General features: G+C 38.5%; 6 protein-coding genes across 11 annotated transcripts; all 6 read left to right on the top strand.

The window, feature by feature from the left end:
- Positions 1–6,903: 6,903 nt before the first annotated feature.
- Positions 6,904–15,892, top strand: LOC103448474 (1,4-alpha-glucan-branching enzyme 3, chloroplastic/amyloplastic). 2 transcript variants are annotated; one of them, XM_029088893.2, is made up of 21 exons: positions 6,904–7,281; positions 7,462–7,533; positions 7,862–7,926; positions 8,092–8,769; positions 9,233–9,405; positions 9,499–9,588; positions 9,781–9,856; positions 10,626–10,733; positions 11,321–11,411; positions 11,609–11,710; positions 12,187–12,289; positions 12,603–12,740; positions 12,866–12,937; positions 13,060–13,164; positions 13,438–13,515; positions 13,593–13,703; positions 14,002–14,082; positions 14,167–14,271; positions 14,558–14,643; positions 14,787–14,841; positions 15,037–15,892. In XM_029088893.2, exons 1-21 carry the CDS (start codon positions 7,016–7,018, stop codon positions 15,067–15,069), a joined length of 2,688 nt encoding a protein of 895 aa, XP_028944726.2. In that variant the 5' UTR covers positions 6,904–7,015; the 3' UTR covers positions 15,070–15,892. The 2 variants fall into 2 exon arrangements, with proteins under 2 accessions (XP_028944726.2, XP_070664081.1); XM_070807980.1 differs by lacking the exon at positions 7,862–7,926 and having other exon boundaries at positions 6,930–7,281.
- Positions 15,893–17,985: 2,093 nt separating this feature from the next.
- LOC103448382 (uncharacterized) lies at positions 17,986–22,537 on the top strand. The gene is made up of 9 exons (XM_029088892.2): positions 17,986–18,402; positions 19,786–19,857; positions 20,132–20,221; positions 20,383–20,425; positions 20,579–20,685; positions 21,285–21,380; positions 21,524–21,714; positions 21,814–21,883; positions 22,135–22,537. Exons 1-9 carry the CDS (start codon positions 18,250–18,252, stop codon positions 22,243–22,245), a joined length of 933 nt encoding a protein of 310 aa, XP_028944725.1. The 5' UTR covers positions 17,986–18,249; the 3' UTR covers positions 22,246–22,537.
- An 8,412-nt stretch (positions 22,538–30,949) lies between these two features.
- Positions 30,950–33,178, top strand: LOC103448380 (ribonuclease 3-like protein 2). Of its 2 annotated transcripts, none has more exons than XM_008387633.4 (4): positions 30,950–31,456; positions 31,910–32,065; positions 32,161–32,537; positions 32,661–33,178. In XM_008387633.4, exons 1-4 carry the CDS (start codon positions 31,103–31,105, stop codon positions 32,833–32,835), a joined length of 1,062 nt encoding a protein of 353 aa, XP_008385855.2. In that variant the 5' UTR covers positions 30,950–31,102; the 3' UTR covers positions 32,836–33,178. The 2 variants fall into 2 exon arrangements, with proteins under 2 accessions (XP_008385855.2, XP_008385856.2); XM_008387634.4 differs by having other exon boundaries at positions 30,983–31,456; positions 32,161–32,458.
- A 2,297-nt stretch (positions 33,179–35,475) lies between these two features.
- LOC103448381 (ribonuclease 3-like protein 2) lies at positions 35,476–43,620 on the top strand. Of its 4 annotated transcripts, none has more exons than XM_008387635.4 (4): positions 35,476–35,968; positions 36,817–36,981; positions 42,688–43,043; positions 43,141–43,620. In XM_008387635.4, the coding sequence occupies exons 1-4, from the start codon at positions 35,600–35,602 to the stop codon at positions 43,469–43,471; spliced, it is 1,221 nt and encodes a 406-aa protein (XP_008385857.2). In that variant the 5' UTR covers positions 35,476–35,599; the 3' UTR covers positions 43,472–43,620. The 4 variants fall into 4 exon arrangements, with proteins under 4 accessions (XP_008385857.2, XP_070664303.1, XP_070664304.1 ...); XM_070808202.1 differs by having other exon boundaries at positions 35,516–35,881; XM_070808203.1 differs by having other exon boundaries at positions 35,519–35,968; positions 43,146–43,620.
- A 2,853-nt stretch (positions 43,621–46,473) lies between these two features.
- Positions 46,474–60,929, top strand: LOC139189516 (ribonuclease 3-like protein 2). Its single transcript, XM_070808480.1, has 3 exons — positions 46,474–46,841; positions 48,150–48,213; positions 60,687–60,929. Exons 1-3 carry the CDS (start codon positions 46,474–46,476, stop codon positions 60,927–60,929), a joined length of 675 nt encoding a protein of 224 aa, XP_070664581.1.
- Positions 60,930–66,997: 6,068 nt separating this feature from the next.
- LOC114819613 (uncharacterized) lies at positions 66,998–69,623 on the top strand. The gene is made up of 3 exons (XM_029088889.2): positions 66,998–68,855; positions 68,959–69,030; positions 69,145–69,623. Exons 1-3 carry the CDS (start codon positions 67,122–67,124, stop codon positions 69,244–69,246), a joined length of 1,908 nt encoding a protein of 635 aa, XP_028944722.2. The 5' UTR covers positions 66,998–67,121; the 3' UTR covers positions 69,247–69,623.
- Positions 69,624–69,899: the final 276 nt, after the last annotated feature.

Here is a 69,899-nt window from a genome sequence, read left to right as displayed (position 1 = left end):
TATTTAAGAAAACTCCTAAGAGAAACAAAAATTTGGAAGCATTTATTAATGTTATGGTTCGAATCTCGCTGCCGATAATACCTCCTAGTAGGCGATCTGTAAAAACCAAAAATGGGGTAAGAGCCCTTCTATAAGTCCTCAAAGGGCCTTGTTCTATGTCCGGCCCCACATACGGATAATCTCCCCTCTCCATGAACGTTTTTAGTCAAAAGGAAATTTCAAAAACCCCGAAAAAAGAATTATTAGAAGAAAATAAATTATGATTTTTAATTATATTTTCTTTGAGTGATGATGGGTGCAAATAGAAAACATAACTAGAATTACTTACATGAAACGAGGTGGTGCCTTTTACATAATGATACATTGACATATGCAAATTTTTTTAACATGACAATATACTTTTAGACCGAAACACCAAATGATGGTGAAACCATTTCATTAAGAAGAAATGACGGAGCCACCTTAGGCTCAGATGGGGCGAATGCACCTATTCAGCGTTTTGGGTATACAAAAAATGTACATGTTTGTGACATTAGCAAGGTGTATAATTAGTTTACTTACTCGTGACATTAACATTATCTCTTCCAGTAGCAACTGCCAACTTTAAGCATTTTCGGTCATGAAATTTCTGAAAAATCTATTGAGAAATCGAATGAGAGATCAATGGATGAATGATAACATGATTATTTTTATATAGAGAAAAACTTAATAGTATTGGTAATGAAGTCGTTATGTAACACTTTTGAAATATGAAAACACGTCGAGAGATATTGTAATATGTTGTATAAAAAATCTAATGGGTTAGTATATAAGTATTTTGTTTAGTAAATTTTTTAGCTTTTTGTCAACATGCCCCCATCAATTTTGATCGGAAATCACCGCCGCCAGCAATGTCGTGCATTGATGACAACATACCCAACAATGCTAGGGTATCCTTAACCCGACTTGTGGCCTTTTCAGCCTTGCACCTAGCCCACTATCGCTAGGGCTTGAGACCTTTTTCCAGTTTAGGCCCTTTTGCTTTATGGGCCAGGTCTGATAGAGAAAAAACAAAAACAAAACAAGAAGCCCAGTTTTGGCTTCCTATCACGTTTTGGGCTTTTCCAGCCTATTTGTTTTCTCTCAATGCACCTACAGTCCAACCCATGTGTGTGAATGTTACGTCCCGGACCTAGAGTTTGTGGAAAATCCCGAATCCAAAACGGAGCTAAAATTTTATAAATAAATAAAACCTAAAATGGATAAATATAAAATTCCAAAACTGGGCTTCTTTTTTTTACCTCAATCCGCCTAACCTTTTCGATTGACTAGTTCATATACTTGCAAAATTCAATTAGGGGTAAGCTTATAAAGCTCAGTAGGGACATATACCTTAATATACATAAAATTGACAAAATTCAAATATCAAAGAAGTAATTAAATACACATATGAAATGATATATGTGAATGCAATGCAAAACACCTTCTATATTCATGTTAATTCGTATCATTAAACAACTAGACCTACATGTCCCATACCATACATTTTACCACTACGTAGTGATATGGAAGCTCAATTATGCGAACTAACCCTCTTCCCAAAACCCCTCTTTTGTTAGTTGTTTTGTCTAACTCTTTGTCGCCAGTCCTGAGTAACCCAATAAATATCATGTGCACTTTAGGCTGAACTGAGACCTAATATCTACCAAAAGTAGAGCTCAACTACACAAAAGATTCTAACCACTTCTATAATCTCCATACTTCTTAATAATCCAACCATTTCCAACACGTGAGTAATTCACATGAATTTCCATTCCATTCCTTACATAACAAGCATAATCAATTAATCATTCAGAAAACAACATTAAGATCTAGCTAGTTCGCATTCAAAACCAACATTCATATCCCAATAATATATCAAACAATATGCAAATGCAGTATTGATACTGATAATAAGATGAAGGTTTCCCAAAACCCTATACCGTAATTCCAAAGCATAGCTCCATGCGACACAGTAATCAAACTGCCAATTCAGCTTGTAAAATCCCATTTACAAATAAACTCACACTTATTTTCTTAAGCTAAGAATAAAATTAATGTAAGGAATAACAAAGCTTTTAACTCGAAAACCTTTTGTTTAGGCCACCTCTAACCGAAGGGTCTAGAGGGCCAGAGGGCCGAAAATAACTTGAAAACCATCTTCAATCAAGAGCCAAGCCAAAGGGGTCGTGGGCTCCACTGGACAAAAAGGACCAAAGGGCCAACTGGCTGGCCCAAAGGAACCAGCCAGCCAGCCCGGGTCGGGCCACAAAGTTTAAACACAAGGGCTAGTTGACGTCAGCTAGCAACGGCTAGCTGACGTCAGTTATCGTTGGATTTGATTTTTTTTTTTTTTTTTGTGCCAAAATTTTAAAAAATTCTCATTTTTTCCTATAAATACCTAAGTCATTCTTACACCATTTGTCACATAATTTTCACCATTCCTACACCATTTCAATTCTCATATTTTCTTACCTCTTCTAATAATCTTTCCTTCAATTTTTTCAATAATTTTTAAATGGCCTCATCTGCAATGAAAGGTAGGGCTTGGACTCGAAAAGAAGATGAAACTCTTTGCAGGGCTTATAGATGGGTCTCGAAAGATAGTGTGAGAGGGAGTTTTCAAACAAGTGAAGGTGTTTGGAGTCGCGTGTCCAAAAAATACTATGAGTTCTACGAAGGTACCACTCCGCCGATACCTGAAACCACTTGAGTAGTTCTTCAAGATGGAAGAAACATCTTCATCCAGTTTGAATAAATGGTATCAAGCACTGTTAGCAACCGCAAGTAGACATAAAAGCGGCGTCAATTACTAGGATGAAGTAAGTGTTTTCACAATTTATTTTAAATATTTAATTATATTACATTTAATTTCCTTTAATTTTTGTAATTATATTTAATTATATTACATTTAATTTCATAAATTAATTTCCTTTAAAGAAACAAGGGTAAAAAATCCGTCTTCGAGTGAATGTTCCATACCTAGGGCTATGGGACGAAACAAGGCCTGAAGGTTGAAGGAAAAGGGCAAGGCAAAGGATGATTGTGTTGCTCAACAGGAAGTGGTGGCCTCATTGCGATTAATGGCGGGGCAAAATGCCTTTGCCGCAAAAGAAAAGAACCGTAGGCATGAAGAACGGGCCAAACAAATACAAGAAGAGATGGATGATAGGAATATGCAAAGGAACACTTCAGATTACAGTCCAATGAGTAAGGCTTATTTTGATAAAAATAAAAAATAAAAAAAAAGAGGGAAATTATGGCACGGCGACAGTTGTTTACCTCCGACTATACTCCTATAATGGAGGATGATGAAGATGATGTTGATTATGGACTTTAAATTTAAGTTGTTTTTTTTTGAAAAAAAAATTAGTTGTAGTTTTTAAATTTAAATAATAAATTATGTTTGGCCATATAGCATTTTGGCCCTCAGTTGGAGATGGTTTTTTGTGATAGGGCTATGTTTGGCCTTATGGCCCTATGGCCCTTTGGTCCTCAGTTGGAGATGGTAAGAAATATGACCCTGTATTGTTCATTAAAATATTAATTTTTTGGAGGGCCAGATGGCTAAAACGAGCCATCTGGCCCTCCTTCAGTTGGAGATAACTTTATTATACAACGTAGAGTGAAAAGGGACCAGACTATGAGTGCACCATGTGTGTCTGTGTGTGTATAATATAATTTTAAGATAAAACAATCTTGGTACTTATACATAGTAAACACAAATACAAATTCTGACATGTCAATTAGTAGGTATATACACTAACTTACATAAAAGAACCAGAGACTATAGGCATATATATGAGTTTACTCATAAGCTTGTCCGACTAGCTTAAGTAAGGGAAAATAGTTAAAAAGATATCAGACTTAATCAATAAATTTGGAAATCTGTAGATGCAGGTATACAGAATACATAATTATATTCATTTCAAAGAAAAACATAATCGATTCTCTTATCAGGCCAAACAAGACAGCAAACATGGAGCTGAGAGTTTAAACTCACATATAAGAACACAAATTTAGAAATCATGGTGAAAGATTAAAACTCATACATATAAAGATATGGGAAAACTGATTCTTACGGAGATTTGTGCTCAGCCTAAAGGTCCAAAAGCCAAAATATTATCTGATTTGTCCAAAAACTCATCTCTAACTGATGGCGAGGCTATATTCTATAAAGCCCACCAGACCATTATTTGGCCAAAAGGGCATTAGGTTGGCCAAATGTAGCCCCCTCTTAGGCCATCTCTAATCGGGCCGACCAAAAGGCCATAAGCCAAATGATAGCCCTTTTTAACATAAAACTCATCTCCAATAGAGGTTTGGGCCAAAAAACCTGGGGACCTAACGGGCCAAAATTCAGCCATATGGCCAGCGGGTTAGGCAAGCATAACCAGTCAGCCAGCACGTTCAGTTGGGCCCAACTATGTTGCCAGCTGACGTCATGTAACCTTTTTTTTCATAAGACAAAATTTAAAATAAATAAATAAAAATTCTAATTTTTCCCTCTAAATACCTAAGCCATTTTACACCATTTCTCACATCCTATATACCTATCTGAAAAATTATTGAGATTATATCAAAATAAGAAATCAGAAACCTTATTCATTTAACGACAAGTGGCACTCGAAATATGTCCAAAAACCTTATTTTAATATGACAGTTTAATTCAATTAACTAATAAAATTAAAGAACAAACTTAAAATAATTACTTATTGAGGGGGCTAAAAAATAGCCCCATTTGATGGAAGATGGTCTTAGCCCTTTTTTTGGAGCCCAGCTCCTCAATTGCAATGGTTGATTCAAATTCTACGATTAGATTTGAAAACATCTATAGGTAGTTTAGTTAATTAACCAATAAATTTAAAATATAAACTTAAAACTAATAAATTATTGAGGGGCTATGTTTAGCTCCTTCGGTTAGAGATGGAATATGAGTATGGTTTGACACTGTTCATTTAAAATAAATCTTTTGCAGAGCTATAATTTTGGACGGAGCTATATTTAGTCATTTCGGTTGGAAATGGCCTAAGAATATGGAGATTGAATCTTCTTTCCTCCAGGTTCTCTCCCTCTCCCTCTCGAGTTTCGTCTCAATCTTGATCGAGCTCTTTCTTTCCATTTTCTTTTATTACTTGTTGGAAGTTTCCTAACACGCATCACTCATGTTGAGAACTAAAGTTCTCCATGATTAATCCGTTTAAAGCAAACCATGTCTTCGAAATTGAATGTTCTAACTTTATATGAGTCTCCTACACCACCAACCACAATCTTGGTCCTTGCTTATAAGTCTCCTATAGCACCAATCACAATCTTGCTCCCTCCATTTGTGAATTGTCAAACTGTAACAAGTTTGGTTTCACTGAGTTTCAAACAAAAACTACTTTATATGAGTACAAGTTGTAAAGCTCCACTTGACTACAAAAAGCTGTGAAACCATTGAAGCCACTAAGAGCAAGTCCACCCCTAAGGACTTTGCGCCAGCACCCAGCGCATTTATCCACTCAAGTGAACAATAATAGACTGGAGTGAACAGTAATAGGCCAAGGCATCTCCATCCCTAAAAAAATGCGCTGGCACCCAGCGCATTTATTTGGTGTTTTTTTTTTTAAGTTTATTTTGGATAAGATTTTTAACCAATTTCGGATAAAATTTCATATAAACTTAAAAAAAATACACACTAAAATAAAATTACATACTCATCAAATAAACTTAAAAAAAACACACTAAAAATAAAATTACATAAACTCATCAAATAAATTAAGGATGAGCTTTTTGGTATTTTTTTTTCACACAAAAAGTATATGAAAGCTTTGGTAGAAGGTGTAGAAAATATTGAAATGTGGTGTAAGGTGGAAGATGAGGGTTAGGTATTTATAGAAAAAAATAATAACTTTTTTAAAATTTTACCGTATTTTTTTTAAAAAAAAAATCTGTATTTTTTTATATTTTTAATTAATTTTAATGTAGTTAATTAATCTGGACCGTTGGATTTGAAAAATATTCAAATCCAAGAGCCCAGGATCGGCCACGTGGCCAACGCCAGCAAATGGCCCAGCTTCTTGGTCAGCCTGTTTTGTGCTAGCCCAGAGACCAGCTTGGGCTGGGTGCCAGGCTGTTTTGTAGGCTGGAGTGAATGGACAGGGTCCCAACCTATTTTTTGTGCTGGGTGCTGGCCTAATCCACCACCGGTGGACTTGGTCTAATAGTAAGGATAGAGCTAAATAAACCTCCACCATGATCTTTATTCAAAGGCTTATGCCTAAAACATTAAGAATGGAAGTACTTCTCTATGAGGATTCTATGACTTTTTTATTCGCTCCTACGAACCGTTGCAATCATGAAAAGATGATCTCTCGTGTTGAAGTAAGACATGATTCAAACTTTCACATCCATGAATAGATACAATTTTGTAGTTTAAAGAATCTAATCATTTTTTTTCTCATCCTTCTACGCCTCTAACTTGCTCTTGAAATAATTGTGCAAAAAGCTAAAACTTATTAAATTCTCGAATCTGATTACTACTACAACTATGAGAGAAACATTCCACTCGAGCTCTACCCATAGATATCTCTTGCTCGCAAGCATTGTCCGGAAATATGCACAATTATTTTATAGAGGCCGACTCATATAAATTATTGGAGATGGTTTCACTGTGGAGAGATTTTTCAATATGACAGGAAAACATGGTGGTATATTATGTGTTATTATACAAATAGTAATATATGGGTATTAAAAAATTAATAACTTAAAAAATAAAATTTTCCATCATTTATATAAAAATATCACTCTTATTCCGATCATAATGAAAAATTCCTCTGTAAAAAATGATTGTTTATGAGCCGGCCCATCTAGCCCGGCCATGAACTCAAAATTTTCAAATACTTCCTCGAGTTCTTTCTTCGTAGCACTCCTCTGTCCTCCCCCACGACAAAACTCACAGTACCTCCTTATCCCAAAACCTGTCTCCCTCCGTGCAGCAGCAGCACTCCTCTCCATGACTTCCCTATTGCTTTCAACCAAGTTTTCTCTCTACCCAAACGGCACATTTCTCCATTTTATGTTCCCAAACAGACCTCAAAGAATCACCTTCCCCAGGAAAACACCGATAGCGTGCTCAGCCACAGAGCAGCCGAAGCGACGACAAAAACCGCCGAAGAAGAAGAAAAGCGTCGCTGACGGTGAGAAAGGGGTCGACCCAGTTGGCTTCCTTACCAAACATGGCATTTCCCATAAGCAATTTGCTCAGTTCCTCCGTGAAAGGTATGTTCATATCAGTTGATTGGCCAAAACAATGGGGAAAGTTTTGAAGTGTAGAGATGTTAACTTGTTAATAATCTGTGCTTGGTTTAACTTTGGAAGAACTGCAGTAAGCTAAAATTAGAATTTTTAATTCCATTGGGTTTTTAAATAATTACTTGTAATTTTGGTTTGAATTTGCAGACACAAATCCGTGAAGGACCTCACTGATGAAATTTTCAATCGTCACGCCAATCTCCGGGATTTGGCTTCTGGGTTTGTTCCAAACTTAACTTCCATTCACTTCAGTTCAATTCTACTTGTTTTTCAATGCCTGCATTGATTAAGTTAAACTTCATCCTCTTAATTTAGCGGTCTGATTTTTTTAATGGAAACCTCATTCTTTTAACTAAAGAGGATTTGCATTCAAATGCGATTAGATGGTTAATTCAAGTATGTTCGAGTTTTACAGTTGAGGATACTATAACTTATAACTTCATTTTATCATGTATGGAATTTGAAACCAAAAAAGAGATTCATTTGGTTGACCCTTTGGTGGTTGAGGTTTATGGTTCAGGGTGTAATTGCCATTTTCTTCCTCTAGGTTTGAGATATTGGGTATGCATCGACACCCGGAACACAGAGAGGACTATATGGAGTGGGCTCCAGGTTCAATAAAAGCCTAAACACTCTTTCTTTTGTAAATTATAATTGATGGCTAGTCACCAATTGTTCGGGACCACGATAAAAACTTGCTTCTGTGGCCTGAACTATAATGTTGTCTGGACTTTCCATCTGCCAGATGATATGTGTATGATAAGCTTGCAAATACAGGTGCTCGCTACTGTGCACTGGTTGGTGATTTCAACGGGTGGTCCCCTACTGAGAACTGTGCAAGAGAGGGTCATTTTGGCCACGATGACTATGGATACTGGTTCATCATTCTTGAAGATAAGTTGAGAGATGGAGAAAAACCAGATGAGCTCTATTTTCAACAGTATAACTACATCGATGACTATGATAAAGGTGACAGTGGTGTTACCATTGAGGAACTCTTTAAGAAAGCAAATGATGAGTATTGGGAACCTGGAGAAGACAGGTTTATAAAGAACCGTTTTGAAATGCCAGCAAAGTTGTATGAGCAGATTTTTGGGCCTAATGGTCCTCAAACATTGGAGGAGCTTGAAGAAATACCAGATGCAGAAACTAGATATAAATCTTGGAAAGAACAGCATAAAGATGACATACCTAGTAACGCACCTTGTTATGATGTGATTGACAATGGAAAAGAGTACGACATTTTCAATGTCGTGCTTGATCCTGTGTCGCAAGAAAAATTTCGAGGAAAGAAGCCTCCCTTGGCATATTGGTTTGAGACACGCAAAGGAAGGAAGGCATGGTTGAAAAAGTACAGTCCATGCATTCCTCATGGGAGCAAGTACAGGGTCTATTTTAACACTCCTAGTGGGCCATTGGAACGAGTACCTGCTTGGGCTACTTATGTGCAACCAGGTAAATTTTCTTTTCTTTTGCTAAGCATAATTTGTTCATCCAACACTAGGCTTTTGTTGAAGATCCTTATGTAGAATTAGTGGCTATTTTACTTTCACAAGAGGTTTGATTTCAGATTAGAATTGGCATCAGGTTAATAGATTTTCCACTTACCGCCATGTTTTGCGCAATCGGGGCTTATGTAGATTATTCTTCCTCCTTGTAACTGGACAAATTTCATGTGTGTGTCTGTCTCTCATTGTCTACCTCTCTAGCATCCTCTTGGTTTCCTTAGGAGTTTCTTATAAGCAATGACAGGTTATTATATTTTTGGTGATATCTTATAAACCTTTTTATATTATCTGCATTGTTTCGTAATTTGTACAGGCATATTATTTATTTATTTATTTTAAGAGATATAGGAATGTTATGTTTCCTGTACTTTATTGATTTCTTATCAAAGCACTCTTTTGATTACCTTCAGAGGCAGAAGGAGAGCAAGCTTTTGCAATACACTGGGAGCCACCGCCAGAGTATGCATTCAAATGGAAAAATTCACGCCCAAAAGTGCCAAAGTCTTTGCGCATTTATGAATGCCATGTTGGCATAAGTGGATCAGAGCCAAAAATGACTTCTTTCAATGATTTCACAGAGAAGGTAACTCCTGCAATTTTCATTTTTAATTTGAATCTGCTATATCTTTTGTGGGCAATCAGATTCCTCAATTTTCACTCGTTATGTTTATTGCAGGTCCTTCCTCATGTAAAGGAGGCCGGGTATAATACGATCCAACTGATGGGAGTTATTGAGCACAAAGATTATTTTACTGTTGGCTATAGAGTGAGTCAGCCATCCTTTCTCATTATGTTCTCGGATTAGACATTGATTACTTCTGACTTTTAATGGGTTGGTTACATCCATATCATTATGATGTCAACCAAACGAGGCATTTGTTCAAAAAATTCCTTTGATCTTGATCCTTGATTTACATGGCTGTTCAACAAACTGGTCAAACACTTTTATGGATTTCAGGTCACGAATTTATATGCTGTTAGCAGCCGATATGGAACTCCTGATGATTTCAAGCGGTTGGTTGATGAAGCACATGGTTATCACTATCATTCATTTAATTCCATTCATTTCATTAACCTGTAACCTTCAAGATTTATGTATGCTTTACTAGTTGTCATTCCTGCTTGGCTTGTTCAGCGTATGCAAAAGCTATTTTAATTGCTTGAACGTTACTATTATTATTATTATTATTATTATTATTTTGTTATTATGTGACATATTGAGCTTGGCTTCTAAAATTTTGGATTACAAAATGTAAAGGTAACAGCGTAGGTTTGTATGGTGATTGCATCTTGTTTGTAAATTCCAAAGGATTTATATCAATGACATGTGTAGCATAGAGTTGTCTATCAGCGCTTTTATTGTTGAACTTTTTAGGAAAAGAAAATCATTGGTAGAACAAAATGACACCATAGGCTGTCAATGGCATTAGCCTCTGTAGATAACAAGTATTTTCATTGCATGCTTCTTACTGATAATGTTCATGAAAAGGAATTCTATTTCTTGACTATTTTGGTGTCAATAACATGTTTTTCCACCATATTTTTTATTTAACAATTAAAGCTTACAAACTGTAACCTACCTTCTTTATTTACAGGACTAGGACTGCTGGTTTTTTTAGACAGAGTAGGAATAGATAACAAGTATTTTCATTGCATGCTTCTTACTGATAATGTTCATGAAAAGGAATGCTATTTCTTAACTATTTTGGCATCAATAACATGTTTCTTCAACATGTTTTTCCACCATATTTTTTATTTAACAATTAACGCTTACAAACTGTAACCTACCTTCTTTATTTACAGGACTAGGACTGCTGGTTTTTTTAGACATAGTACATTCCTACTCAGCTGCAGATGAGATGGTTGGATTGTCACTATTTGACGGAACTAATGACTGCTACTTCCACGCAGGTATGTGTTTGTTTATACTACTTGTGCTTGTAATTGACAGTATGATAGGTCTCACTAGGAGTAAGCGTGTCAAATCCAGTGCCCAATTTACATTGAACCAGAGATATATTATGATTACTAACCGGGACTACTTGCCAATCCAACACAATATTGATTGGGTTGGTTTTGACTGTTATGGGAGAAGAGAACCTAAATGCTTGAAGGGCCAATGGACATTTGTCTTGAGACCATACCTGAGATGTGGGATGGATTCATACATTTTTTTAAAGTAATAAATTATGGAGCTAGTTGTCAAACCTAAAAGACTGATTGGCCAAGAAGTGTTAGAATAGGCAGATAACCCTCCCGCTTTGATTATGAGGCCGAAAAAAAAACCTTGAATGAAGCGGGTTCCAAATGCTCTAACAGCCAATAGAGGTTAGATTTGCGGTGATATATGAGGTATGGAGAGAAACCAGCCAAAACCGGGCTATGTAATTGTTTAAGTACTAAAGAATATCCCACCCAAAAGCTTATTCTCTTTGACAGCATTGGCCTTTGTTCTCATTTCATGTATCTTGTTCCATGATACACTATTTTCTTTACAGGTAAACGGGGACAACACAAGTACTGGGGTACCAGAATGTTTAAATATGGTGATCTGGATGTCCTGCATTTTCTTCTCTCAAATTTGAACTGGTAAATGTGAAGCTTATAGAATGGTTCAAAGTTTTAAAACATTAGTAGAGTTGCTTCTTTGGACCAATCATCATTTTACCACCTAGTTCCGTGTTCTAATACCACATTATCCTCTATTCTTTTTGTTTTGGGAAGTTTTTTTTTCTGTTTTTCTTTGGGTTTGAGCATAGTATCTCAATAATTGCAATTTTCTACAGGTGGGCCACAGAGTACCAAATTGATGGTTTTAATTTCCATTCACTCTCATCAATGATGTACACACACAATGGTTTTGCTTCTTTTACCGGTGACTTGGAGGAGTAAGGCATTTATTGAACCATCTACAATTTCGTAATGTGTTATTATTTACACTGACATAAGAACTGTCAAATTTTCTGGGCCTTAAACAAAGGCATCTTAACTTTCCAAGATATGGCTTATATCCTTATGCTGTTGCTAGTGAATTTCAACAATATTTACATGACTAACCTATAACAAGCTGGATTTGGCGTGCAGTATTGTATTATCATAATTGTATATATATGTGTACGTACGTGTGTGTGTGTGCGCGCGCTTTATGGTTTATATAAGAAGAGATTTCAACTGCTTCTGTTAATAAATGGGTGGTTGAATTACATTCACTAAGCAGAATAAATGAAGTTTTACAAAACATAACTAGTAAATATAAATTCTTGTGTTATGTGAGCATAATACGCTATTTCATACTCAACCTCCTACTATTCTTATGATTGAATGCTAGCTATGAACTTGAAACTCAATCTTCATACTTTGGCAGGTACTGTAATCAATATGTAGACAAGGACGCATTGCTATACCTCATTTTGGCAAATGAGATACTTCATGTTCTCCATCCGAATATAATAACAATTGCTGAAGATGTAAGAAATTGATATTGAAATCGTTGTTTACACTTTACAGTATGAGAACTCCTTGAAGAGAAACTCACATAACATTTTTCTCATAGAACGCTCTTGAAAATTAGCATATAGTTGCTGCTAGTGGGCTCAAGAGTTCAGATCATATTGGGTTGTTAGCTCCACTGATTCTATTCTAACTTTGTATTCGAGTAGATCAGATTTATTAACATCGTTGAAAATGGTAGCAAAAAACATAATATTCTCATTGAATTTATTCAGTGATATGCACTGTATTTTGTGGCTTCTAAAGAGTGATATTTTAATTATTTTCCAGGCAACCTTCTATCCTGGGCTATGTGAACCCATCTCTCAAGGCGGGTTGGGATTTGATTATTGTGTCAATCTTTCTGTATCAGAGACGTGGTCAAATTTCCTTGAGAATGTTCCGGACCATGATTGGAGCATGAGTAAGGTTGAACCATTTAATTGTGACACATTGTCTTAGAATCGAGTGGGATCGTGCTGTTTCTTGTTAATTCACTGATTGTTTTTCCATCCCACAAAGTGAAAACTAAATGACGTTAACCCACACTGTAGATTGTCGGCACATTAATGGGCAACAGAAACTATGCTGATAAAATGCTTGTGTATGCTGAAAATCACAACCAGGTATTAATCTCTTGCTCGTCAAAAACTCTATTGACATACCTTACTCATAAATTCTGTATCTTGTTCTAATTTATTTGTGTTTGATTTTTGCTAAATCATATTATAACAATCTTGCATATCAGTCAATATCTGGAGGGCAGTCATTTGCGGAGATATTGTTTGGTGAAATCAAGGATGGTTCTCAAGACATGGATAAATTACTGCTCAGAGGTTGTTCCTTGCACAAGGTATGCTACGTACCAGCTAGTGTAAATACATCTTTGTCATAATCAAAGTCTAAGTACAGAGTTTTATGTACTGCTTTATATACATACATGATCTCACACATGCATTGCTTCTGATATATGCATAATGTGTATCTGCATGTAATTGCAGTTGCAGTTTAGTGAAACACTTGCAATGACTGCAACATGTAATGTGTTGCTTCTGTAAGCTGTTATTTTCATTTCATATTTCTGTTTGGTCTGTTTATTTATACTTACATTTCGGTCTTGAGCCAGATGATCAGGTTGATTACTTTGACAATCAGTGGCCGTGCTTATCTCAACTTCATGGGCAATGAATTTGGGCATCCAGAGGTGACATTACTGGCTCCTGCAAGTACAAGAAGTTTATTTCACGTGAGACGTGACTAATGATCTTTCTCATGTTTCAGTGTGTTGAGTTCCCCATGTCAAGCAACAATTTCTCGTTTGCTCTTGCCAACCGTAGGTGGGATCTTCTTGCCAAGGAAGGATTGCATCGGAACTTGTTTATCTTTGATAAGGTATCAACTATTAACTTTTTGTTGCCATCCTGTTGCCCTGACATGCTTACATGTTGTGATCTTGTGGCTCTCTCTGTTATATCTACTGTTGTTAATAGTGCTGAAAGCTGTTTAGTATAGATTTCTAATAACTTAAAAAGTCCCCCATAAATGCAGTTTCTCTAATTTCGCTCTTCGCTTTACCATTAACATATTCAACTTGAAGTTGCGAAGTATTAATTGGTCGTTGTTCTTGAGAGATTAAAACATCCCTTGAGATCATGGTAGCAAAGTAATTTTTATCTTTCTTCTTTCCTAGGACTTGATGAAGTTGGATGAAACTGAAAGAGTACTTGCGAGAGTTTTACCGAGCATTCACCATGTGAATGACAATACCATGGTACTGGTGAAACTAAACTCAATAATGCATTTGGAAAGAATTTTATGCCTTCTACTGATTATGATATTTCTTTGCTATTTACAGGTAATAGCTTACATGAGAGGCACCCTTCTATTTGTATTCAACTTTCACCCAACAGATTCTTATGAAGGATATGGAATAGGTGTAGAAGAGGCTGGAGAGTATCAAGTAAGTTTTATCAAACAGCTTTGAGTAGTTTAAGTCAGAGATATGGTTTCTAACTCGTAATTTGCATTGTGTTCTTTTATTATATGTGTGCTGGCATGAATACATGGATTCAGGGTATGTTGGAGATGATATATAGTCTAGTTTAAATTGGAGATTTTATATGTATATATCTTTTATATATGTTTCTGTGTATGTCAAGCAGTTATATGTATTAGTCAAGCAATTATATGTATTTGTCTAACTGTAGAGCTTCAAGTAAATGAACCTGTTACTTTTCTGACCACAGCTCGTGCTAAATACGGATGAAATAAAGTATGGAGGTCAGGGACTTATAAAGGATGATCAATATTCTAGGAAAACTATTAGCAGAAGGTAAGTACTGACTACCTTTTCAATATTTCTTGTCTTCTCTATTTTACCCGTTTGTGATTGCGTGTTTTTTAGTTCAGTTTTGGTTACTTTCTTTGATTCAGTGATTGATGTTGTTCTGTCACCACTGTGCTTGGTCTTTGCAGAGTCGATGGCCTCCGAAACTGCTTAGAAGTGCCTCTGCCTAGTAGGACTGCCCAGGTTGGTCAATTTTTCTGCACGTTGTTTTTGTTAGTATTTTATTTTGTGGCTGTTAGTTTTCCGTGCTTTGGATGGCTAGGGGTTGGCGCTACTATTCTTAAGAACCCCTTTTTCAATTTGTGATGTATTAAGTAGTTGTTAAACTAGACTACATTTCGACGTTCATATTTATTTGGTTAAATTTCTTGTGTGCAGGTTTACAAACTAAGCCGGATCTTGAGAATATAAAGAGTATTGCACTCAGAAAGCAAATTGCAAGCTGACTTTGAAGAACGAAAGCTAGCACCTACTACCTACGGGCCATCACGTTAAAGTATATATGGCTGTTCACCACCTTCACGAGTGACATTGATGAGGGGATCTCACAGTTTAACAAGAAGTTTAAGCATTCAAGAAGAAAGGCTGTGCATTGTTATATCCTCTACGTTATCGTGGTTCTTTCTTTTGGAGATTCGAGGGTGCTAATCTTATTTCTCCCAAAAGCAAACTCGAGGAAGCAATGCATTGTGTCCAGCAAAGAGGGTTCAAGCTGAACTTCTGGATGACGGGAATTACGATATTCAGCGAAGAGGGTTCAAGCTGAACTATTTCTCACCCTACCTCCTCAAGGGGGAGAGTACCTTTTGTGTGAGGTAAAATTTGAAGAGCATGCAACATATATAAATTAGGCTGGACGTCAATTCTAGCTGAGGAAATGCCGATAGGCGGCTGGTGGAGGGTGTGTGTTGAAGTTTGGTAGTTAAGACTTGAGAGAAGCATATGATAGAAAGTAACTTAATCTTTTTCTTTTTTGTCCCCCTTCATAATCTTAAGTATTTCTTTCAGAACAAGAATTTGAGGAGTACATAACAATTAACAGGTTAACATTTAAGAACATGGCGGTGCTATTCACACATCCATTTTCAACCGTCGGATTGAATGAATTTGTTAGGATGTTAGATGACATCATCTTGTGGTGATAGATTTACAATGATATTAGTTAGAATTGAAGGATTCCTACAAATAGTATCTTGTAAAAGAAGAAAAGCAATTAATGAAATAGTGTTTGGTATTTTGGTTTTCCTGAATATCCTTTGATGTCGACGGAATATTCTGCCGGTGACAATAAATTTGGGAAATTCTGGTCAACGTCGACGAACTAGGCCACTGTCAGCACATGATGACATGTGAGTTCCTTTCAAACACTATTAACTCCCGAAACGAGCAAACAGAGGGAATATTTGAGTATTTTTCCTTAATTGTTTGAGTTGACTAGTTTAATGATTAATATAGTGGAAGTACTTTGGTGGAGTTTGAGGATTACTGACACTTGCTGACATCGACTTTTGATAATGTAGTAAGTTATTCCTCATTATTTTGTATAAATATCCTCCTATTCTCAGGATGAGAATGTTCTTTAACTATGTTGCAATTTTATCTATGCTCCCGACACTACATGCATTGTAATAAGGTTCATGTCAACACCGAGCACTTTTAGTTTAATTTAATTTAAGGGTAAATATCAGTTTACTACTCTCAAGTTTTGTTATTTTTAACATTTGGTACATGAAGTTTTTTTCGTCCCAGAGTCATACCTAAAGTGTTAATTTTGGGACAGTCTCATACGTCCGTTAGTCTAGCTGTTAAGTCTTCCGTTAACTGATAATGTGGCGCCAATGTAGACAATGACTGGGCGCCACGTGTCATTAAAGGGTCCACATGAAAATTAAAAATTCAAAAATAAATTATTAAAAAAAAAACACCCTATTCTTCCTCGAATCCCACCCGTGCCCACCTGCCCACCCCTTCTCCCCCAAATCCCACTCGTGCCCACCCCCCTATCACCCCCTTTCTCCCACTCCCTAACACTCTTTCTCTCGCACCACTCCTACCCAAACTCCCGCGACTCCTCATTTCACTCCTGCAAAATCGACCGCAACACCCCCGACCAACCCCACTCCGCAACCTGCACCTACAAAGTCAAGTTTATGTGCAGCTACAGCGACAAAATCCAGCCCCGCCCCCACGACCACCAGCTCGCCTACGTCGGCGGTGACACCAAAATCCTCGTCGTCGATCGCAATATCAAGCTCTTTGCTTTCATCTCCAAGCTCTCCTCCCTCTAAGACACCCCTAATGACGTCAATGGATCCTCTTCGACCGCTCCGGTCACGGCTTCAGTTCAGATCGGGTCTCCTGATGGATCCTCTTCGATGGTTCCAGTCACGGCCTCGCCGACAAACCCTGATTTCCTAGGGATCGCCACATTGAAGAATCGGTGATGTCTCAGGCGGAGATTCAGGAGTTGCAGATGATGCAAATCGTTGCTGGTCACGAGCCAAGAGGCACATGAACACAGGGGGTATCCGGTGACGACTAGGGTGGGAGGGTTTGCTGAGATGGGGTGGGTGGGATTTGGGGAAGACGAAGGTGGTTTTTTTTATAATTATTTTTTAATATTTAATTTTCACGTGGACCCTTTAATGACACGTGACGCTCATTCATTGTCCACATAGGCGCCACATCATCAATTAACAGGAGACTTAACCGCCAGACTAACAGATGTATGAGACTCTCCCAAAATTAACACTTTAGGTATGACTCTAGGATAAAAAAAACATCATGTACCAAATGTTGAAAACTACAAAACTTGAGGGTAGTAAACTAATATTTACCCTTAATTTAAAATTTTGGTTTTAATTTATTTGTACCTTTTACACATCACTTCATATTACGACTTCATCACCCTTCAGTTATCGACCAAATATGCCTCGATTTTTAAGTCCATGTACATGTTCGTGTTGGGTTCTCTCAATGTCAAATTTAATCTTTCCCCATTATAACGAGCTAGCGAGTCTTGTCGTACATGAATCATTCAATTAAAGGTCAATCCGAATTCGTTAAGCAACATGTTAAATTCTAATCGTGCTTTACCGTAACAAGCTAGCAGGTGGTTTTGTATACAAGCTCACACAATTAAATGTCAATCCAAATTTGTTATCACATGGAATTTGAGTTGTTTTATCAAATATTATTTCATTATATATATAAAAGTTACAGAATTATTAGTGAATCCAATTTTATTAAAAAGTTGTATCGAATTTAATTCATTCGGATAAGTTGCTCGGACGCATTTAAAACCGCATCCATGCGACAGAGTGGCGCGTAGACACACTTTCCCTTTCAACAGTACTACTATATCAGTTCAAAGTGAGGTGTCAACATCAGGGGCGATTCCCACGCGCATGTCCAGTACGTGTCTTCAAATATAAAATCAACTCCTCCTCTAGAAATAGTACTTGTTTTCTTCACTCTCTCTCCTCTCTCTAGACAGAAAGCTGAGAGCGAACTGTGGAAAAGCAATGGCAAAAGCTGAGAGCTTTGACAACTTCCTGCTGTGAAATGGCGAGTCTCTGCTAGTTTGTGGAGATGAGCGCACCGTTTGGAGGCCCGATCGGTTCTAACCCCAGTGCTGCCGGAGCCCAGCCGAACAGGGACCCGAACATGGCGTCGGCGGAGCAGTTGGTGCTCGAACTCAGCAACCCCCAACTTCGTGAAAACGCGCTCCTTGAACTCTCCAAGGTCTAATCTTTTTGCTCTCATTATTTCTGAATAATTTGGTTCCTCTGTGTTTGATTAATCCCTTTTAGCATGTTGGGTTTTTGTTTAATTTTTGTTTAATTTTTGTTATAGGGTTTATGGGGTTGAAGATTTTATGATAAAGTTTGGGTTTAGGGTTTGTGATTTGGGTTCTATTGAGTTTTGTTTTGTTTTAGCATCATTTCGTTGTTCTGTGATTCTGTTTGTTTGCTGAGAAAATCAAGGCAATTGGGGTAATGAGATGATTATTTTTGCATGATATGTGTTTCGTGAGAAGAGGGGTTGCGTTCTTTTTTTCTTGTCAGAGTTGAGACTTCAAGTTATCATCTTTGTAGTCACAGCATGCATGTGGTACCCACCTTACTATAGTTGTTCCTAGGGTAGGATCAAAATTGGATCTTGATGCATTTGTTTATGTTTCCGGTATGTCTGTATCGATTATGTGTAATCAATTTTTGTTTTAGATGGAGTTTTGAACCTTTTCAGTTATTGGTTATGGAGAAGGTGGGTAGCTGCAATCTGTTTTGTGTGTCTGGGTTTAGAATGGTGTAGTCGTTGTTTAGAGTATAAATCTTAACGTCGGGACTGCAAAGCCATGCACATAATTTTACATTACGTATCCAAGCACACAATCTACATGTCAAGCCCCCTACGGCTACACGTGCTCTCATGTCATCCCATGTATGCGTTGTCCACGCGCTTAGCTCCATGTGTTTAGCTCAATTTACTCTACACTACACATGAGGGTAGTGTTGAGTGTGTTTACACAATTGGAATGTGAAGTCTCACATAGGAATATATTTACGATCTTGTGCCTCTCCACTCATTGTCAATTGGTCCTTGGTTGGGTGCTCTAACTTTATCGGTGGTATGGGAATGAAAGTGATATAAATGCCATTATAACATACTAAATAGGCTGCATAATTTCTTAATTTGCTTTATTAGTTTGAAGTTTTCATTGACTACATTAGTAACAGTTGCATATCAGATTTGGAAAGAAGTTGGTTCTATCCATAAGAGCCTGACGGTGCCTTCAAGCACTTACCAAATACTATTTTGACCTAATTTTCTCTTTTATTTTTAAAGTTATAAGAAAAGAAAAAATGGGTATGACTATACCTGTGATACAACGATAAATTTGCCACCCGTGTGAGCTATGCTCATGTGTTCTTCACTGAGGAAATAAGTTCTTAGTTCTTACTGCTAAAATTTTTGTGCTGAAAGTGTACTTGGTTTGCCTTTCGTGGTTTTTATTTTCATTAATAAGATTTGTCTTTTTAATGTTGAATCCCTTTGGTACTATATATGTACATATACACATACTCCTAGTTAACCCCCTGTTTCCTTTCCTGTTCCCCTTTTCAGAAGAGAGAATTATTTCAAGATTTGGCTCCATTGTTGTGGAATTCTTTTGGTACTATAGCTGCTCTGTTACAGGTATGTAATTTTTTGGTTTTATATTCATGTCATTCTTATTGCACTTCCTTTTTGTTTTGCGGTTTTTGTTCGCTTGTTTTGTAAATTCGTTCATCTACAAGGGTAGCAAGTTTCTTTCTGTATGTAGGAGTAGGACTTGTGTTATACATATGTCGGTGCATCGTTGACGTACCATCATTTGACTTCCTGTTTGATAAATCAACATTACTAGACACTCTCTTTTGTCTTATTCCCTGATGATGGATTCTCACTCTACTCTTTATCCTTTGTGCAGGAGATAGTTTCAATATACCCTGTTCTGTCCCCACCAAATTTAACTCCTGCCCAATCAAATCGAGTTTGCAATGCTCTAGCGCTTCTTCAGGTCCATTCTTGTCGCCTTTTAAATTATATATGTAATCTTTATCGATGCACGTTATTTTTGTTCTAAACTACAGTTATCTTCCATGTACAAGAGGCTTGGCCTATATTTTACACATCTCATTATTATTGTATGCTTCATATTCCTTTTGTATCTTCTTGTAGTGTGTGGCATCACACCCAGACACAAGGATGTTGTTCCTTAACGGTAATAACATTTATCTTGTTTACATTTAAAGCTTGAAATGTTCTTTCTAGCGTGCTTGTACACAGAAGCATAATTTTTTTTCATGCAGCTTCTGTTAGATGTTTACGTATAAAATTTAACCAACGATTTTTTCATTTCTCCTGTGGTTGGTAGCTCATATACCTTTATATTTGTACCCTTTCCTTAATACAACAAGCAAGTCAAGGCCTTTCGAGTACTTGAGACTCACTAGCTTAGGAGTCATTGGTGCCTTAGTGAAGGTATGTTATTCTTATTTGGCAAACCGATAGGCATATTTGTCTTTTTATTTGTTTGTGTGATAAAATGAACAAAAGTAAATAACCAGCTGATATACAAGTATAACTGGATAGGTATATGGCCACATGCTTTGAGAAATTATACATAAAAGAGTTTAAATATGAAAACTTGATGCATGCCTTGACTAAAACCACTCTTTCCAATCTTGCTTGTGTAGCTGATCTGAGAAATAAAAGGACTAGCAGAATCTAACGTGAGATAAATGAGGGGATAAAAAGAACGCTTAGTTTTTTTATTTATTTATTTTATAACATTGATTGAGTTAGGTGGCTTTACTACATCCATCATTTAGTGAAAGATTTAACTGGACCCTTTCCAGTCCTGTAGCGTGAACTCCGACGAGAAAATAGTTTATCTGTAACATTACTTGTAATATTATTCTGCACATGCACCTTTATTTGCAACTCTTCTTCTCCCTCTCTCACATGTGAAACCTGAAGAGGAGAATAATGTTACTGTGATAAACCCTATATAGCATTTTTATGCCAGACAAATATATTTGGAAATTGGAATATTAATTCGTTTTACTTCTTTATACCAGGTCGACGATACAGAAGTGATTAGTTTTCTTCTATCAACTGAAATAATCCCGTTGTGCCTGCGAACTATGGAAATGGGTAGTGAACTGTCAAAAACAGTTGAGTGTCCGTTTCTTTTTAGCTTCCCATCTTTATATGTTTCAGTAGATCTCAGTATAGCATCTCAGCAAAGCCTTTCTCTTACTGCCCGAGTTTGAATGCAAGGTATATGGTTGCCTGACAGAAGTTGTTATCATCACAGGTGGCGACATTTATTGTTCAAAAGATTTTGTTGGATGACGTAGGCTTGGATTATATCTGTACTACAGCTGAGCGTTTTTTCGCAGTGGGTCGAGTCTTGGGAACCATGGTTGCATCACTTGCTGACCAGCCTTCATCTCGCTTGCTAAAACATATTATCCGATGTTATCTACGATTGTCAGATAACCCAAGGTTGGTTGAATGAAGTAGATTTATTATTATTACTTTTGTTTCTTCAGTATCTCATGTTAATCATTTGATTGGATCTGTTCTTTGTTTTTTTATCATCAGGGCTTGTGATGCTTTGAGGAGCTGTCTTCCCGATATGTTGAGAGATGCTACCTTCAGTGTTTCCCTCCGTGTAAGTACTTTTCTGGATGCGTATGTTGTGTAATTCATAATTGATCTTAACGACTAGTCTGGAAATAAAGTAAAAGCTAACCTGTTTCGTCTTCTAGGGTACATATAGTTGCCAGACATAGTTTGTGAGATATTTGAAAAAATATACGTTTGAGTCTGATTTACTGTTTCTTTTCGGTATCCCCTACTCTTTTATTTGGACGCAGTTGTCTGGTCTACTTTCAAAGTTAATTATATTTGTCACGATTTCAGGAAGATCCAACGACAAGGAGATGGCTGCAGCAGTTGCTTCACAACGTTGGTGTTAGTCGGGTTCCTGCGCTTCAGGGTGGAGGAGGATTTGATCAGATGATGATGAACTAATGCAAATAATTCGGTGTCGTCTTTGGGCTGCCATCTGTTGCATAATGCATCAGAGAGGGCTGGATGCTTTTTAATTTATCTGTCTCAATGCTAATTGGCCAACTCTTTTATCTTTCTCTGTAATTTGCAAAATGTTTCTTCTGTAACTTGGTCTGAGCAGGCCAAGTTTAAACTATTGACTTCGCTTGAAGTCGATTGTTCCCGGAAGAAATAAATGGTCTTCTTAGTTGGTTCATCTCTAATGTTGAATTGTGGCAAAATTATGAATAAAGTGAACCTTTTTTTCTGTAAACATGTTTTGTTTGAATTGTGACAATCCATTGATTAGAATCAAACTGAACTGTTTGTTGACGCGGACAAAGTCGAGGAGAAACTCTGATTCCATCGGAGGCAAACGCCTACGCAAAGATAGCTTAAGGAGGAGAACCTCAGAGAAGTGCCGCGGGTGGGGAGCGGACATATTCTACCATTAGTATAGTGACACGTGATGTAGTGACACGTGATGTACCACTCTGTGTTCCAGTCACATTGAAAAAGTGACACGTGATGTAGTGACGCGTGATGTACCACTCTGTGTTCCAGTCACATTGAAAAATTTCTCGGAATTGAGAGCGAAAGATGAGTGAAGGCATGCCAGACAGGCAAATACAGTCACTTGTACATTTCACGAGGTGGTACTCTCGGGCATATAAACAAAAAGAGGTATTCATCAATTTCTCCCCTAAACTTGTGACTATTGGCCAATTTCTCCCCTCAACTTTAATTTTGGCCAATTTCCCCCCTCAACTCTCATAATTATTCAATTTCCCCCCTCAACTTTAATTTGGCAAATTTCCCCCCTCAACTCTCATAATTAGTCAATTTGCACCCTACTGTTAATTTTTTAATTTGATCATAATTAAACAAGTGTGTGTAAGAAACTAAATAAGATGTATGTTAATCATTTTTCTATGTCTTTATCCTATTACAAATAGATTAAAATTTAGAATTTTACAATTTATCATAGATAGTATTATTAGTCATAATAAATCAGTATGGAGTAATTTTATTTGATTTTTTACTATACAAAATTGATAACGAAAATGATTGATGTGTACATTTTTGTATGTGAATACAATTTTGTTTATAAAAGTGAAAGCTAAGTTCAAGTAAATTGCGGAGAATCGAGCTTTAGTGCAAAAATGGCTAGTCAATTCATAATTTTCGACTCCTTATTAAGAATAACCCATTTTATTGAAATAGGTCTGATCCATGAGTTTAGGATTATTATTTCTTCTTCTACATGCTTTAAACCCGATTCATAACTTTTTCTTATAATCAACCCATATCACATACTAATTGTATTATGTTTTTGTACATTTTACCCTATATTATGCAGGTGAGTTTATGTTAATTTTAGTACTTTGTTGGAAGTTATTAGAAAGATTGAAAGAAAAAAAAAAGAATAGATGGAAAATTAAAAAAAATTAACAGTAGGATGCAAATTGACTAATTATGAGAGTTGAGGGGGGGAAATTGACCAAATTAAAGTTGATGGGGGAAATTGACTAATTATGAGAGTTGAGGGGGCAATTGGCCAAAATTAAAGTTGAGGGGGAAAATTGGCCAATGGTCACAAGTTCAATGGAGGAATTGATGAATACCTCAAACAAAAAAGGATAAAATGTCCTTCTAGGCTTGTTTGTTCGGCCGAAACAAAAAGGCTATGATTTGAAGCTAAAGTAGTTGGCTGGCAACAAACTTGTTCCACTACCTCTACCGTGAGATAAGGGTTTGCTGATATTCTGTTGCTTTTCTTTGTCTCTGATTCTGACGATGATACTCTACTTCATCTGTCGGAAGTGTTCTATGTTTGGGCACCATAAACTTTTCTTGTTGAAGAGCCATCTAACAAATGAATAAAAGCCTGTGACAGTACTAAGCCATCTACTTTAGGAACATCAAAATTCATTTACTGATGCGTCGGTCCGCCATATTAAAGCACAGCACAACACCCAAATGAAGGAAATTATCCCTCAAACAGACCTACTTTTCACCCTAAAACTCAAAATCTCCAACTCTTGGCTAATGGAAGTTTTAACAAAAATTGTTTATTGTTCATCATTTTTCTGTGAAATTGTTGTTGGGTTTCTATTGTTGTTAAGAAATTTGAGGTGGAAAAGAAGTAAATTTTGGGAAATTTGGAAAAAGAACCAAATTTCGGATTCCAAATAGAATTCTAACCATCATTTAAATTTTTTATTAATTATAACCAAAAGTGGATATGAAAATACTAATACACCCTTAAAATAAAGTTTTCTAAACAAAAAAACCAAAAAACAAAAGACTCAACTGTCTTTTACCGCCATCTCTGTCATTTCTAGACGATAATCCAAAACCACATAAACTCAACCCAAACACAGCCAGCCATGGCGTGCAGCACGATCCCTCTCTCTTCCTTCTCCTTTTCCTCTTTTATACTCTCACACACAACCTTCGTTTAGTTCCGAACCCCCAAAATTTTTTCGATCTTCTCCACAAGAAGATGACTCTCAGTTTCAGTCTCAGTCAACTTCCTCCTCTACTCTCCAATTTCTAATTTTCAACTACGACGATGTAATCCTTGAGTTCGAGCACTTGCACCACCAAGCTTACAACGAGGCATTCACTCACTTTAGTGTCCACTGCCCTTCCTCAACATCTCAGCCCCTCAACTGGGACATCCACTTCTAAGATCAGCTCCAGAAACAAATCGTTGGTGAAAAGCCCAAAATACGATCGTCCCTTCTTTTTTTCTCTCATTTTCTCCAAAGATTGAACTTTGGATTTTGTTTTCTTCTGTGATTGAATTGGGGTGTTGGGTTGTTTAAGGAAATCAATCAAATAGTTAAGCCAATTCCATTCACAATTCAAGAGTTCATAACTGGCATTTATCAAATTATATTGCACACATAATCATGGCTTTGAAATCACCCCTAGCCAAGAGGGGTTTAGCCACTCATATTTACAACAAAACGAAAGGAAATGAATTTAAACATTAGAAACAAAAGAAAGAAAACACCTAAACGCTCCTACGATCCAAGTTGGACAGCAAGCACGTCCAAGCACTTTCCTTCCCTTCCTTTGCTACGGCACAAGGTGTTGGTGAGTGTTTGAAGGTTTGTTTGTATGGAGGAATGGATGTGAAGATGAATGGATGTGTTTGGATGAAGGTTGTGTTAAAATGGGAGTGAATGATCTCACAAAGTATGAACTCAATTTATGTTACACACACTTCCTTTTATAAAGGAAGTGCAAGGCAAAACATGGGTAAAATGGAGTGGTGTTAAAATGATTCAAAGGTGAAAGTGAAGTAATGATGCAAAGCATGGGTAAAATGGAGTGGTGTTGAAATGATTTAAAGGTGAAAGTGGTGTTGAAATGATTTAAAGGTGAAAGTGAAGTAATGATGCAAAGCATGGGTAAAATGGAGTGGTGTTGAAATGATTCAAAGGTGAAAGTGAAGTGATGATTGATGTAAGAATTAAACATGGATGGAATGCATGGCAAAGGTTTGTTATGGTACAAGGAACCCTTAATTTGTGTCCTAAAATGTATAGGAAACCTTCAATGTTGCTGAAACTTAGGGAAATTTAGGATTTAGGAAAGATCAAACCAAAATAGGAAACATTGGCTTAACTTTCCTACTTCAAGTAGGAATCCTCATCTTTAGGTCTTCAATTTCGTCCATTCCTTTAGTTCCAAGCATGTGATATTTATTCCAAGCCCAAAATTGCTCCAAAAGGCTCCAAAATGCACATTTTTGCATACTTTGTCCTTAGAACCTGAAATTGCACAAAAATGACTTTAAACACTAAAACTACTAAGGAATAACAACATAAATGCACGAGAACAAGCTAACTTAGTCGCATAAATATGCTCCTATCATAGACTCATTTGAGGAATTGAGGAAACTGTTTGTTCCTCAACACATTTTCCAGACCGATCGCTTACACTCTGCGGATGACTTGTACACTATTCACCAGAAGATAGATGAGTCATTACATATGTATGCTAGCCGCTTTAGTCATGAGTATTCCCGTTGTGCCGAGGCAGACGACAAGACTGCCCTCAAAGCCTTCACGACAGGCCTACGTGACTATTTTTTTAAGTACATGATCAAGGCCAACACTTAGAAGACTTACTCTGAGGTGATGGCGCAAGCTTATAACCATGCCTCCGTCGAGGCATGGACATACCAAGAGAAACCCCTAACAACCATCCCCTATCAGCAAGTGGGGAGTGGAAGCCAGACCCACCCAAATGAAAAGACCTCAACCTTCCAAATGGCAACGGTGCTTCCCTCTGCCTTACTTAATACTTTGCCAAGTCAACAGACATATCAATCTCAGGACAAAAGGAATGATTTCCATCCTCACCAGTCTCATTTTAGTAAAAGGAGTAAGGGACATTACCACGATAACCAAGGGTATCGCCACGATAATCCCCGACCCCAGGTAGTCAACACAGTAGGTCAAGCATGTGTCAGGACAGGCCCTACCCCGAGGTATGAGGCATACACACCTTTGAATGCCACATGCGTGGCCATTTACCCCAGCATAACACACTTGATACCGAAGCCAAAGCCGAGGCACCCAGATTACAAGCCCATGAAGAACACATGCGCGTTTTGTTGCTACCATGAACATAACAGCCATGATGGCGAGAAGTGTATCACTATTCGTGATCATATTGAAACTTTGGCATGTGAAGGAAAAATTGATCAATTCTTCATTCACCTTCCAAGGGGTAACCGTAACCAACACCAGGTGAATGTGATATATTCCATAAGTGGCGGCACACCCATATTTAAATCTTCCAACAGATCCATGAAAAACAGCGAACGAGCTTTAAGGCCTGGCCACTAAGTGTTTCACGTGGAAGACATCAGGGGAGGCAAGTATCAAAAGCCTAATTGGGATCCAATATGTTTCTACCCTGAAGAAGAAAAATGTATCATCTACCCTCACAACGACCCACTGATCGTGGAAGCTCACATAGCCAACTTTGAAGTACGACGAATCCTAGTAGACACGGGGGCTTGGTCAATATTATGTTTGCTGAAGCTTTCAGGACACTTAATGTAGCTGAACACTTGCTCGATCGCTCGATTTCTCCTTTAATAAGCTTATTCGGTGATATCGTGCTACCTTTAGGGAGCATACACTTACCTTTCACCATTGGTAGATGCCCTTATACAGCTACCATTACCACTAACTTCCTGATGGTTGATTGCCCAATGGCATACAATGTCATCTTTGGATGCACAGGCATCAATGATCTCAAGGCTATAATATCCACACATATGTTGTTGATGAAACTTCCAACCCCCTATGGCAATGGTTACATTAGAGGAGATCAACTTAGTGCACGGTCATGTTACAACACTTTGGTCAAGCAACAACACCTGCATATGCCCAAGGAAACCATTTCTATACATGACCAAGTCATAAAGACCAGCCCGGACGAAACCAACTTGGTTATTCACGGTGGCAACAGTTAACCAGACAATCCTCGAGATAACTCTTTCACCCAGCAAGCACAACCCGCTGAAGAGTTAGAAAATGTCTCTATCTCAAAAGATTATCCAGATCGCATGGTAAAGATTGGCCTACCAAGATTGCTTTCTCAAAAATTGAAGAAGCACTGCTATCCGAATCTCGAAAGCCAGACTCACAACAAGATTGTTTTCTCAAAAATCAAAGAGGCACCGCTCTTCAAATCTCGAGAGCCAGACCCCCAACGGGATTACTTGCTCAAAAATTGAAAAGGCACCGCTCTCCAAATTTCGAGAGCCAGACTCCCAACATGATTGCTTTCTCAAAAATCGAAGAAGCACCGCTTTCCAAATCTCGAAAGCCAGACTCCCAACATGATTGTTTTTTCAAAAATCGAAGAGGCACCACTCTCAAAATCTCGAAAGCCAGACTCTCAACAGGATTGCTTTCTCAAAAATCGAAGAGGCATCGTTATCCGAATCTTGAGAGCCAGATCCCCAACAAGATTGCTTGTTCGAAAACCGAAGAGGCACCACTCTCCAAACTTCGAGAGCTAGATGTCCTTGGATAAAGCTTATCTGCAATCTTCACACGCAACATCAGCTTTCCAAATACCACATACCACTTTTTCAAAGTGCTATGACAAAGTTAAAACACATGAATCTTGCAGCTCCCACTACATTGCTATGACCGATAAGGGTAAAAGAACAACATTACTACTCGCTGTTGGGACAATTCCTATATATGTCGACCTTCATCCTCCATAGCCAGGCAGACCTACAAATAAAAAAAATGCTCAACTTTTCTTCACATTCGAGAGGGCACTCTCAGCAGAGTCTCTCGAAATATTCAGCTTCTTTTCCCCCCGATAATACCTCTGCGAATAAGCCACACCAGAGTAAGAGTATCTCATATCATCAGGTTTAAAAGCAAGAGTATCCCATATCATGTTTTTTCCTGTCTTTTCCTTTGCCCTTGCTCTTACCTGCAGGACAAGAAGAAAGAACGCAATCAGTCAGAACATGAAATCAAACTTCCGATCTGGAACTGATTGCCTGGAATCTTTGCATGGTTGCTTGCCTAACATTGCTCTCGAGTACGCATCCTCAACTGTTGTCAAGGTCGTGAATTCTTTCGGCAAATACCTCAGAACAGTTGATACAATATTGGCTCTTTACACTGAAGCTGCTAAGCATAGATGAGTCGCTGAGAAGTAGTGCTTTGAATGACCATTCAAATGCAAAGGTTGCACACCACTTTTGCGATGTAAAAGATTGAAGCAGAAGGTTCAACGATGAGTTGGAACAGATCACTATAGCACGACGCCTTCCCTGCAGAACTGCATAATCTAGACGGATGAGTCTAAGTCAAATCCAAGCTCGACATCGTTGCCCTATCCGAATAGCTCGAAAAGCTTCAACAACCTTTCGCTGATGCCGTCGCCAAAGAGCAAAGCCTCACCATGCTACATCTACTACTTTGTCAATAGCAAAAGTATCCCATATCATCAGGGTTGAACATACTCTAGATTTGATGGACTTGTTTTGACCCTCAAATTCTTGAGTCGGCCTTATACTATGGAGGAAACCAGAAAACCCTTCAGCCCAGTTCAAGAATAAACCTGTGGAAAGTTACTTCTTCAAAAGCAAAAGTATCTCCTACATCTCTTCTTCTTTTTCTTTTTTTTATCCTTCTTGCTGCCTGCAAGATAGGGAGAATGAGAACAATCAGCCGGAACTTGAAATCAAACTTCTGATTGTTTACCTTGTCTGTCACCTCTTTCGGCAAATCTCCGGCGACTTGGGGGACTCCTACTACATGGTTTGTATCGCGCTTGACCAAGCCTGAAACTACAAGTAAGCTTCAAATGAAATTGATACATTACCTTGTGCATCTCTACCGGTTAAAGATACCACCCCTGGATGGAGGAAAAATACTTCCAGAGAAGATGCCACATCTACTTATGAGACATAAAAGGTAAGTGAAAATGATACCACACTTCGGTACTTAGAAGTTTTATGATTACTCAACGGCTTGGATCTTGAAAGTCCCCAACCGAGGAGCTTTCCTCACTCGGGAACTTAGGGGAGCACTGTTTGTACCATACTTGACCAATCCCAAAACTACCGAGCACCGGTCAACGTTATACCATCAAGGACCCATAAGAGTTTCTCTCCAAGCAGGAGGCAATCACAGCACGACATGTGTCAACATCAGAAACCAATCATAGCGCAACACGTGTCAACATCATAAGCCAATCACAACACGACACGTGTCAATGTCAGAACAAAGCTAGAAACTCTCTTCTATAAAAGAAGATCATTCTCCCACAATATTTCCTAATGTCATTTGTACTAAATCATTCACTAGTACTCACTAAAGGAGAGCTTGAACCTATGTACTTGTGTAAACCCTTCACAATTAATGGGAACTCCTCGACTCCGTAGACGTAGCCAATCTGGGTGAACCACGTACATCTTGTGTTTGCTTCCCTGTCTCTATCCATTTACATACTTATCCACACTAGTGATCGGAGCAATCTAACGAAGGTCACAAACTTGACACTTTCTGTTGTACCAAAGTCCTCACTGATTTTGTGCATCAACAGTTATAATTATCAAAAATTTAAAAAGGTGGCTAGAATTCTATTTATGATCCAAAATTTGGTTAGTTTTCCAAATTTCGCGTAAATTTTTGCAGGATTTATTTTCAAACTCTCTTTATCTCTCAATTTCTATTTTAAGAGTATATTACTACTTTTATATCAACATTTGGTTATAATTATCATAAATTTAAAAAGCTGGCTATAATTCTATTTAGGGTCTAAATTCTGGTTATTTTTCTAAATTTCCTAATTGGATTTCAACTTATATTATCGTATTCAAAGTTGTTCAATCCGTCAATCATATTTTTCCATTGCATCGTTTTACCCATAATTATTTGTCTATATTTTTGTTAAAATTTCTATGTTTTTAAACCCCTGACATTTGTTATATAACCGGAATTTAGCACTAGGATGAGAGTTTTTTCCTTTTCATGTCACTACTTCACCGTACTTAAATTATTTATTAGACAGATAAAATATTTTTTAAACACGTAACAAATATTTATTAGACAACGACGCAACTGAGATAAAATCCCAATTGTAATTCGATAATAATCCGTTTCCCCACTTCCCTTGGTTTGGCACTGTTTAAAGCTGGTCACTTTAAAGAAGTACCACCCATCACGAACCAGGCGCCTTAAACTCAAAACTTGTCAGACTAGTCTCCAACTTCCAAGTGCCAACCTCATAAAACCCATAAATATTAAAATTAAATTACAAAAAACCTCCGCAAATCATGATTTGCATCGTGGATCGTACGGTCCAGCCGTCGCCGGAAATTCAGCAGTCCGTGGCAGCCGTGGAGCAAATCGTGGGCTACAATTTCAGGAACAAGAGGCTTCTAGAAGAAGCCTTGACCCACTCCTCCTACTCCGAATCCCCGTCGTACCAGCGCCTCGAATTCATCGGCGACGCCGCTCTCAGCCTCGCCCTCAGCAACTACTTCTTCCTTGCTTATCCTGGGGTCGACCCCGGCACTCTCTCTCTGCTGCGCTCCGCCAATGTCAGCACCGAGAAGCTCGCACGTGTGGCTGTCCGGCACGGCCTTTACCGCCACCTCCGCCACAATGCACCTGCTCTCCGCGATAAGGTTCGTTATAATTAATTAATTATTCTCTCTGTTCTCAATCGATTTCATTTTTTGTGACTCTCTGGATTATGTGTGAAAAGAAAGAAAGAACAAAAAGAGGAACATTTACTTGGGTTTTTGTTCTTGTTTGTGTTTTCTTGTTGTCTGGATTTGTGTTGGAAAAGCTCAACTGTTTCGTAGGTTTTAATTTTGCTTTCTTTTAAGAGTTTTCCCATTGTTTTTCCGGGTTAATTTTCTTAAAGGATTGTTGTTGTCAATTAATGGTTTAATTTTAGGATTTGTGTGCAATTTGCTATGAATTTTAGGTTAAGGAGTTCAATGAATCTGTCGAGATAATTTCTTTTGTTTTATTAAGGGTTTGGGTTGTTGATTTTTCTCTTTGGTCAGAGATTTGGGTTGTTATTTGAATGGTTTTAATTTGGGGGTTTCTGTGCAATTTGTTCTAAATTTTAGGTTAGGGAGTTTACTGAAGCTGTCACTAGAGAAGACGAGACGCCGCTTGTATATCGTGGTTCCGTGAGAGCTCCTAAGGTTCTTGCGGATATGGTGGAGTCTGTGGCAGCAGCTATGTATGTTGACTTGAACTTTGATCTGGAAAAATTGTGGATGGTGTGTATTTGATTAGCTTTTGTTAAGTTTCCAAGCGTTTAGAAGTTGGGTATAACCTGTTAATTTTTGTTGTTGTTGCTGATGTACATTTATAGAAATTTAGGCGCCTTTTGGAGCCTATTGTTACTCTTGAAGAAGTGAAAAGTCAACCGCAACCTGTTACAGTGTTGTTTGAGCTTTGCCAGAAGCACGGGAAACATGTTGATATCAAGCATTGGAGAGATGAGACCAAAAGTATTGCTAGTGTCTATGTTGATGGCGTGTTTGTTGCCTCGGGTTCTTCTGAGCAGAAGGAGATTGCCAAACTCGATGCTGCTAAGATAGCTCTTTTTAAGTTGTCGAAATCGTTGGGTGTAAGTGGCAGATCGATGGAGTTTATTGCCGGAAATGATGGTAAGTTTCAAATTGAAGAAGCAAAACAAAAGTTGCATGAGCTTTGTGACAAGAAGAAGTGGCCTAAACCAATTTACACGTATGAATCGCTTTACCCTTATCATGATCTCTAAACGTATTTGAAGAAAAAATGTTCTCTATTATTGGAATTAATTTGTCTATTCTGTAGTTATGCATATTGGTATTTGTTTTTCAATTGCAGCATTGAGAAAGATGAAGGTCCTTCACATGAGAAGAGATTTGTATCGTTGGTCAAAATTTCAACTGCGGATGGTGTGCTATGCATGGTGGGAGATGAAAGGTCGAGAATAAAAGATGCGGACAACTCTGCAGCTTCGTCTATGATCTGTGCTTTACAAGAATCTGGTTATATATGATGCAACTCTAATTCTTTTTATGTTCTGAGATGTATGCGTGGTAGGCTCTTGTGCTTCCTGCTGCATTTGAAATATGAATGCATGGGTTAGAGGACAATTCCGTATGCAACTTAAGAGGTTGCAGTTATGCAAGAACAACCATGGATTATAGGAAAATGTTGTGTCTCATGCCTCTAGATTTAGGTTAGGATTTGAGCCTGTAACATTTGTTTGTGCTCGTCGTAGTTTTTTCAGACTGTCCATGCCCCCCTTCAAGTGATTGTTTGATTGGATGGAGTTTACTGGTTGTTTAGGTTCCACAAAGCACTGAAATGAAACAAATGAAAGTTTGTCCTTGTTTTGATTGGATTGGAGCGAGATCTCGATTAGGCATGGTAGTACACTTTGAAAGTTGAAATCAGCAATTAGGTGGTTTCACTGCTAACACTGTTACAGGTGAGATATGGTTCTTCTTAGTCAGCGCATGGATCTTGCCTGGAGATTTGAGGATTTTAGCGTTCAGAATTATGCTTCTGAACTTCTTCGCCTCGGTTAGGGCATGATCGAGATCTCGGTCTTCATTAAGCTTTTGATCTTCCGAGTGGTTTAGTTAGAATCTTGGAACATCACAACCTTACAAACTCTCTCAAATTCTGGACAGATCGATCAGTACAGCCACTCATCAACCTCGGCACCGATACCATTTCCCTCCACTTTGCATGATAGTTCTTCACCATAATACCCGCCTCACTCTCCTTAAATCCATATTTTTCTAATTATTGCCTGAAAATTTTGTCTTTAGAATTGTTGGAGTAATAATAGAAAATATGAAAATAATAAAAGAATTTCAATGTTAATAATCATAAAGAAGATCACAGCATTAGATATGTACAGGATTAATACAAACAATTAGAACTATGGCGAACCTTATGTATTTCATACTCTCTAGATGCAACTTGAATTTGGGAATAAACTCTATTGCCGATAAACAACGGCTATGAATGTATATAGAACTCAAGACCTTGTTTCATGAAGAGATGTAACTCTATATCTCAATAACAAAAATATATAGAATTTTAACATTGTAATGAATTCAAAGTCTTATGAAAAAAAAAGAATTTATAAATTGATGTATAACATTGTTCTAAAGATCAGGTATGGATTTTTACGTAATTCAAAATTAAACGTAATAAAATGTAATTTCCTATTTGGTTAGATGTGGTCATTTTGATGGGAACTTTAACAAAAAACTTCTGATACTGTTTACTTTAATGAAAAATCACATTTTTACCTTAAAAAGGTCAATCATGGTACTATTTACTTTACCCTAATCATGGTACTATTTACTTTATCCTAATCATGGTACTATTTACTTTACTCTTTATTTTGTCCTTATTGTTAAAATTCAAAATTTTCAAATAATTTTCATTAGTTTTATCATTTTATTTGTTTTATGTGGTCCTGCCACACCACTGATTCACTGAAAAATCGGAATAGATTACCATTATTCAATATTCATCAACCAATTCCCACATGACAACCTCGGCCTCACTGTTTTACCCCTCTTCTTTTTCTTTCTCCTTGCCATTCTTTAGTCTTACTTTTACTGTTAAGGTTGCTTTACTTAATGGAAAAAGGATCACCGCCGGATCCAGGAAAGGATCCGGAAGATCTCGTAATCGTGTATGTTCATTATACATCGTACGGTTAAAAATTATTTAAAATTTAAAATTAAATATAAATACTACCTAACAAAAATTGATCGTATAATATATTATAAATGAACACGATTACGAGATCTCCCAAATTCCTAGAAAAAGGATCCGGCGAGGATCCTTTTCCTTTCTTAATTGCCTCAACACTATAACCAATTCCCAAGTTTTGGATCTCTTCCACCAATGCTAGCGAATCAAGTGACTTGGGTTTTTGAAATTTCGTCAAACCGTGCACCTGTTTTGACCTCTTGAAAGTTATAATAAATTTTGACCGTTAGATGAAATTTCAAAAATCCGGATTACTTAATTCGATGATCTTGAGGCTATCTCCAACCGAAAGGTCCAGAGGGCCAGAGGGCTGAAAATAGCCCGAAAACCGTCTCCAACCGAGGGTTAGGCCAGAGGGCTCGTGGAATCTGAGAGGATCCCACGGAATCTGAAAGGGCTGAAATGCTAAAACTAAAATTCTTTTGTTTTTTTTTTTTGGTTTTTTTGGGCCCTTCCTTTTGTTTTAAATTCTTAAAATTCTAATTTTTTTCCTATATATACCTAAACTATTCATTCACCATTCCTACACCATTAATTTGTAGTTTTTAAATTTAATTTGTTGTTTTTAAATTTAAGTAGTAGTTTTTAAATATAAGTTTTTGTTTTTAATTTAAGTTGTTGTAGTTTTTAAATTTAAATAATAAATTATGTTTGGTTTTATGGCCCTCGGTTGGAGAATGTTTTTTGTGACAGGGCTAAAACAAAGCCCTATGGCCGTTTGGCCTCGATTGGAGAATGAAGCAAATATGACCTTGTACTGTTCATTAAAATATTAATATTTTGAAAAATCAAAAGGTTAAAACGAGCAATCTGACCAGCTCTCGATTGAAAATAGCATGATGAAAAATATCCGGAGAGGATCTATTCTGCCACGTTACAACCTCGGCCGCACTGTTTTACCCTTTTTCTATTTTTCTCTCTTTAACATTCTTTAGTCTTACTTTTAAGTCTTACTTTTACTGTTGAGGTTGACTTAATTGCTCCAAGACCAGCAACCGCGATCGATCTTCCAATTCAGCAACATGAAACTCTTCACTACCTCAGCGTCCCTCGATCGCGAGCTTCAGCCATCGCTGGAAATGAAAGATTCAGTTACGGCCATGGAGAAAATCGTAGGTCACAACTTCAAGAACAAGAGGCTCCTAGAGGAAGCTCTCACACACTCCTCCATCACTTACTTTCCCTCGTATAAGCGTCTCGCGGTGCTCGGCGACGCCGCCCTTGGCCTCGCTATGAGTAAGCACCTCTTTCGCGCTTACCCCAATATGGATCAAGGCAAATTCTCAGAGCTCCGCTCCGCCAATGTTAGTAAGCGGAAGTTCGCATGCGCCGCTGTAAAACATGGTTTTTATGACTACCTTCGCCACAATTCACCTGCTCTCGATAATGAGGTTATTTCAAAAATTTCATTTTATAGATTGTAAAATGAGATTTTTGAAATTTTAATAACAATTTTCTTATTTTTAATACTTTTTTAAAATTGAAAAGTCGAATTTGCATTTTGTAGAGGTTTTTAATTTTCAGAGGAGCTATTATTGGCAATTGGGCATATAAAAGAAGAAATTATCATATACTGAAATATAAGAAGGAAAAAAATGCAATAAAACTCGAATGAAATTTTTTATTTTTTGCTTTAAATGCCAATAACATCTTTTATTTTATTTTATTTATTTTATAAGAAGTTAAATATTAAATATTTTTATTTTTTTAAAGGAAATCAACAAGGGGCTTCACTACGATAATCTGTTCTTTTGGGTGTTGGGACTCACAAAGCATTTCAAACCCATGTCTTTTGAGAAAAGACTGATATATCATAACATGAAAAAAGGGAAAAAGGAGAAAAAAAGAAAAACATTTGTTTGCATTCTAAAAATTCTATTTTACACTTTTTGTATACGTATTTTTCTTTTTAAATATAAAAAGTTTGGAGTGAAAAATAAAAATTTTAGAATGACAAAAACAACTCTCTTAAAAAATGTGTTCATATAATTAGAGTCACAAACATATTACCTGAGCTTTTGATTACCAACTAACTAATGTGAACATTAATTTCTTATATCTATGAAGAGGTTTGTAAATGAAACAGTGTCACACATAAGTTGGTATTTAAAAGCAGGTGCCTCTTTACCCCCTTTTTTTGTAAGTTTTTATTGGTGAAATTTGTCTAAAAGATTTGTGGCAGCGTTAAGTAATGGTATTTTTACTTTTGTTTTTATGAGCAATTTGGTTTAAATTTTAGGTAAGGGAGTTTGCCAGAGAGGTATCGATATGGAATGGAAAAAATGAGGCGACGCTTGTATATGATGGGGCTATACAACCCAGTCGTGTTCTTGCTGAAATTGTGGAGTCAGTGGCAGCTGCTATATACGTTGACTTGAACTATGATCTGGACAAACTATGGATGGTGCGTATTTCATTTGCTTGTTTCATTTTATATTACACTTATGGAAACCTTCATTGAGTTTTTAATTAGGGTTTGGAAGTTGGTTTGAACTCTAACTAGTGGGTTTGGTTAGTGTTTGTCTTGGTTTGTGTATTGTTTTGGTAAGTTTTGCAACAGAAATGAATGAGAAATTGATGGACACAAGAAGCTGGAATTGCAAAGAAAATGAAGAAAGAAAAGTGGAGTATATTGCTCCTCTTGGATTCGATTTGATTCGGTTACAGATCACAAACACTGAAGAGGAAGGAATATAGTCGTTGCTTCCTCCACACTTGCAGCATGACTCGATCACGTGCAAAACGCCTTGATCACTTAAACACACACAGCTAATATAACTACTGGCATACATCCGACGGTCTATTACAAAACATGATCAACATGAACTTAAATCCAAAAAATGAAAAACAATCTGTTGAATAAAATCTGCACCAATGCTTATACTTCAACCCTCTTTTCTAAACTTGTTGCATATTTGACTCCAAGTAATCCTCTAAGCATGTAGAATCTGTCCTTTTGCAAAGCTTGAGTAAAAGTATATGCCAATTGCTCTTCAGACTTGCAATAAATGAGATTGATAACGTTGGAATATTGCAAAGTTTCCCTGATGTAGTAATACCTCCTGTCAATGTGTTTTAATCTTTGGTGAAACACAGGATTCCTTGTTCTTCACTAAAATCCTCCAACACAAACTTCAACCACACTGCTTGAGCTGTTGCTTCTGCAGCTCTCATACTCAGCCTCTGCAGTTGATAAAGCTACACGGTGCTACTTGACTGAAGCCCAAGAAAAAATCCCACTACCAAATGAAAAGGCATAGGCCGAAGTGCTCTTCATATCAGATTCATCACCACTTCAATCACTATCACAATATCCAATCAACGGTGATGATTTCCCTTTTTCATATTCCATTCCATAATCCAAAAGTACCTTGAATGTACCTTATGGAAATTGGAAGTTCCAAGATGTTTCTTGGTAGGATTGTGCATAAACCTTTATAACAAACTTGTAAACATTATATCAGGCTTTGCTGTACAAAGCTTCATCTACAAGATCACTTCCATCATCATTTTTCAGTTTTTCATTCACAGCTAGTGGAGTACTAACTGGTTTACAATCCTTCAATCCAAATTTTCCAAAAAAAGTCCATGCATATTTTCTTTGGTTTATGAAAATCCCATGCTCAGATTGAACAATTTCCGACAATAAACCCAAATATGTCACCTCATCTTGCTTCATCATGTTTGCTTTGAACTCATTTATCAACTCAAGACTGCTTCCAGTATAGATAATATCATCCACATAGATTGACACAATAATGGATTCAGATTCACCCTTTGTCTTGATATAGAGAGTAGTTTCACTTGGAATCCTTGTGAAACTACACTTATGCATATTTGATTCAATTTCTTCGTACCAGGCCCTTGGTGCCTGTTTCAAACCATAAAGTGCTTTCTTGAATCTATAAACCTTGTCTTCAGCTCATGCTACTACAAATCCCTTTGGTTGATCAACATGGACTTCTTCTTGCAGAACACCCTTTGGAAATGCAAACTTGACATCATATTGGTAAAATTTCTAACTTCTCTGAGATGCTAAAGCAATCAACATTCTTATAGTGTCTAGCCTTGCAGCTAGTGCAATAGTTGAAGTTAATACCAGACTTTTAGGTTAACTTTTGGCTACAAGCCTTGCCTTGTGCTTCTGTATAGTGCCATCTAGGTTCAATGTGGTCTTGAAAACCCACTTAACTCCAACAATTGGCATATCCTCAACCAAATCCCATGTTTTGTTCTTCTCTATCATTTCAGTCTCTAAATTCATTGCTTTCTTCCAAGCACTATTAGATGCAACTTTCTTCTCATCTCTCATATTCAATAATACTGACATTACATTTTCTTAGATATCACCGAGTGTCTTCAATTTTACTGGAGTATCACGTGAATTACCTGATTCTCCAAACTCTATGTGAATCAACAAATATATGTTGCTGAGAATTTCTCCCCTTTAGCTGAACTTATCTCTCAATGTTAACCTAAGTCATTTCAATCTCCTTATGCCTCTCATTCAAATCTAAATTCACAGGAAATGACATTGAAACATCTTCTTCAGTTTTCCATTCCCATTCCATTATCATCAAATATCACACTTCTTGAAAGAAAATCTTCTTGACAATTCGATTGTAAATCCTGTAACCCTTATCATTTTTTCATATCCAACAAAGATTCATTTTTCAAAAGCTTCATCCAATTTCTTCCTCAATTACCCTAGAACATGACAGTAGCAAATGCAGTCAAACACCTTGACATGCTTAAATCTTGGCTTTCTGCCACTGAATGCCTCGAATGGTGTTTCATCTTTCACTGCTTTTGTTAGACATTTGCTGAGAATATACACTGTAGCATTGACTGCTACTCCCCAAAAAGAGAAAGGTAATTTCTTATCGTGCACATGCTCTTGGCCATATCAACAATGGTCATATCCTTACTCTTTGCAACACCATTTTTTTGTGGAGAATATGTCACTGCAAGTTGCCTCTCAAGTCCCAAATCTTCACAAAAACTTTGAAACTCCCTAGAAGTATATTCACCACCTCTATCACTCCTCAATTTCTTGATTTGATATCTACTTTGAAGCTCAGCCATTGCCTTGAATCTCTTGAAAATCTTTATTTGGGGACTTTTAGGTTGAGGTGGACTTGGGCTTTGAGAACGTCCTCTTATCTCCCTTGGTTCGGTTTCATGCCAAGTCCCAGTTTATCTTGAAAGAATTAGCACGCTTTAGGAAATATTTCGGTTGGATCAATGACTTGAAGATAGCATGATTTAGGCATGACTTGATCAAGAGAAGTGTGATGTGGAAACTAGATGTTCATCAGTTTAACATGTTGAGAGAGAGAGAGAAAAAGAGTTGGCATGGTTGTATGGTGTTCTCTGTTGGATAATCTGGGTTTCCTGGGGTGGCAGCAAGGCTTATGATGGATGGGATACTTATAAGAAGGACATGAAAAATACTAAGGTTGCAAGGTGGTGTTTTTTAGCCTCTCTGGTTCTCTGCGTGAAAACTGGGGAATTGGGGATCCTCTCTCTAAGTTTCTCCACATATATTTGTAGAATGATCCATTCCCAAGTTTTCTCTATTTTGGACTTCTTTCTCTCCCCCTTTTCTCCCCAGTTCTCCTGCTACCCCCTATTTTGGTGTAAAGAGGCTAAACTCTAGGACCTGCATCGTGTCTTCTTCTCGAGGCGCAGCTTTCCCAGTTAGCTTTCCGCAGGCGCTACTTTTAGTAGCGCGCCTAATGGATCTCGCTCATTGAACTTCTGCATAAGCTGAGAAGGGAAAGTCAGCATGAAAAGCGGGCTTTCACGTGAACTTAGGGCTGGAATCTGGTTTAGACCTAACTGAACTAGTTAGCTTGTTAGGGAAAGAGGTAAACTAGGTTGATTCTCTCTTATACCTGCCTATGTGGACTTCAAAGGTTATGGGCTAGGATCTTTAGGCCCCCAAGTAGCCCAAAGTCTTCCGTAACCTTGATTCCACATAGGCCTAATGAATTTTCATAACCATCCACACCACAATTCACTTGACAAGCCCCGAGTATGTGACTTGGGCTTATTTTGGCATGACAAATAGGTGTGGCGTGATTTATGAACATCCGGTCTAATTACTGTAGCATGACACGTTTGTAAATATGTTTCTTCCTCGCTCCTTTGCATGTATTTAGGCCTAAATATAGGCTTGCATGACAATTGGGCTTCGAGGCTAGGTTGCGCTTGCTTATGACATTTTTGGGCCTCAACAATCTCAAACACTTCTAACTTGTGTTTCAAGAAATACAACCAACACATCGTGCAGTCATCAATGAATGTCAAGAAATATCTATTTCGACCAAATATTGTCACCTGCATAGGACCACACACATTTGAGTTTATCAACTCTAGTGGATGACTTGCTCTCCAAGTACTTATCTGCTGAAAGCTTCTCTGTGTTGTTTCCCAGGTACACATCCTTCATAGACTCCATCTGGTTCCCTCAACATAGGCAAACCATATACCATTTCTTTGTCTGCCAAGTTGCCAACATTTGCAAACTTCGGAAATTTAGATGACCAAGCTTTTTGTGCCATTACCAAGCATCTTCGTCAACAGTAGCTTTCAATGCAGCTGGATTCATATCCTCCATGATATGAGGAAAACACATATTTCCAATCATTTGTACAGTAGCCACATGATGCTCAAGTTTTCAATCTTCAAAGACTGCAACCTTGTCATCTCTAAATACCAGAAAATAACCATGTTTTATCATTTTCCCCACACTCAACAGATTCTCGTCCAATCCTGGAACTAGCATCTTTTCCTTGATGTTTCTAGTTCCATTCTTGGTCTCAATAACTAATGTACCATTTGCAATGGTTGTACAACCCATTTTGATTCTTATAGTTACATCTCTGTCAACATTGATAAGGAATGATTCATGTGAGATCATATAGTTACTGTAACCACTATTAATGTACCACACATGTTCATTCTTAACAATTGGTGCGGCAGGCAAAAAAGCATTGCAGTTTCTTCTCCAGCTTCCTTGGCATAGTGAACTTGTTGCACTATCTTTGCTTCTGCAATCCCTGGCATCGTGACCAAATTTCTCACACTTAGGGCATTTTGGCTTCTCTTTAAACCAACATTCACCATAATGTAAACTGTCACAAGTCCTGCAAATCTCCTTTGAATTCTCCCTACTTCCATTGTACTTTATAACTGCATTAGACTTCACAAACCCCATTTTCTCCTTATTCTTCCAATACTTCTTGCTCTTGGAACCACTAGCCTGTGAGCTTTTCCTAGATTGAATACCGAGACAACTGAAATCCCTCTCAGACACATCTCTAGCTTCAGCATGCCTCAACAATCTTTTTTCAAAACCCTTGAGAGTTGCTACAACCTCAGTGGGGTCAGTCACTGATTTTCTTAGTTCCATCAATCACAGACAATGTTATCATATGTTGGGATAAGACTAATCAATAGCTTTGCTACAATCCTCTTATTCGACAATTCTTCGCAATAGATTTTCATTTGATTAATCAATCCAAACAGCCTAGTCAAATAATCAGACAATGCTTCACCATTTCTGATTCTAGAATATTCAAAATCATGATGAATACCTTGAAGTTTCACCGCCATAACTTGTGAATCACCCTTGTATTCCTGCTTCAAGACGTCCTAAGCTTCCTTTGATGTTTCTAGATTTGCAATCCGAGGAAAGATCTCGTCGGATACAGCCCCCTGAATAAGTCCCAATGCCTTTGTATTTTGTAATAAGGTCTTGAATCACGATCTGCTTCTTCTTAGTGAGTTCTTCATCGGACTAATCTGGAAACTCTACACCTTCATCTACAAATTTTCACAGTACTGGAATATAGCAGTTGCTTCCTTCACACTTGCAGCATGACTCAATTACGTGCACAACACGTTAATCACTTAAAAACACATGGCTGCTATAACAACAGGCATACATACAACGGTCTATAATGTTATAATGCCATCCATTACAAAACATGAACGACAAGAACTTAAACCCAGACTATGAAAAACAATCTGCTTAAGAAATTCTGCAATAATGCTTATCCTTCAACAGTTTTTATGTTAATTATCTGTTGCGGTACATTTGTAGAAATTCAAGCATCTTTTGGAGCCTATAGTTACTCTCGAGGGATTGCCAGATCACCCTGTGACAGTGTTGTTTAAGCTTTGCCAAAAGCATGGAATGCATGTTGAAATCCAGGGGTCGAGAAATGATACCAAAAATTTAAGTATTGCTTGTGTACGTGTTAATGGTTACATCATTGCCTCGGCTTCTTATAAGCATATGGAAATTGCAAGGCTTTCTGCTGCAAGAACAGCTCTATCTGAGTTGTCCAATTCATTCGGCATAAGCTGTAAGTCGGTTAAAGTTGTTGCTGAAAATGAAGCTAAACAGAATTTGAATGTGCTTTGTGACAAGAAGAGGATCCCTAAACCAACTTACAAGTACGAACTCTTCAATTATTATTATTATTTTTTTTTTGTGCTTATAGAAATATGTTGTCATAATATTTTAAATAATCCACGCATATTTACAATGTAGCATAGAGAAACCATCTGGTCCTGCACATGAGAAGAGATTTGTATCATCAGTTGAAATTGCAACTTTAGAGCTAAAAATGATGGGAGATGAAAGGTCGACAATAAAAGATGCGGAGAATTCTGCGGCTGCCTTGATGATCGTTGGTTTACTACAATCTGATGCTATGACCAACACCAAAGAAGCAGCCAATAGTAGGATTGGTTATTTTCCATCAGTACTCTACAGACTTTGGGTTATGATTCGTTGGCTGACAAGGCTGCTTGTTTTTTGTTTCAAGGGAATAAGTCTGTTAGTTATTTTCTTTACTGTGGTCAAATTAGTTATTGGGTAGCCTTTCCCTTTATTTCTATATTTGGAGGTCACTCTCGATTCCTCTTGGAATTTCAAAGAGCTTGTTTGTATGGCCTCGTTCGATGTTCTGGACTAAATAAGAATGTTGGTCATGGATTGAATGTTAATCATGTTCTATATTCATGTGCACCACCAGATTTCGCAACCCATGACAAGGAGAAATTTTTATGGGTAGCACAGAATCAAGACAAAACATATGAAGAAATTTGTATCCTCAGATAAAATTGCAACCGCGGATGGTGTGCTATCGTGACAGGAGATGAAATGTCGAGAATAAAAGATGTGTTGACAACTCTGCAGCTTCGTTGATGGTCTGTGCTGTACAACAATCTGGTTATATATGATACAACTCTGATTTTTCATTCTTCCTCCTGAGATATATATGTGCTTTGTATGTGTGGTAGGCTCTTGTACCACCCTAGAAGTATGGGAAAGATACAAGATCTAACTAGAAGTAAGGTGACAACTACACCATAATCATCAACCTAACCAACAGCTCCGGATATCCACTCTTGACTTTTATTAGACGATATGGGGTGACTGATGCTGCACTGCACATATTGATTCCGCATATGGAATACCTACTCTTAACTTTCAATACTGGTTCTGCAGCAGTAGAGCTGGGTAAAAAAAAAAATTCAAAACAACGTAGTTTCATATGCGTTTGAAAAAAAAAAGTATGTATAGTGGGGGACCGCTTGTCCCCACGGTCCACCCTTATTCCATCCCCGTTTCATTTTTATTTGCCTTTGCCAATCAGAAAGCAGCTTGGTGCTGGTCTGCCCCCAAATTCCCAGCAACTTGAAACATAATGGAACAGGAGCAAAGGTGATGTTCCTAGCCAGTGCAATGCAACCACGCCAGCAGCCAACCACTCTCTAGTCGACATATATATATATTTAGGTAAATTTGTTAATTCCTAAATCTATAATCCCTAACCCAAATTAATTATTTAAGACGAATTTTTGTTTAATTGGTATAGAAATATAGAATCATATGGTTATTGGTTATTGATTATTGATATGAATTCTATGATTATTGATGAATGAAATTATGAAATTACGAATTCTATGAATATGGGTATACATTTATTCATATGATTAGTTGAATTAAATGTTTATTTGTTGAATAATTTGTATGCGTATTGGTATTGGTTAATTGAATTGTTGGTTGGATTAGTTATTAGGCATATTAGTATAGTGTTTAGTAAATTATTAGCAAATTCATGAGCTTTTTAATTTTAACTTTGTTGTTTAAGGATGCCCCTATTCAGTGGCGAAGCCAGGATTTATCGGGGGGAGGGGCGAACTTCCGGCAATTTATAAACCCAATCTCAGTGAAGACATCACTTCCGGCAGTTCCCTCTTTATCAAAATCACACTTGAATAGATAGCAATAACGGCAAAATGCGGTATCTTTTACTATACTATACTCCAACCACTTAAAATTATCAAACCAACGGGTGACAAAACATCGATTATTGCTAACTTTTCTGGGCATGATGTGATCTTTAGGTTGACAAGGATTGTTTTAGGGATAATGTCGGCGAATTGCTTCACGATAATTAGGTGGATAATCAAGCATTCGATGTCTATGTCCAGGGTCTACATGAAGATTAGCCAGTATTTCATCCAACTCAGTGACCTCACTTTGTTGGGAACTACTCGGAATACTCGAAGAAGAAATATTTAGAATATTCGAAGGAGGACTACTCGGAATATTCGAAGAAGGAATATTCGAAGAAGGACTAGCCGGAATATTTGAAGGAGGATTTAAACATTGTTTCTTATAGTATCGTTCCATTGTTTAACTGTATATGAAAAAGAAAAAAAAGTCTTAGACTCTTAATTCTAGAGTAAGCTATACTATAGTCAATATGAGTACTAACTAATTAAACCAACAATTCAATTAATCAATACCAATATTCATATAAATTATTTAATACACAAAAAATCAATTAATAAATTAATATCAATAATCAAGAATTAAATTTTTACTCTAGACAATAATTTCATTCATCAATAAATATTTATATGCAAAAATCAATAATCAATAACTATATTAGTGTATTACTCTATGATTCTATATTAATTAACTAAAATTTTGTATTTATTAATCAATTAGGGTTAGGGATAATATAAATTAGAAAGTTAAAAAATTTACCTAAAATTGAGAGAGAAGTGGAAAACCAACCCATCAGGTTGGCTGCTGTGCTGGAGGATTTCAAAAAGTGGGGTGGTTTTCAAAAAGTGGAGGTCTACTTTGAAAATGGAAGGCACGGGACAGTGGTCCCCTTTAAAAATTCATTTATTTTTTTAACCTATCAAACGAAAAGGTGCGTTTTAGTAAGGAGTTTGTTTTTTTTAAATGAAACGATGTCGTTTCATTTAAAGGATTTGAAAACAAAAACATAAGCTGCTGCATAGCAGCAGAAACTCAAACAGAAACCCAGATAGGAACCGATATGCAGTGTAGGTGTAGCCATTAATTCCGACAAGACCAGAGGGGCGGAACCACCCTCCTGGGCTTAATTTCCGGCGAGGGGAGGGGCGGACGCCCCTCCCAGTCCCTCTGTAGCTTCGCCACTGCCCCTATTCACACAAATCTTTGGTTTCGTCCTGCTCGTGTTTCCGTCACAATGATAATAGAAGGCATTCTAACGCAAAATCTGTTGTTAACAGTTGAGAAACTCAAGATGTTTAAACTTTTGATGAAAATGGGGAATCGATTCCGATGATTCATCAACCAATCCCTACATGACAACCTCGGCCACACTGTATTACCCTTATTCTTTTTCCTTTTCCTTTAACATTCTTTTCCGCGCAAATGGGGAACAGATTCCTTACTTTTACTAATAAGGTTGCTTAACTTAATTGCTTTCCATCACTACTTAAGAGAATTTTCTGGTATTTTTCCAATTCCAAATCCAACTATCTAGTTTTACTTCACCACACATCAACGGCGATATTCCAATTCAGCAACATGAAACTCTTCACTACCTCAGCGTCCCTCAATCGCGAGCTCCAGCCATCGCCGGAAATGAAAGATTCAGTGACGTCCATGGAGAAAATCGTACGTCACAACTTCAAGGACAAGAGACTTCTAGAGCTAGATCTCACACACTCCTCCATCACTTACTCTCCCTCATATAAGCGTCTCAAGGGGCTTGGCCAGGCCGCCCTTGAAATCGCTATGAGTAGGCACCTCTTTCTTGCCTACCCCAACATTGATCAAGGCAACTTATCTAAGCTCCGCTCCGCCAATGTTAATATGGTGAAGTTCGCATGCGCCGCTGTTAAACATGGTTTTTATGGCTACCTTCGCCACAATCACCTGCTCTCGATGATAAGGTCATTGTTTGTGCTCTTTCTGATTTCTTTTAATTGTTACATACATACTGTATTATTATTGTTGATGCACAAAATCAGTGAGGACTTTGGTACAACAGAAAATGTTAAGTTTGTGACCTTCGCTAGATTGCTCCGGTCACTAGTGTGGATAAGTATGTAAATGGATAGAGACAGGGAAGCAAACACAAGATGTACGTGGTTCACCCAGATTGGTTACGTCCACGGAGTAGAGGAGTTCTCATTAATTGTGAAGGGTTTACACAAGTACATAGGTTCAAGATCGCCTTTAGTGAGTACAAGTGAATGATTTAGTATAAATGATATTAGGAAATATTGTGAAAGAATGATCTCTATTTATAGAAGAGAGTTTCTAGTTTCATTCTGACATTGACACGTGTCATGTTGTGATTGGCTTCTGATGTTGACACGTGTTGCGCTATGATTGTCTTCTGATGTCGACACGTGTCGCGCTGTGATTGGCTTCCTAATTAGAGGGAAACTCTTCTGGGTCATTGACGGTATAACATTGACCGGTGTTCAGTAGTTTCGGGATTGGTCAAGTATGGTACAAACAGTGCTCCCTTAAGTTCCTAAGTGAGGGAAGCTCCTCAGTTGGGGACTTGCAAGATCCAAGTCATTGAGTAATCACGAAACTTCTAAGTACCGAAGTGTGGTATCATTTTCACTTGCCTTATCTGTCTCATCCGTAGATGTGGCATCTTTTCTGGAAGTACTTTTCCTCCATCCAAGGGTGGTATCTTTAACCGATAAAGATGCACAAGGTAATGTATCAATTTCACTTGAAGCTTACTTGTAGTTTTGGGCTTGGTCAAGTGCGATACAAAACCCTATAGTAGAAGTCCCCCAAGTCGCCGAGCTAGGAGATTTGCCGAAAGGGTAACAGACAAGGTAAGCAATCAAACTTCCAAGCAAGCAACCTGGATCGGAGGTTCGACTTCGGCATCCGGTTGATTGTTCTCATTCTCCTTGTGTCGTAAACAGCAACAAGGATAAGGAGAAGCAAATGGAGAAGAGATGATATGAGATACTTTTGCTTTTGAAGAAGTAACTTTCCACATGCTTATTCTTGAACTAGGCTGGAGGGTTTTCTGGTTTCCTCCAGAGTATAAGGCCGACTCAAGAATTTGAGGGTCAAAACAAGTCCATCAAATCAAGAGTGTGTTCGACCTTGATAATATGGGATACTTTTGCTGTTGACGAAGTAGTGGATGAATCGGCACGTGTTCTGTTGCGCTTGTCTCCACATGCTTCCTTGTATCCTTCTCACTTGCCCTATCTATTCCTCAGGCAGATGTGGTATCTTTTCTGGAAGCATAAGATGTTGAAGATGAGTACTCGAGAGCAATACCAGGTAAGTAGTCAGGCAAGGGGTTCTAGGCGGTCAGTTCCTGACTGGAAGGTTGATTCCAAGTGCTGACTGATTGTTCTCTTTCTCATTGTCTTGCAGGTAAGAACAAGGGCAAATGAAAAGATAGGGAAAAAGCATGATATAGGATACTTTTGCTTTTGACCTTGATGATATGAGATACTCTTGCTCTGGTGTGGCTAGTTTGCATAGGTATTATTGGGGGGAAGAAAGCTCAGTATTTCGAGAGGCTTCGTTGGGAGTGCCCTCTCAGATATGAGGAAGGGTTGACCATTTTTGTAGGTCTGCCTGTCTGTGGAGGATGGATGTCGATATATATAGGAGTTTCCCTAACAACAAGTAGTAATGCTATTCCTTTACCCTTCTTGGTTGTAGCAATGTAGTGGGAGTTGCAAGCTTCACGTGTTTTAACTTTGTCAGAGCACTTTGAAAAAGTGGTATGTGGTATCTGGAAAGCTGATGTTGCGTGTGAAGATTGCAGACAAGCTTTATCCAAGGAAATATGGCTCTCGAAGTTCAGAGAACGATGTCTCTTCGGTTTTCGAACAAGCAATCCTGTCGGGGATCTAGCTCTTGAGATTCGGATAATGGTGCCTCTTCGATTTTTGAGAAAGCAATCTTGTTGGGAGTCTGGCTCTTGAGATTCGGAGAGCAGTGCCTCTTCGATTTTTGAGAAAGTAATCCTGTTGGGAGTCTGGCTCTCGAGATTTGGAAGGCGATGCCTCTTCGATTTTTGAGCACGTAATAATGCTATTCATTTACCCTTCTTGGTCATAGCAATGTAGTGGGAGCTGCAAGCCTCACATGTTTTAACTTTGTTATAGCGCTTTGAAAAAGTGGTCTGTGGTATCTGGAAAGCTGATGTTGCGTGTAAAGATTGCAGACAAGCTTTATCCAAGGAAATCTGGCTCTCGAAGTTCGGAGAGCGGTGCCTCTTCGATTTTTGAACAAGCAATCCTGTGAGGGATCTGGCTCTAGAGATTCAGATAACGATGCCTCTTCGATTTTTGAGAAAGCAATCCTGTTTGGAGTTTGGCTCTTGAGATTCGGAGAGCAGTGCCTCTTCAATTTTTGAGAAAGTAATCTTGTTGGGAGTCTGGCTCTCGAGATTTGGAGGGCGGTGCCTCTTCGATTTTTGAGCAAGTAATAATGCTATTCATTTACCCTTCTTGGTCATAGCAATGTAGTGGGAGCTGCAAGCCTCACATGTTTTAACTTTGTCAATTCACTTTGAAAAAGTGGTCTGTGGTATCTGGAAAGCTGATGTTGCATGTGAAGATTGCAGACAAGCTTTATCCAAGGAAATTTGGCTCTCAAAGTTCAGAGAGCGGTGCCTCTTCGATTTTCGAACAAGCAATCCTGTCGGGGATCTGGCTCTCTAGATTCAGAGAATGGTGCCTCTTCGATTTTTGAAAAAGCAATCCTGTTGGGAGTCTAGCTCTTAAGATTCGGAGAGTGGTGCCTTTTCGATTTTTGAACCAACGGCCATGTTGCCCTTTCTTTTATAAGGGCACCAATTGTGTGCAAGAAGTACATTCAGAGAGTTATTGCTTGTAGAAATTTTCCCCTTACTTCAGAGATTTATTGCACCTCATTTCTCCTTCATCATTTCTGAGAATGTCTGGCCCATCCGACTGTCATTTTGACTTGAACTTTGGTGAAGAGGCAGCCATGCCTTCTCAAGACAACATATGGCGCCCATCCTTCTTATCCCCTACTGGTCCTCTTACCGTTAGGGACTCTGTAATGAAGAATGATATGACCACTGCGGTGGTGGCCAGGAACCTTCTCACTCCCAAAGATAACAGACTACTTTCCAAACGATTTGATGAGTTGGCTGTTAAGGATTCTCTGGCTCTTAGTGTTTAGTGTGTAGGTTCTGTGTCTAATATGGCCCAACGTCTATTTGCTCGAACCTACCAAGTTGAATAATTGGCGGCTGAAGTGATAAGTCTCAAACAGGAGATTAGAGGGCTCAAGCATGAGAATAAACAATTGCACAGGCTCGCATATAACTATGCTACAAACATGAAGAGGAAGCTCGACCAACTGCAGGAATCTGATGGTCAGATTTTACTTGATCATTAGAGGTTTGTGGGTTTGTTCCAAATGCATTTATTGCCTTCGTCTTCTGGGGCTGTACCGCGTAATGAAGCTCCAAATGATCAACCTTCGGTGCCTCCTCCTTTTAGGGTTCTGCCTAGTAATGAGGCTCCGAATAATCACCATCTGGTGGCTCCTCTTTCTGGGGCTCTGCCGACTGCTAAGACTTCTCCTGAGCAAACTTTGTGAAGGCTCCCCCTTGTTTGTTTATTTTGATTCATGTATATGTACGTATTTGTAACTTATCGGAGATATCAATAAACAAGCTTTGCTTCATTTCAACGTATTGTGTTAAATACACCAAGGCCTTCTTCACTAAGTTCTTTGAATTTTTCCTTTTGTTGAAGCTTTGTGAGTGAAGCATGTAGGTTGAGGTAGTGCTCCCTTAATTTCCCGAGTGAGGAAAACTTCTCGTTTGGACACTTCAAAAATCCAAGTCACTGAGTGGTTGTGAGACTTCCGAGTATCAAGGTGCAGCAGCATATGGTAGGAGTCCTCCAAGTCTCCGGTCAAGGGAGTTGACGAATGAGGCATTTCCTTTCTAAGTGGTAGCCTAAAACTCCTTATTCATATATATTTGTTATGAAAGTAGTTAGGCCCAAAGAAGAGGAGGCCTAGGCAATTTTTTTTTTTTTGAATTTTCGAATTTTTGAATTTCTGATTTTTTTAATTTTCGAATTTCGGAAAAAAAAATTATATATATATATATATATATATTTAGAGCTTTGTAGGTGAAGTTTTGGTGTTGAAGTTTTGTAGGTGAAGCTTTGAGGTTGAAGCTTTGTTGGGCACGATGAATTGATTTTGCTTCACACTATCTTAATCAAGATAGTGTGAAGCTTTTGTAGGTGAAGTTTTTGTGTTGAAATGTTGTACGTGAAGCTTTTGTGGGTGAAGCTTTTGTGGGTCAAGCTTTTGTAGGTGAAGTTTTTGTGGGTGAAGCTTTTGTAGGTCAAGCTTTGTTGGGCACCATGAATTGATTTTGCTTCACACTATCTTAATCAAGATAGTGTGAAGCTTTTGTAGGTGAAGCTTTTGTGTTGAAGTTTTGTAAGTGAAGCTTTTGTGGGTGAAGTTTTATGGGTCAAGCTTTTATGGGTCTAGCTTTTGTAAGTGAAGCTTTTGTGGGTCAAGCTTTTATAGGTGAAGCTTTGGAGTTGAAGCTTTGTAGGTGAAGCTTTGGAGTTGAAGCTTTTGTTGGGTACCATGAATTGATTTTGCTTCACACTATCTTCATCAAGATAGTGTGAAGCTTTTGAGAATGTGTAGTTGTCCTCCATTGATGAAGCTTTTGTGTTGAAGCTTTTGTGGGTGAAGCTTTTGTGGGTGAAGCTTTTGTGGGCTTTTGTGGGTGAAGCTTTTGTGGGCTTTTGTGGGTGAAGCTTTTGTGTTGAAGCTTTGTAGTTGAAGCTTTTGTTGGGTACCATGAATTGATTTTGCTTCACACTATCTTGATCAAGATAGTGTGAAGCTTTTGAGAATTTGTAGTTGTCCTCCATTGATGAAGCTTTTGTGTTGAAGCTTTGTAGGTGAAGCTTTTGTGTTGAAGCTTTGTAGGTGAAGCTTTTGTGGGTGAAGCTTTTGTAGGTCAAACTTTGTTGGGCACCATGAATTGATTTTCCTTCACACTATCTTGATCAAGATAGTGTGAAGCTTTTGAGAGTTGTGGTTGAACTCATTTGATGAAGCTTTTGTTGGCACCATAAATTGGTTTTGCTTCACATTGTCTTGATCAAGAGTGTGTGAAGCTTTTGAGAGTTATGCTTGTCCTCCATTGATGAAGCTCTTGTTGGCACCATAAATTGGTTTTGCTTCACACTGTCTTGATTAAGAGTGTGTGAAGCTTTTGAGAATTGTGGTTGCCCTCCATTGATGAAGCTTTTGTTGGCACCATAAATTGGTTTTGCTTCACACTATCTTGATCAAGAGTGTGTGAAGCTTTTGAGAATTGTGGTTGCCTTCCATTGATGAAGCTCTTGTTGGCACCATAAATTGATTTTGCTTCACACTGTCTTGATCAAGAGTGTGTGAAGCTTTCTTCAAGTTGTAGTGTTTGCATTGTTATAGTGGGGAAATGTTTGAAGCAGATGCAAGAGGGCTTAATAGCTTGATCTTCGTATGCCATGCACTGAAATTGTTGTTGGCTTACAATAAGGCTTTGTTGGTGACTATAACTCTTGTTGGGCATAAGTGCTCCCCTAGTTAAGTTGTCAAGCTTGAGGGTTTTTGATTATTTGTGAATGCTAGGAGTTCATATGTACAAGTTGTACCACTCGTCTTTTGGTAGGTGGAATGAATGGTGAGTTGCTTTCATCACTTGGTTGGTGGTACGAAGGTGAGTTCCTTCATTACCTTTCATCACATTTCATCACCTGGTTAGTGACATGAGGGAGAGTACGGGTTGTACATTTCATCACCTGGTTTGTGGCATGAGTGGCAAGTTGCCAAATGATATTAGAGTACGGGTTGTACATTTCATCACCCGATTGGTGGCATGAAGGAGAGTACGGGTTGTACATTTCATCACCTGGTTGGTGGCATGAATGGCAAGTTACCAAATGATATTAGAGTATGGGCTGTACATTTCATCACCTGGTTTGTGGCATGAGTGGCATGTTGCCAAATGATATTATAGTACGGGTTGTACATTTCATCACCTAGTTGGTGGCATGAATGAGAGTACGGGTTGTACATTTCATCACCTGGTTAGTGGTATAAGTGGCAAGTTGCCAAATGATATTAGAGTACGGGTTGTACATTTCATTACCTGGTTGGTGGCATGAAGATAAGTCCTTCTTCACATTTCATCACCTAGTTGGTGAGAATAAGGGCAAGGTGTCTAGGTAAATTGTAGCAAGTGTCAAATGACATAAATTATGTTGAACCCTTTCAAAGCACAATTGGCTTATGTACGAATGTGTTGAAATGTATGATTAAATGAATATACTGTGAAGTTCGTTTATTTGTATAGTCTTGTTGACATATACTTAGAATTTGTTTTATGTTGGAAGCATTCATGTTGAAGCTTTGAACCCAAGTGTTTCATTGCTAGGAATGTAAGAGGATTAGGACCGAGTTGTCTAAATCACCTCTTTATTGAATTCATGCCAAATAGTCTTCGTTACATAGGATGCCGAACGGCTGAAGCTTAACACTTGTATAATGTGAGTTTTCTTGTAATAGTACTTCAAGTGATCAGCGTTCCATGGATGGCCAAGGGTCTTTCCATCGGAGCTTCTAAGTTTGTAGAAGCCGGGGCGACTGATGCCAACAACTTCAAACGGTCCATCCCAATTTGGACTAAGTGTTCCTTCACTCGGGACTCTATTGCAAAGTAATCTTTTCTTCAATACCCAGTCCCCCACTTTGAAAGAACGAGGTTTAACCATAAAGTCATAGTAGTTAGAGATGTGCTGCTTGTAGGCGACATTCCTCAAGTGAGCCTAGTTTCTGTGTTCCTCGACTAGATCTACGTTAAGGGTAAGTTGTTTGTCATTTTCCCTTTGCATGTGGTTCTGGACTCAGAACGTTGCTTGCTCAAGCTCAACTGGGACAACTGCCTCCGTACCAAAGGCAAGTGAGAATGGGGTTTCTCCTATTGATGTCCGATACGAAGTGCGGTATGACCAAAGAACTTTGGGTACAAATTTTGGCCAACAACTTTTAGTCTTGTCCAAGTTGGTTTTCAAAGTTCACTTGATTATTTTGTTAATGGCTTTAACTTGTCCATTAGATTGGGGATAAGCTGGGGAGGCAAAATATAAGTTGTTGTTGAACTTAGAGCAGAACATTCTGAACTTATTATTGTCGAACTGTCGCCCGTTGTCAGTGACTATCGCATTGGGAATGTCGAATCTGCAAAGGATGTTCTTCCATACGAAATCTTCTATTTTTGCCTCAGTAATGGTTGCCAAGGGTTCTACTTTGGCCCACTTTATGAAGTAGTCAACTGCAACGATTGCATAGTGAACCTTGCCCTTCCCTGCAGGCATTGGGCCTATCAAATCAAGTCCCCATTGGGCGAAAGGCCAAGGGCTGATCATAGGAATGAGAGGCTCGGGAAGGGAGTGAGGAATAATTTCGTAGCGTTGACACTTATCATATGAGCGGGATATTTTGATGGCATCTTGGTGGAGTGTTGGCCAGTAATATCCTTGGCGAAAAGCCTTGTGTGCTAGGGATCGAGATCCAACATGATCTCCGCAGACTCCTTCATGTATTTCCCGAATGACAGTTTCCGCCTCTACGGGCGTAAAGCATCTTAGGTATGGTAGGTTAAAACCCCGTTTATAGAGTTGGTCATTAATGATCAAGTAACGGGTAGCCTTGTATCAAATCTGCTTAACTTGGACTTTGTCATTTGGAAGGGTGCCATAAGCAAGGAATTTATAAATCGGGGTAATCCAACTATCCCCCTGTTGTAAGTTGCACACTTCCGCAGCTATGGTGCTTGGTGCTGCCAACAATTCGACCTGAATTTTTCTCCCAATCTTGTCTTCCACCGCTGAGGCGAGGCGAGCCAAAGCATCTGCATGACTGTTTGCCGCTCGAGGAATTTGGGTGATCTGGTAATGGAAGTGCTTAAGCAACAATTGTGTTTGTGCCAGATATGCAGCCATTGAGCTATACTTAGCGTCAAAGTTGTTGGTGACCTGGTTAACCACCAATTGAGAGTCACTGAAGATATCAATTCGTTTAACCCCAAGGTGTTTGGCCAAACGTAAGCCTGCTATGGGGGCTTCATATTCGGCATCATTGTTCGACGCCTTGAATTTGAAGCAAAGAGCATACTCCATCGCCACTTTGTCAAGGGTCGTAAGGACTAGTCCTGCTCCACAACCATGTTGGTTGGATGAGCCATCAACATATAGACTCTATGCTGGGGCTGTTGGTTCTATTTTTTGAGCTCCCGAGGGTAATGAAACCACTTCTTTAGGTGTAGAAACAATGTCAACAGGATATGTGAAGTCGGCGATGAAATATGCCACTGCTTGGCCCTTTTTAGCTGGCTTTGGTTGGTAGGAGATGTCAAACTCACCCAATGTTATCACCCATTTGATCATTTGTCCAGAAGTGTTAGGACTTTAGAGTATCTGTCGAAGATGATGATTGGTAAGCACGATGATGGAGTGTGCTTGGAAGTAAGGGCGAAGATTTCGAGCAGACATGACCAATGCTAGAGCCAATTTCTCAATGTTAGAGTATCGTGTCTCCACATCTTGTAAGGCATTGCTAGCGTAGTAGACAGGTCGTTCGACATTACCATCTTTTCGAATGAGAACAGAACTTACTGCTGAAGTCGATACCGACAAATAGATAATGAGAGTGTTACCAACCTCAGGTTTGGAGAGCAAATGGGCTTTACTCATGTAGTCTTTGAGGTTCTTAAATGCCTCAACACATTCATCAGTCCATGTAATGTACTTTTTACTTCCTTTAAGTGATTTGAATAAATGAGCACATCTGTCTGTGGCCTTAGAGATGAACCTAGTTAAGGCTGCCACCTTGCGAGTAAGGCTCTAGATGTCTTTTGAAATTACCGGTTCCTTCATGTCGATGATTGCTTTGATCTTCTCGGGATTAACCTTAATGCCTCGTTGGCTTATCATGAAGCCTAAGAATTTGCCAGAGCCTACGCCGAATGCACATTTGTTGGGGTTCAACCTCATTCGATACCTCTTCAGAATGGTAAAAGTTTCAAATAGGTTGGTGATATGTTGGTCAGCATGTTTGCTCTTGACTAGTATATCATCAACGTAATCTTCCATACTCTTCCCAATCTGTTCTGTGAACATTGAATTGACCAGTCTCTCATAAGTTGCTCTTACATTCTTTAGGTCGAAATGCATGACTTTATAGTAATATAGTCCCCTAACAGTAGTGAAGGCTGTATGTTCTTGGTCCAAAGGATTTATGAGGATTTGGTTGTATCCTGAGTAAGCATCCATGAAGCTCAGAAGTTCACACCCTGCTGTAGAGTCTATAAGTCTGTCTATGAGAGGAAGAGGAAAGCTATCCTTCGGGCATCCTTTGTTTAGGTCGGTGTAATCGACACACATTCTTCACAAGACCTTTTGGAGCAGGAGACTTTCCTTGGTCGAATTCTTCTTAACAAGAACAACATTTGCTACCCATGTTGGATAATTAACTTCGCGGACGAAGCTTATGCCTTTGAGTTTTTCAACTTCTGCCTTCATTGCCTCGTACCGTTCAGCGTCATAGGATCTTCACTTCTGTCTCATTGGCTTGGTCTTGGGGTCAATATTTAAGCGATGACAGATGATATCGGGAGAGATGCTTGGCATGTCCTCGTATGATCAGGTGAAGACCTTAGTGTTCTCTTGCAAAAAAGAGATCAATGCCAACCGAATGGGTGGTGACAAGGTGGTGCCAATCTTCACCATGCGATCTGGATAATCTTTTGAAATAGAGACCTTCTCCAACTCTTCAGCGGGTTGTGCTTACTGGGTGAAAGAGTCATCTCGAGGATCGTCAGGTTGACTGTTACCACCGTGAAGATCCAAGTTGGCTTCGTCTGGGCTGGTCTTTATGACTTGGTCATGTATAAAAAGGGTTTCCTTGGGCACAAGCATGTGTTGTTGCTTGAACGAAGTGTTGTAACATAATCGTGCACTAAGTTGATCTCCTCTGATGTAACCATTGCCATAGGGGTTGGAAATTTCATCAACAACATATGTGTGGATACCATGGCCTTGAGATCATTGATGCCTGTGCGTCCCAAGATGACATTGTATGTCGTTGGGCAATCAACCACCAGGAAGTTAGTGGTAATGGTAGCTGTGTAAGGGCTTGTACCAATGGTGAAAGGTAAGTGTATGCTCCCCAAAGGTTGCACGATATCACCGGAGAAGCTTATCAGAGGGGAAATCGAGCGATCGAGCAAGTGTTCAGCTACATTAAGTGCCTTGAAAGCTTCAGTAAACATGATATTACCCGAAGCCCCCGTGTCTACCAGGATTCATCGTACTTCAAAGTTGGCTATGTGAGCTTCCACGATCAATGGGTCGTTGTGAGGGTAGATGATACCTCTTTCTTCCTCAGGGTAGAAACATATTGGATCCCAATTAGGCTTTTGATACTTACCTCCCCTTATGTCTTCCACGTGAAACACTTGGTGGCCAGACCTTAAAGCTCGTTCACTATTTTTCATGACCCTGTTGGAAGATTTAGATATGGGTGTGCCACCACTTATGGAATATATCACATTCACCTGGCGTTGGTTACGGTTACCCCTTAGATGGTGAAGGAGGAATTGAACAATTTTTCCTTCACGTGCCAAAGCTGCAACATGATCACAAAGGGTGATACACTTCTCGCCGTCATGGCCGTTATGCTCGTGGTAGCAGCAAAATGTGCCTGTGTTCTTCGTGGGCTTGTAATCTGGATGCCTCGGCTTTGGCTTCGGTATCAAATATGCTATGCTGGGGTAAATGGCCACGCATGTGGCGTTCAAGGGTGTGTATGCCTCATACCTCGGGGTAGGGGCTGTCCGGACACGTGCTTAACCCACTATGTTGACTGTTTGGGGTTGGGGATTATTATGGCGATACCCTTGGTTATCGCGGTAGTGTCCCTTAATCCTTTTACTAAACTGAGACTGGTGAGGATGGAAATCTTTCCTTTTGCCCTGAGATTGAGTAAGGTAGGGGGAGGCACCGCTGTCGTTTGGAAGGTCGAGGTCTTCTTATTTGGTTGGATCTGGTTTCCACTCCCTACTTGTTGATAAGGGGTGGCTGTGGGGGGTTTCCCTTGATATGTTCATGCCTCAGCAGAGGCATGGTTGTAAGCCTGTGCCATCACCTCAGAGTAAGTCTTCCAAGTATTGGCATTGATCATGTACTTGAAGAAACAATCACGTAGGCCTGCCGTGAAGGCCTTGAGGGCAGTATTGTCACCTGCCTCAGTGCAACGAGAATACTCATGGCTGAAACGACCAGCATACTCTCATAGTGACTTGTCTGGCTTCTGGCGAATAGTGTATAAGTCATCTGTAGAATGCAAGCGATCGGTCTGGATAATGTGTTAAAAGACACACAGTTTCCTTAGTTCCTCAAATGAGTCTACGGTCTCAGGTGGAAGACGGCAATACCAGTTTAGAGTTCTGTCAGAGAAGGTGGAAGGGAAGAGAATACATCGTTCTTCGTCGGTGTGCATCCGATATGCCATGGTGAACTCAAAGAGGTTAATGTGTTCAATTGGGTCCTCCCTTCCAGTATAGAGTTGTAAACCAAGCTTTTGTTTAGTCTTCGCTTGAAGGGGGTGTCGAGGATCCTCCTTGTGAGAGGGCCAAGCCTGGGTTGGTTCCAGTCAAGTATCTTGGCCTGACGTTTGGCCTTCAACTTATTTACTTCCTCAAGGAGCTGTAGAACAAGGGGGTCTTGAGTGGAGTCATGTACCACTGGGATTTTCTTTTGTAAGTCTTCATCGCCTCTTGGAAGTAGGAAAATTTGAGCAAGGGCGTGTGATTTTTCCTTGGACTCGCCATACTGACTTCTAGGGCGAGTCTATCAGAATACCTCAGAGTCCCCTGTACCTTCATGTTCCTCTAGGACATGTCGTTCCTTCCCTAGATTGGCAGCTGGCCTGGGTCGTGGGAAGGGACCGAGTCTTTCAGAAACCCTTGGGTCATTGATCTTCGAGCATATATGAAGGGGATTCTCTCGACGTTGCTTTAGAAAGTCTCGACAGTCACGATAAACGGCTTTTGATCCTTCCAACCCTTCTGCAATGAGGTGTCTTCCTCGACTTCTCCTGCTTCAGGTTGAAGCAGCTGGGTTGAGAGAAGTCTCATGTTGATCAATGTTTTGATGATTAGCTCGCTCCTCATCAGAGATACCCATGTCGAAGAAAGGTGACCCTCCGTGTTGGGGGGCACCCAGATGATGGTTGATGTCCACAGGGGCAACAAGCTCACGTGTTTGAGTACACATAATTTCATGGAGCGTCTCAAAGAGCTTTTCATACTGCTCCTGGAGGACTTCATTTTTCATTTGTATCTTGTTGTTCTGAGCTTCTAGCTCATCGACTTTAGCTTGAAGAGCAACCTTCTATCCTTCATTTTTTCGTTGCTTCGCACTAGGTGCAAAATGGGTGTCATTCTGTGTGTTGTGGCTTCATTCGCTCCCCATGTTGGAGAGGGATGCCTGGTAAAAAAAGAGTGTACGAATGGTGAGAGGGATGCCTGGTCAAAAAAGAGTGTACGAATGGTGGAAACCAGTTTGACGAAGCTGAAGAGAGTGGGAATAAGTGTCGTTCCCATCAACGGCGCCAAATGTTGATGCACAAAATCAGTGAGGACTTTGGTACAACAGAAAGTGTTAAGTTTGTGACCTTCGCTACATTGCTCCGATCACTAGTGTGGATAAGTATGTAAATGGATAGAGACAAGGAAGCAAACACAAGATTTACGTGGTTCACCCAAATTGGCTACGTCCGCGGAGTAGAGGAGTTCTCATTAATTGTGAAGGGTTTACACAAGTACATAGGTTCAAGCTCTCCTTTAGTGAGTACTAGTGAATGATTTAGTACAAATGACATTAGGAAATATTGTGAGAGAATGATCTCTATTTATAGAAGAGAGTTTCTAGTTTCATTCTGACATTGACACGTGTAGTGTTGTGATTGGCTTCTGATGTTGACACATGTCGCGCTATGATTGGCTTCTGATGTCGACATGTGTCGCGCTGTGATTGGCCTCCTGGTTGGAGGGAAACTCTTCTGGGTCCTTGACGGTATAACGTTGACTGGTGTTCAGTAGTTTCGGGATTGATCAAGTATGGTACAAACAATTATCATTTTTAGTACTTTTTTTAAGTTGAAAAGTTGAATTTGCAAATTGTAGAGGTTTTTAATTTTCAGAGGAACTATTATTGGCAATTTGGCATACTAAAAGAAAAAAAAAAAGCATCATACATTGAAATATAAGGAAAAAAAATTGTATTAAACTCGTGCAGGATGAAGGTTTTTGTTTCTTTAAATGCCAATAACATCTTTTTCAATAAGAAGTTAAATATATTTGACCCCATGTGTTTTGAGGAAAGACTGATATGTCATAAAAGAGAGAAAAAAAATGTGTATATACAATTATAGTCACTAACATATTAGATGAGCTTTTGATTACCAACTAACTAATGTGAACATTAATTTCTTATTTCTATGAAGAAGTTTGTAAATGAAACTGTGTCACACATAAATTGGTATTTCAAAAAGCGGGTCCTTTTGATGTAAGTTTTCATTGTGTTTTTCTTGTTGAAATTTGTTTAAAAGATTTGTGGCAGCTTTAAGTAATGGTATTTTTACTTTTGTTTTTATGAGCAATTTGGTTTAAATTTTAGGTTAGGGAGTTTGCCAAAGCGGAATCGGAATGGAATGAAAAATATGAGACGAGGCTTGTATATGATGGGACTATACAACCCAGTCATGTTCTTGGAGATATTGTGAAGTCAGTGGCAGCTGCTGTATACATTGACTTGAACTTTGATCTGGACAAAATTTGGATGGTGCGTATTTCATTTGCTTGTTTCATTTTATATAACAATTATGGAAACCTTTTATCACGCCCCGGACCGGATCGGTAGAAAAATCCATATCCGGACCGCTAGCTAAAAATTAAATAAATTAATAAAAACTTAGTGAAACAGTATGAAAAATTAATTCCCCATTATAAGTTAAGAACTCTTTACAAGGCTATAAATAAATAAATACAAACTCTAGCCTCACATATAGTCCGACCTCATTCCGCCTACCCTCTTGACGGTCTAGTTTGTAAATCTGTGTAACAATATAGAGGCGAGTTTTGACAGCTCAGTATGGACATAACATTTTCTTTTATGTATATATTTAATTTTGTGGAGAAGGATTAGGCGAGATTAGTTCTTCGTCAACAGTCATGTACGAGGCAACACACAGTTCAACTATAACATATTACCAGTCATGGAAATTAAAATGACAATGTGTGAATGCAATGCGACTTAACATCCTCTACTCAACCTGTTAATCTAAATAATAAAACGCTCGGACCTGCACGTCCCATACCATACATATTACCTCTGCAGTGGTGATTCGAATGTTCTATTATACAAAATAACCCCATGTAACTTAATTTCCTCTTTTGTTAGTTGTCTAGCCAAAACCCTTCATCGCCAATACCGAATTACCCTAAAAGAAATTGTGCACTATGGGCTTGCCTGAAACTTGGTACCTACTAAGAGTTTGGCTCAACTACACAAAGGATCATTTCCATTACCCTATTTTCCACAATTCCTTTTGCAACTCCGAATCTCCAACCACATGACACATCATGAATGATTCACAAATACTTTCATTTTATCATTCACATATTCCACAATATATTCTCAACCATGAGTAATTCCATAGTCACTAACAAACAGACATCCAATGAAACAGTAATGAACACATATCCAAGTAACACTCAACAAGAGTAATCAACGAGATAAATAATAATATAAAATTCGACAACAAAATTTAATAAAATCAATCTCTGTAAAAGTCTATCGTATTTCCCCTACCTAGACTCTAAAGTATTACTCCAACTCTCTATTACAAGAGTTCACCACCTTGATAAAATCCCATACATAGCAAGCTCCAGAGTGACTCCACAATCCTCCTGTCACATCCCGGCTCGGGCCCCCACCACATCCCTAGCTCGACTCTGCCGTATTGTCCGCTTTGGGCCCCGACCACGCCCTCACGATTTTGTTTCTGGGAACTCACACAAAAACTTCCCAGTGGGTCACCCATCATGGGATTGCTCTCGTGCGAACTCGCTTAACTTCGGAGTTCCAATAGAACCCGAAGCCAGTGAATTCCCAAAAGGCCTCATGCTAGGTAGAGATGGGGATATACATATAAGGCTTACATGATACACTCCCCTAGGTGATGTGGGATGTAACACCTCCCTCCCTCTCTCAATCGATCTCTTTCTCCCTCTCAGTTTTCATGCTTCGAAAGAGCAAGCACTGCCGCACAGATACTTATTTATAATAAGAAGAGGCGGCCGCTCTCTAAACATCCCAATCCCAACCTTAAAATATTAATTTGTTTCTCTAAAACAAACATCTGAATCGCTTTCTATTTTCTATATATCTCTCTGTATAAATATTCTTCCAGGAATTTCCTGGTCTCTTTTTCTCCAATTCGACAAGGATAGATATCTCATATCTATAGGTATAGGGGTGGTATTGGTACGATTATTGTATGCCAATCCCTGTATCAAGTACCATATCAAACTTTTGGTCTAGCAAAATCTATTCCATTACTGTGCCAAACTTTTGGTATACCGAATTTTGACATGCCAAATAGTTCGGTTTGTATGATATGATAATGGTAATTACCACTTTGTTTTGGGCCACTCTTTTGGCCAAAATTTGATTTTTTTTTTTTTTAGCCCCTTCGATTGAAGATGGCCTAATGATTTTGAATACTATTATCATACCGAAAATTTATGGTATGGTACAAATACCGTACCATTACCTAATAGTTTTGTGACATAATTTTGATATGGACGGTAGGTAATTTGGTTAGTGCAGTAATTTAGCAAAACTTCGACCCCTATATAGACATACCCCAATCCTAACTTACACTGCCTAAAAATGTAAATTTTGGGACAGTCTCATATATCCGTTAGTCAAACTGTTAAGTCTCCCGTTGAGTGATGACGTGACGCTCATGTGGACAATTACTGGGCACCACGTGCCATTAAATGGTCCACGTGGATTTTTTTCTTCTTCTTTTTCTTCTTCTTCCTCCTTTCTTCTCTTCAGATGAGGGGTTCACCTTCACCCCTCCCGACCCCCTCCTTTCTTCTTCCTCCTTTCTTTTCCATGCACCTATCCTCCCTCCATACCCACCCATTCCCCTTCTCTACACTCACCCTCCCGCACACTTCTTCCAAGGAGGTGATGTCAATGGTAGATTCAGCAACTGGGATGAGCTCAAAACCGATGAGAAAGAATAACAAAAGCAGATAGAGGGAGAAATTGGAAACAGGGTTTAAGAGAAAACTCATTTGCTCTTTTTAATTTTTGGATCAAATCATGTCAGTTCTTGGAGTTCCTGAGGTGGGTTTTTGAAAACTTTGAGAAAAACCCAACTATGTAGAGTAAAGATTGAAGCGTTTTTGCTTGAAATTGATTTTTCTGCAGAAAAAAAAATTGGGTTTTTATTTTTGTGGGGTTTGGTATTTGGGTTTTGCTTCTTCGATGTAGACAGCTCATATCCCCAAACCCTATCTCGAATGCCCATGCCAAATTCCGACCCAACACCCGTCCTTCTTGTTCGTGGTTAGAATTCCCGTTGGGGATGTTTCCTAACGGACGAGCACACAGCTCCCCGAGAGGTTGGCGGCGGTTGATGCTTTCTGTCGGGCTTCTGCTCTATTGGCGAGCTTGTCAGACAAGGCTGAAAGAGAATGACAGAGTTAACTTTGAAAGGTGCCTTTGTGGGGCCTTAGGTGTAGGCCTTGAGGCTCACAATCAAGATTAACTTTTAGGTGTTCAGGCATGCCACTGCCATCTTTAGCATGGCAGATGTTGAGTTTTAGTTGTATATATACCCGAGAGGCTGTTTTAGTTATAAAATGTGCTTTTGTGGGGCCTTAGGTGTAGGCCTTGAGGCTCACAATCACGACCTAACCCAGTACTCGAACATATAATGTTTGTTTCATTGATTGCAGAAGTATTATGACTATTATACTTATAATTACCCGAGCCCAAAGAGCAGAATGAATCCAAATAGGTGTCTTTATAAGGCCTTAGATGTAGGCCTTGAGGCTTCCTATCAGAATTACTTCTATACTCAAACGTTCTATGATAATCATAATATAATAGACATAAAACTAAGAAGGGGTATTCGCTGATTTACCCCCTGAACTTGTAAGAAATAGTCAATTTCCCCCCTGAACTTTAATTTTAGCCAATTACCCCCATAAACTTGTGCAAATCACCAATTTACCCCCTGCCGTTATATTTTAGGATTTACCATCCAATTCACCATCCAATTCGATCACGTGCTCTGCACATGTTAATGGTGTGAGGACAAAATGGTAATCATACACCACAACCAAACCTAATCGTTTTTGGGTATATGGAGAAGCAGGGGAAGGCGAGCCACAAAGAATTGGGCATTCTAGGGTTACAGTCTGAGAAAAGATATGGAGAATAGACGGTGAAATCAACAAATTGCTACAGTAAGTCTTCACTTTTTCTTCGCCTGGCTCTGGATCTGAGAAAATATTGAAGGTATTTTGAGTTTTGAAGTTGAGAACGATGAGTATCGTGGTCAGGGATGGTGGGCATCCTCCAAGATACAGTAAGTCTTCACTTTTTCTTTTTCAGTTTGTTTAATATGTGAAAGGTTTGCTTTGTGTGTTATTTTTCCAGTCGTGTGTGTATATGGGGTCCCTTGATTGTTTTATTCAGTTATGCGTCCCACACCCTCCCACCCTAATCCCAGCCCAGCCACACCCACACGCCATTCAACCTTTTAAATTTTTCAAGAAGGGGATGGGTTGTAATTATTGAAAAAGATAGAAGACATTTGTGTAAGTACCATATTTATGTGACTTGTCGGATAGAACTGAGCAACAAACTTGTACTGGCATTTGGTTTAATGTTTGGCGATTGCCTGGTGGCTATGCCAGTTGATCAACAACTGAAAGTTGACCAAGTTATCTTTCTTTCCACATCAAAATCCCTGCATTAATACATATCAAGGGTTTGAAAGTCCACTTAAAGTTGAACCAGATTGTCTATCAACTGGTTATGTGCCTATTCTAAGTTTCTAATCGTAATCATTTCCTCAACTGTGAGCACCTTGGTATGTCAGGGGCTTTTCTAGGCTTCTAGCTCAGCCTCTGTTACTAAGTTATGAATTGCTGTGATGCATGAAAATCGTGATGGAGAAATGTCAGTTTAACTGTGGTGGCTCATCAGTGAGATATATTTTTTCCTTTTGATGAAACTGTTATAACCTGTATTTCCTTCTACTATATTCCTTTATTGGTACATTCACAGAGTTGTGAGTGGGGGCTTTTGAAAATTGCAATACATTTATTTGTTGTACATTTACAAAATATTTTTCGTTGATCATGCTAACTTTGCAACTATTTCTAAGCTATCAGGTTCTTTCCCATACTTTCCATTTATAAGCTTAACCCATTTAATTAAGGTGTTCAAAGAAGTCTCTAAGCACCATCTTCTTGCATCCTTTCTGTATGGAAATAATATAATATCATCACCTTGTGCAGCCTCAATAAGTTTGTCATCTCCACCACCATATTCTCTCTAAGATTTCTCCTAAAACTGAAATCCCACATATTGGAGAAAGAGCATGTATTTGTGCAATTTGCAATGGAAAGAATATATGTGTTGCAGCTAATATGTATCTGAACCCAAAATTGATGCTCGGACTGACTTTATAACTAGTTCATATAGGATTCCAAGATAGTTGCAGATTTTCTTAATCCCAACTAGTCAAGAACTCAAGATATTTATGAACTCTGCTGCAACATCCTTGAGTTGGCATTTTTGCTTTTTTGAAAGAATTTGGAGCGAGTTCCCAAACCATCCACCTTTGGTCCTGACAAGTTTATTTGGAAGTCTAGGTTCCCGAGCATGGCCCTGATGTGGATCTAACTTGTGCTGCCGAGTCTCTTAATTTACCTTCTCTAAGCTGCATAATCTCGAATTTGTTTACTGTATTATGGTCTTTTGATTTGCTATACAGTATTTTATTTTTTTGCTGGTCTTTGCTGGTATAATCTTTTTGGTGTAGCATTGTTGGCACTTCCTGTATACTATCAACTTTGCACATATAATATGTTTAGTTGTTGCTTTTATTGACTTTCTTTAAATAATTAGCAAGTTAGGTTAGTAAATGTTGTATATTGGTGGATATTTGGTTAGTAAGTGTTGTTTGGTGATCCTGATTATATTGTGATGTATTTGTTGTAGGTAATCATGACTTATTCACACTTGAAATACACCATGGTGGTCACTTTAAAGCTGGTCAATATGTGGGTGGTATTGTACAATGGGTTGACAATTATACTAAAGATTATATGTCCATGCTTGATCTGTATGAGGCTGCTACAGTGCTTGGGTATAATAAAGAGACTGCAGGTTTTTACTATTGACACCAAATAAAGGGTTTTTTACGAATTGAATGCGATGCAGATGTGTTTTAGTGGGTTTCACTCATATCTCCTCAAGTTAGGCTGCATTTGTTATACTTGGTTGACTTAAGGAAAATCATAAACAATCTTGGGAGTGATCCGTGTGCAGCTTCCTTTGTTGATGTGGATGTTCAGTTTGAGGGGTTTACTGCGGATGATGAATGCGAAGAAAATAAGAGTGTGGAGGTTGTTGGAGACACTATAGAAGGAATAGATGAAGAGGTTACAGATTCAGAGACAGAGGAAGATGACGATGGGGTTACTCTTAAGTTCAAGGATTCTGACTATGAACAATCCGAGGAAGATGATGATAAAGCTGCAAAAAATGTAGACGCAAATGACATTTTGTTTGATCAGATTGCAACAGCTGATTTTATTGAAGAAACACATAAAGAACTTGGTGAGATCTCCACTGAAGAATACAATTCAGAAGATTTAGATAGTGTTAGGTCTGAGTCTGAAGAACATGAAGCCAATATGAGGGTTAGAAGAAGACTCAAAACACCTAAGCTACCTCAATATAGGAGAGAGAGATAAAATTAATCCCACTCTTCATCTAGGGTTGGAATTTCCAAACATGAAACAATGCAGGGAGGCAATAAAGGCTTATGGTGTGTCTGTTTGTCGACCGCTAGATTGGGCAGTGAATGATTCCAACGGATTGCTGATCAAGTGTGCAGGAAAAGCTGCAGTACCTTGTCAATGGAAATTGTATGCCTCTTTTGTGGGGAAGGGACCGACAGTTAGAATTAAAACTTTTAATCCTAAACACATTTGTGTAAGGGATGAGCATTCTAAATTTGCCACCTCTTCATGGTTAGCTGATCGGTTTGATGAGGAGCTTAGATCAAAACCCGATATGAGTGTGACTGGGTTCATGGAACTTGTGAGAAAGCATTATGGTATTGACATAACAAAAAACCAAGTTTACAAAGCAAAGAGAATTGCAAAAAAAGTGACAGAAGGTAGTATAGATGAGCAATATGCCAAGCTTTGGGATTACCTGGAAGAGTTGAAAGTGAGAAATCCTGGGAGTACTATCACAGTAAAAACAGATTTCCAAGGTGAAAACCCCGTTTTTAAAAGGTTGTACATATGCTTTGCTGCATTGAAGAAAGGCTTTCAAGAAGGGTGTAGGTCTATAGTGGGTTTTGATGGATGTCATATTAAGGGACCCCATCCTGGTCAGATCCTAAGTACTGTTGGTGTTGATGCCAATAACGGCATGTTTCCAATAGCATTTGCTGTTGTGGAGGTAGAAAATAGGGAGACTTGGACTTGGTTTTTGGAGATCTTTTTCGAGGATATGGGAATTGAGAATGGAAATGCTTGGACCTTCATCACTGACAAACAAAAAGGGCTAGGCGATGATATACGGAGTCTGATGCCTGCTGCAGAACACAGACATTGTGTTAGACATTTGCATAATAATTTTAGAAGTGCAGGTCACACCGGACTTACCTTAAAACAGAGATTGTGGGCAGCAGCAAGGGCAACTAATGTACCTACTTATGAAGCTGAAATTGAGGTGATGAATAATCAATCTGATAAGGCAGTGAAATGGCTAGCTGATAAGCCACCTTGCCATTGGAGCAGATCTCATTTCAGAACATCGGTAAAATGTGATTTGTTATTGAATAACATGTGTGAGTCATTTAATTCTGCAATTTTAGATGCAAGAGATAAACCGATTATTACGATGTTACAAAGGATTCAAAAATATTTGATGTTGAGAATGGCTAGGCTAAGAGAAGCTAAGTGGACCCAACAGGTTAGACCTAGAATTTTAAAGATTGTTGAAAAAAATCAAATGGATGGTTTCAATTGTTTTGCCAATTATTCAGGGAATGGTCAATATCAAGTGCATACTTTGCTTGGTAGTATGTTTGTAGTAGATTTGGAAAGGCACACTTGTTCTTGTAGGAAGTGGCAGCTATGTGGCATTCCTTGTCCTCATGCTATATCCGCAATTGCTAGGAAGGAGGCTAGTCCACAAGTGTTTGTTCACTCACTTTACAAAAGGCCAGCTTATGATAGGTGTTATGAAGGGTATATTGCTCCTATGCCTGGAAAAGAACAGTGGAAGAGAACTGGACTTAGGCCTATTAAACCCCCTTTTTACCACAAGCAACCTGGAAGACCTAAAGGCAAAAGAACAAAAGCACCAGATGAGATAAAGAAGGGGCCAACAAAGCTAAGGAAATATGATGTTGTAATGCATTGCCAAACCTGTGGAGAGGAAGGACACAACAAAAGAAGATGTCCACAAAGGCTACTACAATCACAACAAGGTTTTGTGCCCACAAAAGAGGTAATTTGATCAACAAGGATTGTATTTATTTTGAGTTTTGTTATATCACTTATCTAGTCGCTAGGTGAACATAAATAATTGAGTATAAATGGTTTTGATGTAGGAAACTGGTGCACATCATCACTCGGGGGCCGCTCCATCTCAAACTAGGCCACAAGGAACTTCTAAACTACATGTAATAACAAGAATTTGTCATTTTTATTAAAAAACAAAAATATTTGTTATACATTAATTTTTGTTGTTTTGGGTTTGCTAACATTTTTGTTGCTTTCGTGTTGAGTTCAAATAGGTATACCGAGGCGGTCGTGTGAATCAAGTCACAAGAAAGGCTAATGAAATGGCATCACAACCTCAACGTGTTGCCAAAAAACCAAGACCATGGAGAGTATAACTATAATGTGTTGGAAGGCATTTCGTCCTGTTAATGAAAACCTTTGGTGTTGAGATTAAGTTGGTCTTTTAATAGGATTATGCAGCAGATTTTTTGTAGATGTTGTTAAGTCTGTTGCATATTTTTTGTGGATGCTAGGTGCAAGGCTGTTAAGTCTGTTGCATATTTTTTGTGGATGCTAGGTGCACGGCTGTTTAGGCTGTTAAGTTAGGTGCACGGCTGTTTAGGCTGTTAAGTCTGTTGCATATGTTGCATATTTTTTGTGGATGCTAGGTGCACGGCTGTTTAGGCTGTTAAGTCAGTTGCATATTTTTTGTGGATGCTGTTAACTTTATTAAAGCACTTGAAGTAAGAATCGTTAATTTCATTTTGGTAAACTGGGCACTGAGCCAATATTTTTCAGTTGCTAATTAGACTTCTATAGCTAATTTAGACAAAATTGTACAGAGTGAACTAGTGGAAGAGAAGAAGAATAAAGATAGAATGTCTACATTAGGGATAAAATTACTTTTTTACCCTTAAAAATTTGGCATGTGCCATGCATGTGACCAAGTTGGATGGAAAATTGGATGGAAAATTCTCAAATCTAACATCAGGGGGTAAATTGGCTAATTACAAAAGTTCATGGGGGTAATTGGCTAAAATTAAAGTTC

The sequence above is a fragment of the Malus domestica genome, chromosome 11 (assembly GCF_042453785.1).
Source record: "Malus domestica chromosome 11, GDT2T_hap1".
Lineage (NCBI taxonomy): Eukaryota > Viridiplantae > Streptophyta > Magnoliopsida > Rosales > Rosaceae > Malus > Malus domestica.
Note: the sequence above shows the minus strand (reverse complement) of the source record. Positions and strands in the feature narration are given on the sequence as shown.

Bases quoted from the DNA above. Each gene is read 5' to 3' on its own strand.
- LOC103448474 (XM_029088893.2), top strand. From the start codon at position 7,016: ATGACTTCCCTATTGCTTTCAACCAAGTTTTCTCTCTACCCAAACGGC. The intron at 8,770-9,232 runs GTAAATTTTCTT...GATTACCTTCAG, and splicing joins GGCTACTTATGTGCAACCAG to AGGCAGAAGGAGAGCAAGCT. The intron at 10,734-11,320 runs GTATGTGTTTGT...TTTTCTTTACAG, and splicing joins TGACTGCTACTTCCACGCAG to GTAAACGGGGACAACACAAG.
- LOC103448382 (XM_029088892.2), top strand. From the start codon at position 18,250: ATGAGCGCACCGTTTGGAGGCCCGATCGGTTCTAACCCCAGTGCTGCC. The intron at 21,381-21,523 runs GTTGAGTGTCCG...TTATCATCACAG, and splicing joins GTAGTGAACTGTCAAAAACA to GTGGCGACATTTATTGTTCA. The intron at 21,715-21,813 runs GTTGGTTGAATG...TTTTATCATCAG, and splicing joins CGATTGTCAGATAACCCAAG to GGCTTGTGATGCTTTGAGGA.
- LOC103448380 (XM_008387633.4), top strand. From the start codon at position 31,103: ATGATTTGCATCGTGGATCGTACGGTCCAGCCGTCGCCGGAAATTCAG. The intron at 31,457-31,909 runs GTTCGTTATAAT...TCTAAATTTTAG, and splicing joins CACCTGCTCTCCGCGATAAG to GTTAGGGAGTTTACTGAAGC. The intron at 32,538-32,660 runs GTATGAATCGCT...TTTCAATTGCAG, and splicing joins TGGCCTAAACCAATTTACAC to CATTGAGAAAGATGAAGGTC.
- LOC103448381 (XM_008387635.4), top strand. From the start codon at position 35,600: ATGAAACTCTTCACTACCTCAGCGTCCCTCGATCGCGAGCTTCAGCCA. The intron at 36,982-42,687 runs GTGCGTATTTCA...GTACATTTGTAG, and splicing joins ATCTGGACAAACTATGGATG to AAATTCAAGCATCTTTTGGA. The intron at 43,044-43,140 runs GTACGAACTCTT...TTTACAATGTAG, and splicing joins ATCCCTAAACCAACTTACAA to CATAGAGAAACCATCTGGTC.
- LOC139189516 (XM_070808480.1), top strand. From the start codon at position 46,474: ATGAAACTCTTCACTACCTCAGCGTCCCTCAATCGCGAGCTCCAGCCA. The intron at 46,842-48,149 runs GTCATTGTTTGT...TCTATTCCTCAG, and splicing joins CACCTGCTCTCGATGATAAG to GCAGATGTGGTATCTTTTCT. The intron at 48,214-60,686 runs GTAAGTAGTCAG...TTTAAATTTTAG, and splicing joins GTACTCGAGAGCAATACCAG to GTTAGGGAGTTTGCCAAAGC.
- LOC114819613 (XM_029088889.2), top strand. From the start codon at position 67,122: ATGAAACAATGCAGGGAGGCAATAAAGGCTTATGGTGTGTCTGTTTGT. The intron at 68,856-68,958 runs GTAATTTGATCA...GTTTTGATGTAG, and splicing joins GTTTTGTGCCCACAAAAGAG to GAAACTGGTGCACATCATCA. The intron at 69,031-69,144 runs GTAATAACAAGA...GAGTTCAAATAG, and splicing joins AAGGAACTTCTAAACTACAT to GTATACCGAGGCGGTCGTGT.